Below are 72,089 nucleotides of genomic sequence, written 5' to 3' on the forward strand. Positions count from 1 at the left end.
ACAATCTGAAAAACCAAAGGTCATCAGACATTGTGGGAGGCAAGTAAGTGGACTGCTAAGAAGGAATTAGAGCCATGGAAAGTTCAAGCCTAACGTGAGAACGGAAAACTAATAGCAGGAAGTAATTTCTTTTCTACTCTGAGACCATTTTAGTGCCATTTTAGTGCAACAACAATGGGAAATATGTAGTAGGCATTTGTGAGTATTTAACAGGAGATGAAAACCGTGAAGGGTTATCTGTGCAAGGTGGGTAAAGAACAGTGTAAGTGGTGAGTTTAATAAGGGATGTTCTAATAAAGAAAGAAACTGTTAGGGGGAACAAAACCATGGAAAATGGAGTCACAGAAGGGTAATTGATAGTTGAATTTTTTGTGTTCCAAAAGCAAGACTCTGCTGAACAGGCAGCAGTAAGATAAGGGATTATGGGTTTCAGCTAGAAAGAAATGTATCTCGCTATTGTATCAGAAGAATAGAGAAAGGAGCTGACATTTGAGAACTTTCTAATAGATCCAGCTATGAAACAGAAAATTCTCTGTGCTTTCCCTTTCTCCCTGAAACTGGGGGGGAAAGATACTGCTGACACGTTTAGTTTGAGTAGAGTGGAGAAAGTTATTGTGGCACATACTGGGGATGATGGATCCAAAAATCAATTTGGTCCTTGGCTTTTGGGGTTGGGAGACTTTTAATGACTGCTTCTACTTCTTCAGGGGTCATGGGACTGTTTAGATGGTTTATATGATCCTGATTTAACTTTGGTACCTGGTATCTGTCTAGAAAATTGTCCATTTCCTCCAGATTTTGCAGTTTTGTTAAGTATAGGCTTTTGTAGTAGAATCTGATAATTTTTTTAATTTCCTCAATTTCTGTTGTTCTGTCTCCCTTTTCGTTTCTGATTTTATTAATTTGGATACTGTCTCTGTACCCTCTGGTTAGTCTGGCTAAGGGTTTATCTATCTTGTTGATTTTCTCAAAGAACCAGGTCCTGGCATTGTTGATTCTTTGTATAGTTCTTTGTGTTTCTATTTGGTTGATTTCAGCTCTAAGTTTGATTATTTCCTGGTGTGTACTCCTCTTGGATGTATTTGCTTCTTTTTGTTCTAGAGCTTTTAGGTGTGCTGTCAAGCTGCTGATATATGCTCTCTCCTGTTTCTTTCTGCAGACACTCAGAGCTATGAGTTTTCCTCTTAGCACTGCTTTCATTGTGTCCCATAAGTTTGGGTGTGTTGTGCCTTCATTTTCAATAAATTGCAAAATGTCTTTAATTTCTTTCTTTATTTCTTCCTTGACCAAGTTGTCATTGAGTAGAGCATTGTTCAGCTTCCATGTGTATGTGAGCTTTCTGTTCTTTTGTTGTTATTGAAGACCAGCCTTAGTCCATGGTCTGATAGGATGAATGGGATTATTTCAATCTTCTTGTATCTATTGAGGCCTGTTTTGTGACTGATTATATGGTCAGTTTTGGAGAAGGTACCATGAGATGCTGAGAAGAAGGTATATTCTTTTATTTTAGGATGAAATGTAGTATAGATATTTGTTAAATCCTTTTGGTTCATAACTTCTGTTAGTTTCACTGTGTCTCTGTTTAGTTTCTGTTTCCATGATCTGATGAGAGTGGGGTGTTGAAGTCTCCAACTGCTATTGCGTGAGGTGCTATGTGTGCTTTGAGCTTTACTAAAGTTTCTTTTCTGATTGTGAGTGCCCTTGCAGACCACATGAAGTTCAAGAAGAAGAAAGACAAAAATGTGGACACTTCAGACCTTCTTAGAAGGGGGAACAAAATTCTCACAGGAAGAAATATGGAGACAAAGTGTGGAGCAGAGACTGAAGGAAAGTTCATCCAGAGACTGCCACACATGCGAATCCATTCCACATGCATTCACCAAACCCAGTCACCATTGGGGATACCAAGAGATGCACGCTGACAGGAGCCTGATATAGCTGTCTCCTGAGAAGCTCTGCCAGAGCCTGACAAATACAGAGGCAGATGCTTGCTGCCAACCATTGGACTGAGAATGGGGTCCCCAATGAAGGAGTCAGAGAAAAGACTGAGGTTACTGAGGGGGTTGTAAGCCCATAGGAAGAAAAACAGTATCAACCAACCAGACCCTCCAGAGTTCCCAGAGACTAAACCACCAACCAAAGAGTATACTTGGAATGACCCATGGCTCCCACTGCATATGTAGCAGAAGATGGGCTTGTCAGGCATGAATGGGACAAGGGGGTGTTGGTCCTGCGAAGGCTAGATGCCCCAGTGTAGGGGAATGTCAGGGCCAGGATGTGTGAGCAGCCTCACTGAGGCAAGGGTTGGGGGAATGGGATGGGGGTTATCAGGAGGGGAAACCAGGAAAGGGGAATAACATTTGAAATGTAAATAAAGAAAATATCCAATAAAAGAAATGAAATAAAAGACGAAATGATGTATTTGTTGATTACAAAGAAGTAATCGGTTGTGGCTCTCTGATGAGTGACCATGGGTTTAGCGTGATTTCAGTGCTTCCTACTGCCCATAACACTCTAGTCTCATGTTGTCTGCTTAGGAACACGCAGGTAAAGGAAATGAGTGCCTTTAAATTATATTCATCTATAGTAGATATTACAAGTGTTAATATAACCCAAAGCTTTAGGGCATATAGGCTTTTGCAACAATTCATGGATTCTATATTCAAAGGGAGGTTTTGATGATGTTGGCATTCTCACTGATTTTATGTGATAGAGGGAATAGATTTAATGGAAATATGCAAGCTTGGTTGTCTTGCATTATGATAATGGATAATACAGCTACAAGACTAGGAATCCCAAGCAAGTTGGAGATTCAGGTGATGGGAAGGTAGATTGGACATAGGTAGGACTTTGCTAGAAGAGGTTTCTACATAAATACAGCCATTGTGAATTTTACCTCAAGTCTTATCCTTATTTGATGTTTGTGCAGAGTTTAAAAACTGTTATATGATGTGATATTTTAATATGGATAATGGAGGTTATGTGGGAAGATGGTTATACTTGAGAGGAACCAAGAATCCAGTATGATGAATTGTTCATCTATGTGTGTATAATATATTTGATCAGGCTTTTGACAGAAACTAGAAGCCCAAAACTTACAGGCTTTTGTTGTGACCTCAAATAGGCTTCAGAGGAGCTGTGCTTCACTGGGACACCTCCTCAATGTGCCACAAAAAGCCACAATGATTTGCTCTTGGCAAATCTTGCATGATGGCAGCTTTGTGGTCTAGCCTAGGAAGAATGGAGGTTGGTTGCTAGGCATTACCTGGGAATAAACATGTCATTTACCTCTTAGCATAGAGCACATGACTCTGGCCTCATTAACCACAATCTGTTGTGGTGTGCTTTCATTATTGTTTGTGTTTTGCACAAGTGGGTTATGAATTTCCATTGTTTTTACCATGCTAAAAATGATAAAACACTGTACTTTCTACTGCTCCAATTTCTGTGTGCTTGATGGAAGGGCTGACGGGCTATTGTTAAATAGTTCTGTAAAAGTCTAAAGAAGAACTAACCTTGGTGACTAATCAAGTCTAAGAGATTACTAGCATCACTGTAGGTACACTCTGTGCCAGACCAAGACTTTGGGCAATTTTAAATTTTCATGAGAAGACTTTAGAGTTCCCATGGCTGATCTCATGCGCAGATTATTTATTTTTAATAAAGCAGTGAAAGCCACCAGGGGAAAAAAAGAAACATCAAGAGTGAATACCTCTTATGAAAGGGAAAGAACTAAACAGTACTCGGAAGTCCCAAAGTAAAGGACCTAGGTAGTCATCTAGTCAGAAAAATGTATGAGTAACACACTGCTCTTTCCCAGCCGTGGCTGCTATCAGAGTTAGTACAGGCTGACTTCCTCCTGAATACCAAGCTGGACCCATGAAACTAAGTAGTGTCTTAGATAGCTTCAGAAGGTTTGTGCACAGTGCTGGCAATGGTATCATGAAAGCGGATCCTCCCCCATTTCACAGTTCTGCACATCTTGCAAACTGAGACACAATCTTCCAAAGACATTAATTTCCCAGCAGACCAAAGGGAAGATTTAGCCACAACAAAAGATATGTATTCCATATACTCTGTTCCTCTTATCTAATGCAGTCTGCTGGGTACGTAGGTGTCTCCTGGTCCTTTTCATTACTATCCTGTGGGTATTGCACTGGGGTGGGTGACGTCAATGCTGGTTGCTGTTTTGGGTATGAATAATGTAGTGTCTTTTGTCTCTAAAAAAAGAGTCATGTCTATAAGACCACACTGGCTAACTTAGCTTTACAGTCAAATAAAATGCCAGCCGCTTCACAGGTCTTGATGCACAGATGTTGGCTTAGAGAATGCCCAGGATGCAAATGAATCTACAAGAATAGAGCTGTGTCCACGGCTTATTTTAGCACCCTTATTTGATAGTGTATAACTAGAAGCTCTGGCAAATTGTTGTAATACATGTTTGCACCTTCATACTTATAAGGGAATGTTGTAAGTAGTCACATTAAAATTGACCTTTCTCCAGTTATTTTAAATGGAAAGCTCACAGTGGATAGATAATGACAATAAAAATAGTTCTAACTTTTCTATTTATATGTGGAAAAAACAATATAATATGTGGAATACCTCAATATACTTCAGTAATTATTAAAAAAAACATATTAACTCTCTAAATGAAGGCCTGAGAAAAAGGATACATCTCTATTCACAATGTGCTAAAAAATTATGCTCATAAGTTAGTGTTTCATAAAACATGTCAAAGCTAACTGTGTTCTAGAGGGCATCTCACAGTAGGTGTTTTGGACATGGAAATGTCAGAACAATAGGACACCAAAATGAAAAGGGCTTAGCTTTACTTTCTGGAAAAGAAAATGTCTTAGAGTGAACACCAGTGTTGTTTACAATTACTGAAACCTTTCACCATAACTTCCATGAAAATTACAGAATAAATATGTCTTTTATTCAGTACCATTAAACACTCAGGATCTAATTAACTCTAAATATTGCCAGTGGGCAATTTTTCTTAATTGTATTTGACTGGCTATTAGATTTAAGCCATAATATCATAATATCAGAAAAGTCACTAAAATTTTAACAAGGATACTCTGTATATCAAGGCTTTATATGCCTTATGCCACTTAATCCCTAAATCTACATAATACTCTTAAGCCCTCTGAGGGAGGCATTAAAGGATAATCACATCTTTCAATGAGTGTTTTCAAAGTATATTCCTCCACCATAGTTGGTTGTCACAGTCAGAGGAAAGCTAATCTAACAAGTCTGAATGCATTAAACAGCCTCCACATTGATCCCAGTTTGAAGGACAGCTGTTTAAAGACTTCTCTTAAGTGAATGAATTTGTTTGTGCATCATTTTAGATTGACGGTATGGCAAAGAATTGCGAAGTATATTATTTATCTTATGTAATTTACTAATCACAATAAACCTGGTATATGTGTGTGTGTGTGTGTGTGTGTGTGTGTGTGTGTGTGTGTGTGCACAATAACTCCATAGATTACAATAAAGTTTGGACAAATCATGAATTATTTCATATGCCTATGTAGTGGATATCAAAGAGATTAAATTTTATATATCATAATGGAACTGAGGAAAGAGCTGAAGCGTGTGTTACTAGGAGTTGCTAGGTAATTCATCAGCCATCCTGTTTAAGTACTAGGAAACACCAGACATGACTTTTGACATTTCATAACACAAAACAAACATAGTCATCTCATAAATATTGCTAAAATTTTGGAGATGAACAAGCTCTTTGGGATTTGGTTGAAATCACAAAGTGATAGCTTATAGACAGGAGAGTGGGAAGGTCTTCAAAGTAGATTTGAAAAATGCTTTTCTTTCTGCATTGTTCCTTCCTCGACTCATTTCCCATATTTTGTCTCATCACACAAAAAGACAAGGCTTACTGTTCTAATGCAGGAGGGGAAATTTGAAGCAATCAAATGCATCTCCTTCAGCTTGATTATCCTTTGTCATTCTAAATCCAATTAAAAATTACCATTCCATGAAAGCTCCTGGGCAGAAATCAATGCAGGAAATGAGCCAGCAGGGCAGGTGAGGCTCCTGCAAATAAAACAGAGCATTTGAGGTAAGGGGTGAGGAGTGTGGACTGCAGTTACTCATATACCAGTGATTTTGCAAGTTGAAAAGGCAAAAAAACATAAACAGAGAAAGGTCCCAAAATTACTGTAGAGGAAAAGCAGCCCAATAAAAGAAATAAGACACTGTCATTCAGCCATGAACCTGAGACATGTAAGCATGTGATTAGGAGTGAGTTATGCTTTGCAGAAAGAAGAGGCCTTCCCTCAGGATCTTCAGCAACAATGCTCAAATGAAACTTTTTTTTTTTTGGTTTCAAATTTCTTTTTTTTCTCCATCTTTATTAAATTGGCTATTTCTTATTTACATTTCCATTGTTATTCCCTTTCCCGGTTCTCTTAGCATGTGTTTATTTATTACACTGTTCAGAAAGTATCGCCATGTTCTGTGAGGTGTCCAGGTTTGTATAACACATAACAACTTGTTAATGCTTTAAAGAACTTGAATGCTTTCAGCCTCACTTCTAGCCCACAGACCAGAGGTAGGAAACAGAAGGTTTATAGGAAACAGTGGTTGTGGAAATGTTTAGAAGTAGTTCTTTGGGGCAATTTTCACTCTTTTTTTTTTTTTATTAACTTGAGTAATTCTTACTTACATTTCGATTGTTATTTCCTTTCCCGGTTTCCAGGCCAACATCCCCCAAACCATCCCCCTCCCCTTCTTTATGCGTGTACCATCCCCATCCTTCCCACATTACCACCCTCCCCCCAACAGTCACATTCACTGGGGGTTCCCCTTCCACTGGTGCTCTTACTAGGATATTCATTGCTACCTATGAGGTCAGAGTCCAGGGTCAGTCCATGTATAGCCTTTGGGTAGTGGCTTAGTCCCTGGAAGCTCTGGTTGCTTGGCATTGTTGTTCATAAGGGGTCTCGAGCCCCTTCAAGCTCTTCCAGTCCTTTCTCTGATTCCTTCAACGGGGGTCCTGTTCTCAATTCAGTGGTTTGCTGCTGGCATTTGCCTCTGTATTTGCTGTATTCTGGCTGTGTCTCTCAGGACAGATCTACATCCAGACCCTGTCGCCCTGCACTTCTTTGCTTCATCAATCTTGTCTAATTGGGTGGCTGTATATGTATCAGTCACATGTGGGGCAGGCTCTGAATGGGTGTTCCTTCTGTCTCTGTTTTAATCTTTGCCTCTCTATTCTATTCTCTTTGCCTAGGGTATTCTTGTTCCCCTTTTAAAGAAGGAGTGAAGCTTTCACATTTTTATCATCCGTCTTGAGTTTCATGTGTTCTGTACATCTAAGGTAATTCAAGCATTTGGGCTAATAGCCACTTATCAACGAATGCATACCATGTGTGTTTTTCTGTGATTGGGTTGGTTACCTCACTCAGGATGATATTTTCCAGTTCCAAACATTTGCCTATGAATTTCATAAACTCATTGTTTTTGATAGCTGAGTAATATTCCATTGTGTAGATGTAACACATTTTCTGTATCCATTCCTCTGTTAAAGGGTATCTGGGTTCTTTATAGCTTCTGGCTATTATAAATAAGGCTGCTATGAACATAGTGGAGCACGTGTCTTTTTTATATGTTGGGGCATCTTTTGGGTATATGCCCAAGAGAGGTATAGCTGGATCCTCAGGTTGTTCAATGTCCAATTTTCTGAGGAACCTCCAGACTGATTTCCAGAATGGTTGTACCTGTCTGCAATCCCACCAACAATGAAGGAGTGTTCCTCTTTCTCCACATCCTTGCCAGCATTTGCTATCACCTGAGTTTTTGATCTTAGCCATTCTCATTGGTGTGAGGTGAAATGTCAGGGTTGTTTTGATTTGCATTTCCCTTATGACTAAAGATGTTGAACATTTCTTTAGGTGTTTCTCAGCCATTCGGCATTCCTCAGCTGTGAATTCTTTGTTTAGCTCGGAACCCCATTTTTTAATAGGGTTGCTACCTGCGGTCTAACTTCTTGAGTTCTTTGTATATTTTGGATATAAGACCTCTATCAGTTGCAGGATTGGTAAAGATCTTTTCCCAATCTGTTGGTTAACGTTTTGTCCTAACCACAGTGTCCTTTGCCTTACAGAAGCTTTGCAGTTTTATGAGATCCCATTTGTCGATTCTTGATCTTAGAGCATAAGCCATTGGTGTTTTGTTCAGGAATTTTTTTTTCCAGTGCCCATGTGTTCGAGATGCTGCCCCAGTTTTTCTTCTATTAGTTTGAGTGTATCTGGTTTGATGTGGAGGTCCTTGATCCACTTGGACTTAAGCTTTGTACAGGGTGATAAGCATGGATTAATTTGCATTCTTCTATATGTTACCTCCAGTTGAATAAGCACAATTTGCTGAAAATACTCTTTTTTCCATTGGATGGTTTTGACTCCTTTGTCAAAAACTAAGTGCCCATAGGTGTGTGGGTTCATTTCTGGGTCTTCAATTCTATTCCATTGGTCTATCTGTTTGTCTCTTTACCAATACCCTGCAGTTTTTATCACTATTGCTCTGTAATACAGCTTGAGTTCAGGGATAGTGATTCCCCCTGAAGTCCTTTTATTGTTGAGGATAGTTTTAGCTATCCTGGGTTTTTTGTTATTTCAGATGAATTTGCAAATTGTTCTGTCTAACTCTTTGAAGAATTGGATTGGTATTTTGATGGGGATTGCATTGAATCTGTAGATCGCTTTTGGTAAAATGGCCATTTTTACTCTATTAATCCTGCCAATCCATGAGCATGGGAGATCTTTCCATCTTCTCATGTCTTCTTCAATTTCTTTCTTCAGAGGCTTGAAGTTCTTATTGTACAGATCTTTTACTTGCTTGGTTAAAGTCACTCCGAGGTACTTTATATTATTTGGGACTATTATGAAGGGTGTGTCGTTTCCCTAATTTCTTTCTCGGCTTGTTTCTCTTTTGTGTAGAGGAAGGCCACTGATTTATTTAAGTTAATTTTATACCCAGCCACTTTGCTGAAGTTGTTTATCAGGTTTAATAGTACTCTGGTGGAACTTTTGGGGTCACTTAAATATACTATGATATCTTCTGCAAATAGTCGTATTTTGACTTCTTCCTTTCCGATCTGTATCCCCTTGATCTCCTTTAGTTGTCTGATTGCTCTGGCTAGAACTTCAAGAACTATATTGAATAAGTAGGGAGAGAGTAGGCAGCCTTGTCTAGTCCCTGATTTTACTGGGATTGCTTCGAGTTTCTCTCCATTTAGTTTAATGTTAGCAACTGGTTTGCTGTATATGGCTTTTACTATGTTTAGGTATGGGCCTTGAATTCCTATTCTTTCCAGGTCTTTTATCATGAAGGGGCGTTGAATTTTGTCAAATGCTTTCTCAGCATCTAATGAAATGATCATGTGGTTTTGTTCTTTCAGTTTGTTTATATAATGGATCACGTTGATGGTTTTACGTATATTAAATCATCCCTGCATGCCTGGGATGAAGCCTATTTGATCATGGTGGATGATTGTTCTGATGTGCTCTTGGATTCGGTTTGCCAGAATTTTATTGAGTTTTTTTGCCTCGATATCCATAAGGGAAATTGGTCTGAAGTTCTCTTTCTTTGTTGGGTCTCTGTGTGGTTTAGGTATAAGAGTAATTGTGGCTTCATAGAAGGAATTCGGTAATGCTCCATCTGTTTCAATTTTGTGGAATAGTTTGGATAATATTGGTATGAGGTCTTCTATGAAGGTCTGATAGAATTCTGCACTAAACCTGTCTGGACATGGGCTCTATTTGGCTGGGAGACATTGAATGACTGCTTCTATTTCCTTAGGAGTTAGGGGGTTGTTTATCTGGTTTATCTGTTCCTGATTTAACTTCGGTACCTGGTATCTGTCTAGGAAATTGTCCATTTCCTGCAGATTTTCAAGTTTTGTTGAATATAGGTTTTTATAGTAAGATCTGATGATTTTTTTGAATTTCCTCTGATTCTGTAGTTATGTGTCCCTTTTCATTTCTGATTTTGTTAAATTGGACATACTCTCTGTGTCCTCTCGTTAGTCTGGCTAAGGGTTTATCTATCTTGTTCATTTTCTCAAAGAACCAACTTTTGGTTCTGTTGATTCTTTCTATGGTCCTTTTTGTTTCTACTTGGCTGATTTCAGCTCTGAGTTTGATTATTTCCTGCCTTCTACTCCTCCTGGGTGTATTTGCTTCTTTTTGTTCTAGAGCTTCTAGGTATGCTGTCAAGCTGCTGACATATGCTCTCTCCTGTTTCTTTCTGCAGGCACTCTGCGCTATGAGTTTTCCTCTTAGCACAGCTTTCATTGTGTCCCATAAGTTTGGGTATGTTGTACCTTCATTTTCATTAAATTCTAAAAAGTCTTTAATTTCTTTCTTTATTTCTTCCTTGACCAGGTTATCATTGAATAGAGCATTGTTCAATTTCCACTTATATGTGGGCGTTCTTCCCTTATTGTTATTGAAGACCAGTTTTAGGCCGTGGTGGTCCGATAGTATGCATGGGATTATTTCTATCTTTCTGTACCTGTTGAGGCCCGTTTTTTGACCTATTATATAGTCAATTTTGGAGAAAGTACTATGAGGAGCTGAGAAGAATGTATATCCTTTTGCTTTAGGATAGAATGTTCTATAAATATCTGTTAAGTCCTTTTGGTTCATGACTTCTCTTAGTCTGTCTACATCTCTGTTTAATTTCTGTTTCCATAACCTATCTATTGATGAGATGGGGTGTTGAAATTACCTACTATTATTGTCTGAGGTGCAATGTGTGTTTTGAGCTTTAGTAAGGTTTCCTTTACGTATGTAGGTGCCCTTATATTTGGGGCATAGATATTTAGGATTGAGATTTCATCTTGGTGGATTTTTCCTTTGATGAATATGAAGTGTCCTTCCTTATCGTTTTTGATGAGTTTTAGTTGAAAATTGATTTTATTCGATATTAGAATGGCTACTCCAGCTTGCTTCTTCTGACCATTTGCTTGGAAAGTTGTTTTCTAGCCTTTCACTCTGAGGTAGTGTCTGTCTTTGTCTCTGAGGTGTGTTTCCTGTAGGCAACAGAATGCAGGGTCCTCATTGCGTATCCAGTTTGTTAATCTATGTCTTTTTATTGGGGAGTTGAGACCACTGATGTTGAGAGATATTAAGGAATAGTGATTATTGCTTCCTGTTATATTCATATTTGGATGTGAGGTTATGTTTGTGTGCTTTTCTTCTCTTTGTTTTGTTGCCAAGACGATTAGTTTCTTACTTTTTCTAGGGTGTATCTTGCCTCCTTATGTTGGGCTTTACCATATATTATCCTTTGTGGTGCTGGATTTGTAGAAAGGTATTGTGTAAATTTGGTTTGTCATGGAATATCTCCATTTATGTTAATTGAGAGTTCTGCAGGATACAGTAACCTGGGCTGGCATTTGTGTTCTCTTAGGGTCTGTATGACATCTATCCAGGATCTTCTGGCTTTCATAGTCTCTGGCGAAAAGTCTGGTGTGATTCTGATAGGTCTGCCTTTTCATGTTACTTGACCTTTTTCCCTTACTGCTTTTAATATTCTTTCTTTATTTTGTGCATTTGGTGTTTTGACTATTATGTGACGGGAGTTGTTTCTTTTCTGGTCCAATCTATTTGGAGTTCTGTAGGCTTTTTGTATGCTTATGGGCATCTCTTTCTTTAGGTTAGGGAAGTTTTCTTCTATGATTTTGTTGAAGATGTTTACTGGTCCTTTGAGCTGTGAGTCTTCACTTTCTTCTATACCTATTCTCCTTAGGTTTGATATTCTCATTGAGTCCTGGATTTCCTGTATGTTTTGGACCAGTAGCTTTTTCCACTTTACATTATCTTTGACAGTTGTGTCGATGATTTCTATGGAATCTTCTGCTCCTGAGATTCTCTCTTCTATCTCTTTTATTCTGTTGGTGATGCTTGTATCTACAGCTCCTTGTCTCTTCCTTTGGTTTTCTATATCCAGGGTTGTTTCCATGTGTTCTTTCTTGATTGCTTCTATTTCCATTTTTAATTCCTTCAACTGTTTGATTGTGTTTTTCTGGAATTCTTTCAGGGATTTTTGTGATTCCTCTCTATAGGCTTCTACTTGTTTATTTATGTTTTCCTGCATTTCTCTAAGGGAGTTCTTCATGTCTTTCTTGAAGTCCTCCAGCATTGTGATCAAATATGATTTTGAATCTAGATCTTGTTTTTCTGGTGTGTTTGGATGTTCACTGTTTGCTTTGGTGGGAGAATTGGGTTCCAATGATGCCATCTAGTCTTGGTTTCTATTGCTTGGGTTCCTGTGCTTGCCTCTTGCCATCAGATTATCTCTGGTTTTACTTTGTTCTGCTATTTCTGACAGTGGCTAGACTGTCTGATAAGCCTGTGTCAGGAGTGCTGTAGACCTGTTTTCCTGTTTTCTTTTAGCCAGTTATGGGAACAGAGTCTTCTGCTTCTGGGCATGTAGTTTTTCCTATCTACAGGTCTTCAGGTGTTCCTGTGGGCCTGTGTCCTGAGTTCACCAGTCAGGTCTCTTGGAGCAGAAAAGTTGGTCTTACCTGTGGTCCCGAGGCTGAAGTTTCCTTGTGGGGTGTTTTTTATGAGCTCTCCGCAAGGGCAGCAACCAGGAGGACCTGTGCTGCCCTTTCCAGGAGCCCCCGTGCACCAGGGTTCCAGATGGCCTTTGGTGTTTTCCTCTGGAGTCAGAAATGGTCGGCAGAATGTAGTCTCTTCTGGCTTCCCAGGCATGTCTGCCTCTCTGAAGGTTTAGCTCTCCCTCCCATGGGATTTGGCTGCAGAGAACTCTTTTTCTGGTCGGTCCCTTCAGGTTCCGGAGGTGTCTCGGTCCGGGGACCTGCTGCTCCAGTGCCCATATCTACAGGATCCCAGAGGCCGTATACAGTTTCCTTTTGGGCCAGGGATGTGGGCAGGGGTGGGCAGTGTTGGTGGTCTCTTCTGCTCTGCAGTCTCAGGAGTGCCTACCTGTCAGGGTGGAGAGCTCTCTCTCCCACAGGGTTTGGGAGCAGTGAGCTGGGGGCGGGGTTCTCGAGGTGGGAATCCTGCTAAAAACCGGAAGGGTCAGGTCCTAGAGGAATTTTGCCTCTGTGTGTCCTAAGGCCACCAGTCAGGTCGCTTGGAGCAGAAAAGATGGTCTTACCTGTGGTCCCAAGGCTCAAGTTTGCTGGTGGGGTGTTGCTCATGAGCTCTCCGGGAGGGCAGCAACCAGGAGGACCTGAGCCGCCCTTTCCCGCAATTTCACTCTTTATTGTCAGGATACTAGCAGTTCAGTCCCAGAGCACAGGGCCAGTAGTGGCAGCTCCATCCAGCCAAAACTGCAAGGGCACTTCCCCTGAACTGCCAGGAGTCAGCCGAAGTGAGCAGAATCAGCAGGAATACCTCGCATGCTTCTCTCTACGAAGTAAAGACCAGCAGAGACCAGCAAACCATTGCAAGGTGTAGAAATGTAAGAGAGTCCTTTCATTGACTGTGGGGTTCTACTAATACTCTTTCCAAATATCACGGACCCTCTCATTTATCTCCATCTGCAACACATCTCGCATGCCTCTTTCAGCAAAAATCTCCTCAAGCATCTGTTTGGCCTTATAAGACAGCTTCCAGAACAACATCAGTTATACAACTGAGTTTCCAATGAAAGTAAAAACTTACACTTCAAAGAAGTATGCTATATTTTGGTTAGAAAAATGGTCTACAAAAATTTCTGTGAAAGAGACTCTCTCAACAGTCTCCTTGAGAGAGACTCAGACCTAAATTTTACCTACAGGTGAAAGAGTAAAACTATCCGTGAGTAGAATGGCACATAAAGAGCTTCATGACGTTTTTCATACTATTGGTCTTCCTTTGATTATTAAACGAAACCTATTAAAGACATCTTAACCAAACACTCTAAATCACACCACACAGAGAAAATAAAACCACTGTGATATTTCTTATAATTTTTTTTAAATAAGGAGTAGAGCAATGGATCAATGTTAGCACTTTCTGCTCCAACAGAATACAGGAGTTTAGATCTCAGCACCCACACACAGTGACTCACGGATAACTCCAAAGGATCCAAGGACACTCCTTTGTGGACTGCGTAGGTACTGCAATGTGCATGGGGCAAGTGACAAGGAGGGAGGGAGGGAGAGAGGGAGGAGTGAGAGAGGGAGGGAGGGAGAGAGGGAGGAAAGGAGAGAGGGAGGGAGAGAGGGGGGAGGGGGAGAGACAGAGAGAGAGAGAGAGAGAGAGAGAGAGAGAGATTTTATTTAGACTCTGCAGTTATGTTAAGCAATTCTTAGAAAAACAAAAATAAGCTTTGGCTAATTTTGAATGATTTTTTTTCCAATTTTATTTGCATATCCCACATTTTCTTTACACATGCATCCATACATGGACAACTCACTTGTTCTGTGTCTTGTTTTTTTTTCCTTACAATAAACAATGTAAATAAAAAGACCTCAACTGATCTGTGTTCCTGAGCTTATAGCAGTTCTAATTTTAGAATTGAAAGAGCTTCCACATTGTTTTCTGTAAAGCTGCTGTGATGGTTTGCTTATGCTAGACCCAGGGAGTGGCACTAGTAGAAGCTGTGCCCTTGTTCGAAGAAGTGTGTCACTGTGGGGATAGGCTTGGAGACCCTCCTCCTAGCTTCCTGAGGATTCTCAGTCTTTTCCTGGTTTCCTTCAGGTGAAGATGTAGAACTCAACTTCTCCTGCACCGTGCCTGCCTGGATGTTATGATGCTGCTATGTGCCCACCTTGATGTAAATGGACTGAACCTCTGAAACTGTAAGCTAGCCCCAATTTTTATAAAACTTACATTGGTCAAGGTGTCTGTTCACAGCAATAAGACCCTAACTAAGACAGCTCTCTACATTTCCACCTCGATGTTAATAGACTGAACCTCTGAACCTGTAAGCCAGCCCCAATTAAATGTTTCCTTTATAAAACTTACATTGGTCAAGGTGTCTGTTCACAGCAATAAGACCCTAAGAGAGCTGTCTACATTTCCACTGACACTGTGTCAGAGTTGTTGCTTCTCTGCCTCCAGGTCAGTGTTGTTGATTTTTTTTTCTTTTGTTAATTCTAACCCAACCAGAATGTGGCTACACCACTTTGTACTTTAGATTGACATTTTCTTGGTGACTAGGGATAGTAGCAATTTTTTCTTTTACTAATTGTATATCTCCTTCATAAAAATGTCTGCACAGACCCTTTACCATTTCCTCTCCTTAAGTCATTATTTTTTGTTTTGCTGTTGGATTATTTGAGTTCTGTGTATATCTGGAAAATGTGTCCATTGCTGGACGGATTCGTCCCCAGTATTTCATCACATTCATTTAGGCAGTCTTCACTCTCTCCATCAACTCCTTCTTAGCCATTTCTAATTTATCTGTTTTGGCATTTGTGATCATAAAATAGCTTATACAGATATCTTGAAAGGTTCTTCCTAAGTTTTTCTTTAGCATTTTCATAATATCAGATCTTACATTTATGTCTTTTATCAGTTTTGAGTTGATTTTTGTATATGCTGAGACTTTGTGGCTGGTCTCACTTTTCATAAGGATATACATTTTTCTCCAATATCATTTATAACTGACATGCTGTTTCAAAGGTGTATGTCTCTGCTACCTACATGAAAAGTCAGATGTGGTGCTTGGCTTATTTCTCTTCCTTCTCCTTCAGTGCTATGCCACATCCTACCAAGGCTATTTGTAGAATTTAAGGAGTACATTTCCAGGGCCTATGGCATGACGCTTCACAGTTATTTTTTGCAATAAAAGTAATTGAGGCAGGTAATATTTTGCTTTTACCTTTCTGATTTTTGATCAAAATTCTGTTAACATTTTGGATCTTTTTTGGCTTCACATGAATTTCAGTATTTGTGTTTTTGTTTCTCTTTAAGATGTCATTTTGATAAGTATTTAATTAAATTGCTTTGGGCAGAATGATCATATTTCATGTGTGATGTGTGATATGTGTGTGTGTGTTTGTGTGTGTGTGTGTGTGTAGTTCAATTTCTTTCCTTCATGTTTTGTAATTTTTATTGTATAGATCATTAAGCTGGGTTAAACTTCCTTCAAAGTAATAGAATTTTTGCACCTATGATGAATGAGATTGTTTTCTCAATTTCTTTTACAAGTTTGTCTTTAATGTGTAAGAAAACTTTTACATTTTGTATGTTTTTTATTAACAACTTACTCTGAAATTTTACTGAATTTTCAGTAGGTCTAAATATTTTCTATTGTTGTATCCTAAGGATTTACTATATATAAGTGATCTTGTCTGAACACTGAATTGTTCTTTGTCCTGCTTGGATGCTCTTTATTTGCTTCTCTCATCCCATGGCTCTGCCTAAGCAGACCGTGTTGTCCTGATTCCTGAGTTATGTGACTGTTACAAGTATTTTCTGTAAACTATAAAGATTGCTAAATAATGAGTATATAATGCTGCAATATTTTATTAACATATCAACACATATGATGGTTTTACACTCAGACTTTCTATAGGCAGAAGAGATGCTCATTAAATGAATATGTTATTTACCATAGAAAGTATATGTGAATATGTATCAATAGCAAATAATAGTCAAACCTATTTATTTTTAAATTAATTTTAATATATACATATATACATATATATGGCTTTTGGCAATTTAGAAAGAGAGAAATTGAACAAAAAATTGACATACTTACTTGTGGGAATCAAAAGACTGTATTTCTAATGTCCATGACATCATCAGTGAACCAGTCTTCAAGATAGGTAGCAGTGCACAGGTAAAGAGCTTGCACAGCAGATGTTTTTGACAGTACACTACATACCTGTATGAATGGAAAAGTAAGTCAAGACAATATTAGCTCTAAAACAGTGATCTTGCAAGAAGCACAAGAAATTGGAGCTGCTAACTATATTGGAGGAAGATCATGGTTGTGATGATTTATATATGATCATCCCAGGGAGTGGCACTATTAGAAGGTGTGGCCTTGTTGGAGTAGGTGTGTCATTGTGGATGTGGGCTTAAGACCCTCACCCTAGTTTCCTGGAGGTGAATACTCTTCAGATGAAGATGTAGAACTCTCAACTCTTCCTGTACCATGCCTGCCTGGATGTTGCCATGTACCCACCTTGATAATAATGGACTGAACCTCTGAACCTGTAAGCCAGCCCAATTAAATGTTGTCCTTTATAAGACTTGCTTTGGTCATGTTGTCTATTCACAGCAGCAGAACCCTAAGACAATGTTGTTGAGAGAAGCTCCTTCCATAAAGTAAACATTTAGGTAAGGGATGGTAGGATAAAGTTAGAAGCAGCAAATTAAAGGTAGGGGGAAGATATGGACTACTGTGTCAGTAAATTAACTTTGACAGTATAAAGATTAAGGAACCCCAGCATAGTCTGTACCCCAAGGTGCTTGTGTTGGAAGATTGGCTCTCAGTTTGGTGAAGTTAGGAAAAAAACATTTTCAAAGCTGGAGCCTAGTAGAAGGACAACGGCAATTTTGTGATTTAGATGTTCTTGTGTGAAGCCAGACAGTTTTCAAAAGTTTTACTGGCTGTCTTCATTTCAGCTTATTGACTTGCCATGTAATCACTTCTTATATATATATCACCAACTATGATATGGTGCAACTGTGAGGACTCTACCATACCCAGCATGATGATGTATGGATTTCAGCACCCAATATGATGAACTAAACAAAAACTCGTGTCTTTATGTGGTCCCAAGCCTCAGGCATTTTGTAATAGTTAATGGAGAATGGACTAATATTGGCACTTATACTGGATGATTTCAGCTCTATAACAGCACCAATCTATAGAGAAGGAAGAATAGCACCAAGACACTAAAATTGACTAATAGTGTTTCTGTCATCACACAGGAGCACACATTATTAAATAGTACATCAGGGTTTTAATCCTATGTTTCAGGTGAATCAGAAGACATTTTCTTCTATACCGTGTACTCTAGATTTTGCTTTTTGCCTTTCCCCTTTGAACACTGTGTTTTCCATGAGTACTCAGTGACACTAAATACTAATTCAGTTATGTTATTTCAACAAACAGAAAAAGTAGTTCCTAATTTTCAGACAATGCATTTTAAAATGAATTATAATTCTTGTCATTTCATAGTCCACAGAGGAGTTTTTCTAACAAATTTTCAAAATTATTGAGTTTAATGATTTGCTAGGTTAATTTGGGGATCTTTAATAAAGTATTTTGTTTGAGAATAATTTAATTTTTTAAATACAAAAAAAGTGTTTACTAACAAAAAAACAAACTTAACTTTCCTATTACATTTAATTTTCACTCTTAATATAGATAAGTTAGCTGCCACTAAAATCTAGCAAAATGTGAAAAACTTCTTCAGGATATTAATATAATTAGATTCTTCCTGATAAGAGGAAATCTAGTAATTCCTTGCCCCCTACCCTTCAAAATGCTGAGGCACACTGACTTTTTGATTTTGTTGCTGAGAGGTTTCTTCTTCTTCTTCTTCTTCTTCTTCTTCTTCTTCTTCTTCTTCTTCTTCTTCTTCTTCTTCTTCTTCTTCTTCTTCTTCTTCTTCTTCTCCTCCTCCTCCTCCTCCTCCTCCTCCTCCTCCTCCTCCTCCTCCTTCTCTCTCTCTCTCTCTCTCTCTCTCTCTCTCTCTCTCTCTCTTTCTCTGATAGACTAGTTGGTTGGTAGGCTCCAGGGCTCTACCAGTCAGTCTCTAGCCTCCAGCAATGGGGTTAACAAGTACCTACTGAAAAAAACATCTTAACTTTTACTTAGACACTGTCTAAAAGTTGTTTATTTTTTTGGTAAATATGTTTTAAGATGTTAAGATGCTGATGCTCATGGAAATGATAGAGGACTTTAAGAATGACAAAAATAACTCCCTTAAAGAAATACAGGAGAACACAGGTAAGTGAAGAGAAAGCATGTAAATCCCTTAAAGAATTACAGGAAAGCTCAAACAAAGAGGTGAAGGAATTGAACTAAACCATCCAGGATCTAAAAATGAAAATACAAACAATAAAGAAAACTCAAAGCAGACAACTCTGGAGATGAAAAACCTAATAAAGAAAGCAAGAGATGGAAACATCACCAAAGAATATAAGAGATAGAAGAGAGAATCTCAGGTGTAGAAGATACCATAGAAGAAGACATTGACACAAAAGTCAAGGAAAATACAAAAAGCAAAAAGCTCCTAACTCAAAACATTCAAGAAATCCAGGATATAATAAAAAAACAAAACCTAAGAGTCATAGGTATAGAAGAGAGTGAAGATTCCCAACTCAAAGGACCAGCAAACATCTTCAACAAAGTTATAGATGAAAGCTTCCTGAATCTAAAGAAAGAGTTGCCTATAAACATACAACAAGTCTTCAGAACACTAAACACATGGGACCAGAAAAGAAATTCCTCTCATCACATAATAATTAAAACACCAAATGCAAGAGAAAAGAAAAAATATTGCAAGCTGTAAGAGAAAAAGGTCAAGTAACAAATAAAAGCAGGCCTATCAGAATTACACCAGAATTTTCAACAGACTCTAAAACCCAGAAAATCTTAGGCAGATATCATTACAGACCCAAGAGAACAAAAATGCCATCTGATGCTATTATACCTAGCAAAACTCTCAATTACCATAGACGGAAAAACCAAGGTATTCCAAGACAAAACCAAGTTTAAAAATATCTTTCTACTAATACAGTCCTACAGAGGATAATAGAATGAAAAGGTCAGTATAAGGAGGGAAACTAAGAAAAAGCAAGAAATTATTCTTCTCACAACAAACACAAAAGAAAAGAAATACATAAACATAATTCCAGTTCTAACAACAAAAATAATAGGAAGCAACAATCATTGGTCCCTAATATCTCTCAACATCAATGGACTCAATTCTCCAATAAAAATACATAGGCTAACAGACTAGATACATAAACAGGACCCAGCATTTTCCTGCATACAGGGAACATACCTCAGTGATAAAGACACTACCTCAAAGTAAAAGGCTGGGAAAAAAGTTTCCAAACAAATGGTCCCAAGAAACAAGCTGGAGTAGCCATTTTAATAACCAATAAAGTAGACTTTCAACCAAAAGTTGTCAAAAACGATGGGGAAGGACACTACATACTGAACAAAGAAAAAATCCACCATGATGAATTCTCAACTCCGAAAATCTATGCCCCAAATGCAAAGGTAGCCACATTCGTAAAAGAAATGTTCCTGAAGCCCAAAGCACACATTGAATCTCCCACAATAATAGTAGGAGATTTCAACACCGCACTCGCACCAATGGACAGATCATGAAACAGAAACTAAACAGAAACACAATGAGACTAATAGAACTTATGAAACAAATGGATTTAACTATACACACACACACACACACATACATACACACACACACACACACACCACATACAGGATAGTTCATGCTAAAACTAATGAACACCACCTTCTTTTCAGCATCTCATGATACCTTCTCAAAAATCGACCATATAATCAGACACAAAACAAACCTGAACATATAGAAGAACACTGAATTAATCCCATGAATTCTATCAGACCACCATGGACTAACGTTAGTCTTTAATAACAAAAAATAAAAGCACAAGAAAGCTCACATTCACATGGAAACTGAACAACTGTCTACTTAATGATAACTTGATTGGGGAACAAATAAAGAAAGAAATTAAAGTTTTTTTTTTAGAATTTAAAGAAGGGGAAGGTGCAACATATCCAAACTTATGGAACACAATGAAAGCAGTGCTAAGAGGAAAACTCATAGTCCTGAGTGTCTCCATAAAGAAAGTGGAGAGATCCTACACTAGCAGCTTAACAGCATGTATGAAAGCTCTAGCACAAACGGAAACCAATACACCCAAGAGGAGTCCATGTCAGGAAATAATCAAACTCAGGGCTGAAATCAACCAAATAGAAATGAAGAGAAATATACAAAGAATCAACAAAACTAGAAGCTGCTTCTTTGAGAAAATCAACAAGATAGGCATTAAAAATTTCAAGAGCATCTTTAATAGATGTGTCTTGAAACCCTTTGATCTGGTTTCTGTTGATGCTCTCGTCACTTTACTTAATAAACATTTATTGACAATAGATTTTTAACATCAGAAGAGGTAGCAATGCTGAAGATTTTGGCTTCTACATGGAGTTGAATTCTGTCTTGAATGAATTAACTGAGCCATACTTCAATTTAAATAATAAATAAAAGGTATATATGACTATCAAACACAAGAAAATATTAGAATTATGCTTTTAAAATCATACTGGTGCAGCACTGAGCTAAACAGATATATACTATAGTGACAAATTATCTTAGGCTGCAGTTTATTTCATTTCTAGTGAAAAAAAATTTTTTTTCTTTTTTTCGGAGCTGGGGACCAAACCCAGGGCCTTGTGCTTGCTAGGCAAGCGCTCTACCACTGAGCTAAATCCCTAACCCGTGAAAAAATTTTAAATGTCTACTAGCAATGCATTTTATGTTTGTTCTGTAAACTGCCCATCTATTTGACTTGCAAGCAGGTTCTCTCTCTCTCTCTCTCTCTCTCTCTCTCTCTCTCTCTCTCTCTCTGCTCTCTTACAAATATTTATGAAATGTCTACTATTGTGGTCTGAATGAGGATAGTCTCCACAGGCTCATATGTTTGAGTTTTGACCTCCAGTTGAGTAGAAGTGTTTGAAAAGGATTAAGAATTGTGGCTTTGTTGGAGGAAGTGTGTCACTGCGGATGACCCTTGAGGTTTCTAAAACACATCCAGCCCCCAACCCCTCCATGTAGCTTTGAAATAAGTACGTAAAGCTCCCTCAGCTACTACTCTGACACTAATGCCTCCCTGCTTTCTGTCATAATGATCATGAACTAACACTCTGAAGCTCTCAACAATAATCATTCATTGCTTTATTTTATAAGAGTTGCCTTGGTAATGGTGTCTCCTCATTGTAAAAGAACAGTAACTACAACACCTAGTACATGCCTGACACAAATATTCCAACACAAACTTGCTTAAAAAGATCTCACAATCTAGATGGGGAGGTCAAGTAAGGGAGCAGTGTAATATCCATAAGCTTGATGTAAAAGTAGCCTCCTGTTTTGCCCTTACAGCTGGAAGAGAATATCCTCTTACTCTATACCTTCAACATCTAGTTCATGAACAGAAAAATATATTTCATGAATTACTGTCTAAGTATGAAAATCTTGGTAGCGAATTTAAAATAGACACATCTCTTATATAAAGCATGGAAGGGGGAGGGAAAAATGGGAACAGGATCAGGTATGAGAAGAGACAAGAGAGAAGTCCAGGGGGCCAGGAGAATGAATTCAAATATGCAGCAGTGTGGAGTAGGGAACAGAGGGACCACTAGAAAGTCCTAGATACCAGGGATATGGGAGACTCCCGGAACTCACTGGGGATAACATTAGCCAAAATGACCAATAGTGGAGAGATAGATCCTGAAGAGGCTACCTATAGTAGGTAGACATGGCCTCCTACTGAGAGATAGGGCCACCCATCTATCTCAACATTTTTAACCCAGAATTATTCCTCTCTAGATGAAATAGAGGCATGAAAAATGGAGCAGAGACTGGAGGAAAGGCCATCCGGATACTGCCACACCTTGGGATCTGTCCCATCTGCAGACACCAAACCCAACACTATTGTTGAAATTTTCACCATCAATCAAAAGAATATACCTTCTTCTCAGCACCTTATGGTACCATATCCAAAACTGACCATATACTCGGACATAAAACAAGCCTCAGCAGATACAAGAGGATTGAAATAATCCCACGCACTCTATCATCACTATGGACTAAAGCTGGTCTTCAGTAACAACAAAACAACAAAATCAAGAGAAAGACCGCATACTCAGAGAAACTGAATAATTCTCCACTCAATGATAACTTGGTCAGGGAAGAAATAAAGAAAGAAATTAAAGACTTTATAAAATTTAGCAAAAATGAAGGCACAACACACACAAACTCATGGGACACAATGAAAACAGTACTAACAGGGAAATTTGTAGCACTGAGTACCTCAGTAAAGAAACTGGAGAGATCCTACACTAGCAACTTAACAGCACATCTGAAAGCTCTAGAACAAAAAGAATCAAACACACCCAAGAGGAGTACATGCATGAAATAATCAAACTCCAGGCTAAACTCAACTAATTGAAACAAAGAGAAGGATACAAAAAGAATCAACAAAACTAAGAACTGGTTATATGAGGAAGTCAGCAAGATAGATAAACCCTTAGCCAAACTAACCAGAGGGCACAGATACCATATCCAAACTAAAAATAATCAGAAATGAAAAGGGGGCATCACATCAGAAACTGAGGTAATTAAAAAAACTCATCAGATCCTACTACAGAAGCATATACTCAACAAAACTGGAAAATCTGGGTGAAATGGATGATTTTCTAGACTGATACTGGTTACCAAGGTTAAATCAGGGTCAGATAAATAGTCTAAACAGTCCCATAACCCCTAAAGAAATAGAAGCATTCACTAAAAATCTCCCAATCAAAAAAAAAAAAAAGCCATGATCAGGTAGGTTTAGTGCAGAATTTACCAGACCTTCAAAGAATACCTAATACCAATACTCTCCAAAGTACTCCATAAAATAGAAACAGAAAAAATACTACCTAATTTACTCTATGAAGCCACAGTTACACCATTACCTAAGCCACACAAAGACCCCCCCAAAAGAGAACTTCTGACCAATTAATTTTGCTTATGAATATCAATACAAAAATACTCAATAAAATTCTCGCAAACCAAATCCAAGAGCACATGAAAATGATCATTTACCCTAATCAAGTAGGCTTCATCTTAGGGATGCAGGGATGATTCAATATACAGAAATCCATCAACATAATCCACTATATAAACAACCTCACTAGATGCTGAAAAAGTCTTTGACAAAATACAGGAATTCATTGTATATACCTAAATATAATTAAAGCAACAATGAATCAATAACCAACTTCAAAATAAATATAGAGAAAATTGAAACACTCCCACCCAAATCAGGAACAAGACAAGGCTGCTCACTCTCTCATTTATTCAACATAGTACTTGAAGTTCTATCTAGAGTGCAATTAGATAACAAAAGGAGGACAAAGGAATATAAGTCAGAAAGGAAGAAAAAGTTAAAGTATCACTATTTGCAGATGATTTGATAGTATGCATAAGTGACCCCAAAATATCTACCAGAGAACTCCTACATCTGATAAACAACTTCAGCAAAGTTGCTGGATATAAAATTAACTCAAATAAATCAGTAACCTTCCTCTACACAAAAAGTAAATGGACTGAGAAAGAAATTAGGGAAAGAACATCCTTCAGAAGAGTCACACATAATACAAAATATCTTGGTGTAACTAACTAAAACAGTGAAGAATCTATATGGCAAGAACTTCATGTTTCTGAAGAAAGAAATTGAAGAAGACCTAAGAAGTTAGAAAGATCTCCCATGCTCATGGACTGATAGGATTAATATGAAATGGTCAGCTTGCCAAAAGCAATCTACAGATGCAATGCAATTTCCATCAAAATTCCAACTCACTTCTTCACAGAGATAGAAATAGCAATTATCAAATTCATCTGGAATAACAAACAAACAAAAACCCAGAAATAGAATAGAAAACTATTCTCAACAATAAAAGCACTTCCACGGACATCACTATTCCTTACCTCAAGATGTACTAAAGAGCAATAGTAATAAAAAATGCATTGTGTTTGTGCAGAGACAGACAAGTACATCAATGGAATAGAATTGAAGACCTGGAAATAATCCTACACCTAGAGGAATTTCCCTTAATTATCTGATTGGCTAATAAAGGTTATACATAGCCAATCACTGGGCAAAAATGAGGAGGCAGGTTTTCCAGGCAAGACAGGAAGAGAAGGGGAGGAGTTGGAGTTAAAGGAGCAGAGCAGGTGGACAGCAGAGAGGACAGAGGAAGAGAAGTTGGAGGGAAGATGGAACATAAGTGCATGACCTGGGGAATCTGCAAGTAGCAGTAATTTCTTAGCTGGGGAAGAAAGTGGTATAGAGGCATATCTGCCCAATATAAATATATTTATAAATATATAACTGAGCAGTTTATAAATATAAAACTGAGTTGGAATTTCCTTGCATGGGCTTATTGGGGTTGGAAATTTACTGTAACACCCACAAATCAATGGTCACTTGCTCTTTAACAAAGAAGCCAAAAACCATACCGTGGAAAAACAGAAAGCATTTTCACAAATGCTATGGGTCTAACTGGAAGTCTGCATGTAGAAGAATGCAAATTGATCCATATTTATCTCCTTGTACAAAGCTCAAGTCCAAGTGGATCAAGGATCTCCACATAAAACTAGATACATTGAAGTTAATAGAAGAGAATGTGGGAAAGAGCCTCAAACACACCAGGACAGGGAAAATTTTCCTAAACAGAACATCAATGGCTCAGGTTCTAAGATCAACAGTTGACAAATAATACCACATGAAACTGAAAAGCTTCTGTAACGCAAAGGACACTGACAATAGGACAAAATGACAACCAACAGATTGAGAAAATCTTCACTAACCCCACACCCGATAGATGACTAATATCCAAAATACACAAAGAACTCAAGAAGTTAGACTCCAGAAAACCAAATAACCCGATTAAATATGGATTACAGAGCTAACCAAATAATTCTCAATTTAGGAATCTTGAATGTTGAGAAGCACCTAAAGAAATGTTCAACCTTCTTAATCATCATGGAAATACAAATTGAAATGACCCTGAGATTCCACCTTACATCAGTCAGGATGGCTAAGATCGAAAACTCAGGTGTCAGCAGATACTGGTGAGAATGTGGAGAAAGATGAACACTCCTCCATTGCTGGTATGCTTGCTACTTGGTTCAGCCACTTTGAAGATCAATCCGACAGTTTCTTAGAAAACTGGAAATAGTTCTACCTCCAAACCCAGCTATACCACTACTGAGAATACACTGAAAAGATGAGCCAACATATAACAAGGACATGTGCTCCACTATGTTCATAGTTGCCTTGTTTGTGATAGCCAGATGCTGGAAACAACCCAAATGTCCCTCAGTGGAAGACTGGATAAAAACAATGTGGTACATCTACAAAATAGACTGCTAGCTATTAAAAACAATGACATTATGAGTTTCGTAGGCAAATGGATGGAACTAGAAAATATTATCCTGAATAAGTTAACCCAGATCCAAAAGGATATACATGGTATATATTCACTGATAAGTGGATATGAGACCCAAAACTCAGAAAAGCCACGATATAACCCATAGATCCTAAGAAGCTTCAATCCCACCTAGAACCGGGAACAAAATAATCATGGGAGGCAGGGAGGGAGGATCCTGGGAAGAGCAAGGAGAGAAATACAGAGGGCCAGGAGAATGAAATAAAATAAGTAGTAGTAGAGGGTAGGGAATGATATGAAGGGACCACTAGAAAGTCCCAGAAACCAGGGATGGGAGAAGCTCCCAGTACCCGATTGGGTGACATTAGCTGGAACACCCAACAGCATGGAGATAGAACCTGAAGAGTCTACCTCCAGTCTTCTGACCTGGCCCCCAGTAGCAGGATAGGGCCACCCACCCATCTCAAAAATTTTAACCCAGAATTATTCCTGTCCAAAGGAAATGCAGGAAGTAAAAGTGGAGTAGAGACTGAAGAAAGGCCATCAGAGACCGCCCTTCCTTGAGACCCATCCTGTCTGTAGACAGCAAACTAATACTATTACTGATGCCAAGAAGTGCTTACAGAAGGGAGCCTGGAATGGCTGCCCTCTGAGAGGCTCTGCCAACACTTGGCTAAAACAGATGCAGATACTTACAGGCAACCATTGGATTGAGTCCAGGGACCCCTATGGAAGAGTTAGGGGAAGGACAGAAGGAGATAAAGTGGATTGTAACTCTATATGAGGAACAATATCAACTAACCAGATACCACAGAGCTCCCAGAGACTAAACAACTAGCCAAAGAGTATATGTGGGTGGGTCCATGGCTCCTGCTACATGTATAGCAGAGGACTGACATCTGTTGGAAGGAGGTGGTTGGTTCTGTGGATTCTTGTTGCCCCAGCAAAGGGGGGGTGCTGGAGTGGTATGCGGGAGTGGATGCATGGGTGTGGAAGCACCCTCTTAGAGGCAAAGGCGAGCGGGTATAGGGAAGGGGGCTTTGGAGGGGAAACCAGGAAGGGGAACAGTTGATGTAAATAAATAAAATAATTAAAAACAAAAGAATGGCTCTATCCATGTTCTGACATTGTCCCTAGAAGAATACAAAGTGTTTACTCAGCCAGCCCCATTTCTTACCCCATCACTCCAAAAGTTTGCCAGGAGTCCCTGAGGACTTGGCTCTGGTTCTAGTTTGTTAAAAGTCAGGGCCATCCTGCCTGAGTTCAGAGAGCCCAGACTGGGGATTGCCCCACACATCAACTGGCTCTGGGAAGTTGGGATTCTAATTCCTTGCCAGTTGGCATGGAACATTCCTCTCCGTCCAGTCAAGAAGTCCCATTCCTGTTGTGACATGGTTGTGAATGTAGCTATATGACACAGTTTTGGCTGTGAGAGCACCATCAACCTGAAAAATGCCATTCATGTGCACAGAAGACATTGCTCTTTCTTCTAGGCTTGTCTGCGTCACCTTTTCTATACTATATTTGCCCTCAAATACAATTCTGGTTAAAATTTTTGGGGAAGGGATTGAGGCATTAGTAAAGAAGGAAATGACTAATGTCTATCAGGGACAAACTTTTCTGGCCATGGACACTGAAATAATCAAGGTAGATATAACAGGACAAAGGGAAATAAATGGGTTCTGAATGTGGAGGCTGACTGCCTTAATTTTTCTCTGGAAAATTTTGGCCAACTCATAATGATTATGTTGTACTAGGAAATATTTGAAGCAGGAAATGTTTTTGAGAAGTCTGAAGTTTCAGTAGTTAAGAAAATTGAAGACCCCAAGAAGCAGGAACACTGGGCCTGGGTCGCTAAGGATAGGGATATTCATAGACATACAAGGAACGAGATAGAGGAAAAAATAGCTGGGCCTACTGGATCAGTGAGCAATGGTGAGAGCCCCCCACAAGGGGAGATTGCTAATAATAGAAGGCGTGATTCAGAAACAATAACTGGGGCTAATTGGAAGATATATGTATAATAAAAAAGATAAAGGATGGGTAGATGAGTTTGGACCCCTCAAGGGGGCTGTTGGATTAGTGAACTGACCTTCCTGGAAAGATTGGAACATCCTAATTTGAGCCCCTGGCATTGCCTGCCTAAGGAAATTAGGGTATAAGTTCTAAGAGACAGAACTCAGGCTTATGAAAGAGCCCTGGGGGAAGATGCAAGAGAAGTTAATATTGCATATGGGAAAGAGTTTGAAAAGCATTGTAGAAATGGGGATTTGGATGAGCTCAATAAACCTGAGGATGAGATCCTGCAAATCCAAATTTCCTAAAATTGTTAGCATTATTCTCATCTTTTTAGCACCTTTTTGTTTTTATGCTAATGCTGTAGCTACAAGTAGATGCCCTGATGACCTGTGATTTGGAGGGTCTTTTCAAGAGTTAAAAGTTAATGTTGGATTTGCAGACACTGAACTTGACTTTATGTGAGCCTTGTGCTTTCTGGTCACATAGATACATGGAGGGGGTTGGGGGAAAATAATGTGTTTGAGAAAAATAATAAAAATATTCTTGATTATGTATTAGTGTATAATAAAGAAGTGTGTAACCAATAAAAGACTGAGATAAACTCAGAAAGAGGGGGAGGGAGGGAGGGAAAGAGAGGGGGGGGGAGCGAGCCTGCAAGCTGTCTTCAAGCACAGCTTCAAAGCAACAAGTAACCCATCACTTTTCACCTTAATCCTAGCCTGAGACTGGTTTTTATGCCCATCCAATCCTCCCATTCTCAAGACCTCTGAAACAATTGAGGCTGATCCTCAACACATGCCAAGGACTACTGGTTTGTGCAGGATCTGAGGGAGGTAAAAATGTGGGGGAAAGACAGCCCTCACATGGTTCCAAACTCATACACCCCGCTGAGCAGCCTCCCTCCCAAGCCCAGTATATATACTGTGCTCCAACTGAGGGATGCCTTCTTCAGCTTGCCTCTGGCACGCAAAAGCCGGCCTCTGTTTGCTTTCAAATTGCAAGATTTGGAGAGAGGCTTCAAAAGACAATTTACTTGGGCGCCCACCATTGTTGATGAGACATTGCATGAGGACTTGGGCCTAGGACTCAGGAGTTAGGTTCGCCATCCAGCTATCAAGTCACCTGGTCCTCGCTTTCCACTGAGTTCCAGCAAGGCATTAGCAGAGTCAAATAAACCTTTGCCACTGCCTGCCCTCACTCCTGTTCCAGGTCCCTCTATTCTCCCCAGCAAGATCCAGCTCCATTACCCACTCCAATGCCTAAGTCAGGGCCCTTATACCTATTAGAAGCTATCTTTCAGGTCCTCAATTCCTCCTGCCTATATCTAACTCAGAACTGCTGGTTATGCTTAATGGTCCTTACCATGAAGATATATATATATAATATATATATATATATCCTCACTCCCTGGGGACTATTAATAGACCATAGATGGTATTCAATGTAGATGGCGAGAGTCAGACAGAGGTATGCCTACAATCATAATGGGTCAGGGACTTTGCATTGGAAATAGCATACCTTCAGCCTGTTCTCACATCTGTAACCATACTGTAGTCCTTGCTGTTGTGGGGTGCATTATGCCCTCAGAGCATACTTGATGGGCCTATGCCTTGGGGCTTTCACCATGCATTTATGGCCTGATTATAAATATGACTGGGGATTTTTGTGTTCTGGTACTGGTCCCTAGGCTGGATTACTATTCAGGGGAGTGGTAAGTCTTCAACTAACTGGTATCTCTATCCAATTGGGTAAAGAGAACAGGCATTTCTGCTGTGTCACTGGGATCCTTCCTTGGCATAGGGCTGGCTGAAACTGTTAGTATAGGGGCCTCAGCCCTAATACTTTAGGACAAAAATTATGAGGCTCTATAGATGGCTGTAGATACAGATTTATAGGAGCCCAAAAAGTCCATCATGGCCATGAAGTATTCCCTTTCTTTCCTAGCAGAAGTAGTTTTACAAAACAGAAAAGGCCTAAACATGCCATTCCTCTCACAGGGAGGACTCTGTGCAGCCTTAGATGAGGAATGTTGTTTCTATGTTGACCACTCAGGGGTGGTCAAAGAATCCATGGCCTTAGTCAGAAAGAGATTACAAGACAGAACGATAGAAAGAGACCAGTCTCAGTCCCCCTTTTGAACTGGTCTCCTTGGAAGACTGACTGTCTTTGTCCCACTCTGACCAGCCCATTTATCCTATTGATGCTTGCCTTAACCTGTAGTTTAAGTTTGGTTTGTTAAGGAACAGATTTCCACTGTTCAACTGATGAGTCTCAAAAAACACTACCAGACCATGGAAACATCTCAAGGATTAAGATGGCCCATTGCTCACGAAGGAAATGAGAGGACTGAGCCAGCCTGACTCCATGACAGGCTTCAAACAGACATTTTGAGAGACTAGGACTTAGTTTCTGTTTCCAGGAACTAGGCACGTCTATGTAAGTCAGTTACTGGAAAAAAAACAGTCTAAGGGAAGCTAATCAAAAACTGCCTTATCTGCAGATGCTCCCGCTCCTTCTTGAAAGTGGAAAAAAATGTCCATAAGAGGAGATATGGAAGCAAAGTTTAGAGCAGCGACTGAAGGAATGGCCATTCAGAGTCTGCCCCACATGTGGCCCATATATACACAGCCACCAAACTAGATAATATTGATAAAGCTAAAAAAAAGTACATGCTGAAAGGGACCAGATATAGATCTTTCCTGAGAGACACATCCAAAGCATGTCCGATACAGAGGTCAATGCTAGCAGCAAATCACTGATCTGAGAACAGGACCCCATTTAGAGGAATTAGACGAAGGATTGAAAGAGCTGAAGGGGCTTGCAACCCCATAAGAACAACAATGCCAACCAACCAGAGCTTCCAGGGACTAAACCACTATCCAAAGACTATACATGGACTGACCCAGGGCTCCAACTATATATGTAGCAGAGAATAGCCTTGTTGGGACACCAGTGGAAGGGGAAGCTCTTGGTCCTACCAAGGTTGACCCCCAGTGCAGGGGAATGTCAGGGGGGCAGTAAGGGAGATGGATGGGGGGAACACCCATATGGAGGAGGGGTGGGGATGCCGTCTTATGGACAGGAAACCGGGAAAGGGAATACCATTTGAAATGTAAGTAAAGAAATATATCTAATAAAAAAAGTTTAAAAACTGCCTCATCATCTAGACTAAGAACAGTACTTCAGTAACAGTTTCCAGCCCCCCCCCACCCCCGAACAGTGGATCTGGAAAGGCCCCAGAGTCCAAATCAATCCCAAAGATACTATACACCTAAAGACTGAGTCAACCTACCAGGATAAATAAAGGTCACCTACTCCTTCCTGGAATCCCCCTAATCTGTCTTAAATTGTGCCTGTGAATTTACCCTCTAGTCTCCATCTTGACGAATGGTAGACCCCTTCATTCTGTAATTATCCAGAATAAATGCTCTTTGCTTTCGTATACTATTTGAGTCTGGGGTATCATTCTTTGACAAATCATGGACCCTTATAATTCAAGTGCATCAAAGAAGAAACAAATTGGCTTATTGACTATATTTTTTAAAAGGAATCTTAGCTGAGGATTTTTAGAATATCAAAGGTGGTTGTAGTGGCTGGTTTGTGTGTCAACTTGACACAAGTTAGAGTTGTCAGAGATGAAGGAGCCTCGGTTGAGGAAATGCCATGAGATCCAGCTGTACGGCATTTTCTCGATTAGAGATCCATGTGTGTGGGGAACCAGCATATGGTAGGTGGTGCCATACATGGACTGGTGGTTCTGAGTTCTATAATAAAGCAGGCTGAGTAAACCATGAGGAGGAAGCCAATAAGCAACATCCTCCATGGCCTCTGCATCAACTCCTGCCTCCAGGTTCCTGCCCTGCATGAGTTCCTGTCCTGACTTCCTCTAATGATGAACTATATAATCTGTAAGTATTAGCTCAATAAACCCTTTTTCTTTCCAAGTTGCTTTTGGGTCATGGTGATTTCATTGCAGCAATAGAAACGCTAACAAAGAGAGTGACATTTCAAAGACTAATATTCAAAGGCTTTGTATGTTTATGTGTATGGATGTTCCTTATCATGATATTTACAAACAATCTTCCTAACTGAGGATAATAATGAAAACTACAAGATAAGTTATTACACTGTGACTTAAATATCTTACCACTGACATCACCACTTTAGAGTTTCATGGTAAGTAGATGTTGGCAGTAGAATAAAGTTCACTCTAAACTCCTTCCTAACTGCTCCACGTTGTATGGCTGGATCATTTGTCTGCACAAAAATCATTGCTGGACTCACTATATTCCTCTAGGTTTTGTTGTTGTTGTGTTGTGTTTTGTTTTCTAAACCCAGTGGAGTTATATAAAGGATGTAACATAATTTTCACATGAAAGTCCACATCTGAGCCATAATAGGACAATGACAGTTAGATATGATTTTGTTTTTACCACATTGAGACATATCAAGGGACCTATTGATAATATTGATAATATGTCAAAATCCAGAGCAATGTAACATGAGCAAAATGGTTTAGAATCCAAAGCAGACAGTAGCCTGGAGCCAAGGATTTTGAAGCAGGTCATTTCCCATTTACGAGCAATAGCTTAACTTTTCATTGTGTTTTTCCCTTTGCACTAAATGATGTAAGAAAAAGAAGAATAGGGAATGGAAGACAGCACAGAACTTAAGAGTGTTTTCCTCTCTTCTAGAAGATCAGAACTTTGTTCCCAGTACCCATCAGTATCAGGCGAATCATAACTGTCTGGTGTCCAGTGATAGGGGATCTGACACCTTCTGCTGGCACTCACATAAGTGTGAAAACACACACACACACACACACACACACACACACACACACACAGAGAGAGAGAGAAGTAAACAAACAAATAAATAAATAAATAAATATTATTTGAATAATATGTAAGAATAAGAGAGTACAAAGAATAAACAGACACATTAATTATTGAGTGTTTGCTTCACTTGGACCTGGTTTTAATGACCCTGACAATATAGGAAAAATGATACTAAGAAAGTCAGTATTTTATATGAAAGGTACAATTAAATACAGTCTTAGACTGATCTGGCAAAGTAATAATTTTAAAGTATTAAAGACAAGAGCTATATTAAAATACTTTTGTATACTGTGTAAATATATTTTAACTCAAAAACTTCTTAACATCAAATAATACTAAAAATAGAAAGTTTAGCCCAATTTGCAATGGTTACCTCTCTTCTAGAGTATTATCATCTACAAGTATGGTTTTCAGGCATTAATTCCCACAGCTTCTTTACACTTTATGTAATTGGGCCAATTCCTTTGAAAATAAAAAGGGGGGAATAAAGTTTTCCCATTAGCTTAGTCACAGTTGTAATCACATATAAACATAGTTCCAGATAAATAAGTTCATACAACCAAATTTTTCATAAGCTGCAAGATTCATTTTATTCACCCATAAATTTGAAGATTGTCTCTCAAACTCTTAGGCAAGTGTTGTCTTAAATTCTTTAGCAATCTGTGATGGGTGTCTTGTCTTTATTATACTTGTCTTTTACTATTTATAAGTCATCATTTACATGTGAACTACCTTATACTCTAAAGCTGTACTTCTCCTGCAGTAACGGATGGTTTAGTCCTGACATTAGCTTTTCTCCCTTCAACATTCCACATTGGCCCTTCTGCAAGAGGCCGGCAGAAAACCCTCCATCCTCCTGCTTGAATATGCACATCAGACATTTTTCTCCACAACTCATATCACCTAAAATAGCCTTGTATACCTGAAACAAAATAGCACACCTACCTTATGGTTCTAAAAATAAAATAACCATTTTCAGAATCAGCTACTATCAAATCCCAGAGCTGCTCAGCCAATAACTAGCTCAGGTGTCACCCAATACACCGTGTTTAAGACATCTAACTTTGTAATTTCTAAACCATGCGTCATGTTTAAAATTCTATTAGCCTTCTTCTTGAGGCCTCCCATATGTAGAGTGTGTGTCTGTTCATTGGCAGGTAGACTCTTATTGCATCTTATGCTTAGACTGTCAGTCAACACCATGCCAGTTAATGCCAAACAATATACAAGAGATGATGGTAATGTTTTCAGATATAAGCGTTAGATGTTTAATCCCCTTCACAATCGCTAATGTTACTCTAACCTAGGTGATTGTCATTTTCACATACATTCTACCTTTACATCTGAGAGATTGCTTATAGCTTCAGAGAACACACTTGACATGTCTCATTAACAATCAGTCTGCCCCACACTTGCCTGCCAAGTAGGAATCATACTCAGGTGGCAGATTTGAAGTGTCCTGTAGTAGGTAACAAGGCTTGCAAGAGTCTAAAGCTGAGGACTTTAAAGCCACCATTTAACTCTGCCTGTATCTGTCTCCCCTCTAGACTAAATTACATAAAGAAAAATGAGTGAAAGAGAGCCTGTATGCAAAAACCAGTCACAAATGTAAATCATTGTCAGAGTTGGCATTCATTTTTAATGGTTTCAGTAACCCTGACAATGCAAAGGAAGGTAAATGAGAAAGACAAAATTGCACATGAAAGGTATTGCTCTAAGTTGTGCCTTAAAATCGGTATATTCATGTGTATATAAAATTACTGGGCTCTAAATAAGTCAAATATATTTGAATAAAAGTACATTGTTTTCACAATAATGATTTCATTGACAAAGTAAAATATAACTGCCGATGCAAATATTTTGGCTTTTTTAAATCACTGTATAGTTTTAAAATAACTCCCCTATATTCTCTCTTCTGCTTTTTTATCCTTAATCCTTCTTTTCTTTTCATTTAGTCTTCAGGGTTTTTTTTTTTTGTCTCCTTTCTGACTCTTACATATACATTTTAAAGACTACATGTTTTGCCTTTTCTATTTAGTTTTATATTCTTTGTATATTATAATTGAATTTTGTAGTGATGAAAATTGTACTATACACAGTACAAGACATGTTATACTGCATTTGATTAAGCAAAGAAATAGAGTTCTGTCTTCTGCCAAGCATATTTACTATAATGGTTAGGTAAACCTAGGAAACAAAACATTTTGGAAACAGAAGTAGATGTTTCCATAATACTACAACAAGAAGCATTATTATCAATTTTTTAGCCTCTAACATTATTGAATTAGTGCTGATTTTTAGAAATCCAGTATGCATAATTTCTTATATTGAAGATGAGAAGTCAAAAATAAAATACTGAAGTCAGACTTTTCCTGGGAAGCATATGCTGCAGACAAGTCCTTTAACCCAATTTAGAAATATGGTGCTAATTTCAAAAAGAATTGTTGAAGGCACCAAGTCTTCCAGAAGAGGTTCATTTACTTTGTACAATGTATAACTTCTGTTATAGTGAGGAAGCCCTCTTCAACAAATGGAAAAGTAGAACAAAATCTCACTGTCCGATGTGATTAATCTGTGTACCTGCCACATCTTAAACTACCCTATATAGTTTAATTTGCAAATGTTAAACATCTCAACAGCATAAAAAAGTTTGGTAACTACTTAAAATGCACAATGGTCAAATGTTTTGAAGATATTTTGCATATCATTTGATATGATAATTAAAATTGTTATTATTAAAACAAGAATTGAGGTACTTTACCTTTTAGTATATTTTTAAGACTTAAGAAATGTCATCATTGTGATTGTCATCATCTAATTAATTCAGAAAATTTCCCTATGAATATGTTAGCTAACAACAGAATGTTTTTCATGTTAAACAGATTCTTTTGGTGGGATGCATCTCTGATAGTGTTTTAAAGTATAAAATATCAAAATTATTCATTTTTAGATATTTATGTTTATTTTTATTTATTTGCGTGTGCCTCTGTGTGGGTCTCTCTCTCTCTCTCTCTCTCTCTCTCTCTCTCTCTCTCTCTCTCTGTGTGTGTGTGTGTGTGTGTGTGTGTGTGTATGTGCACCAATGTGGAAGCTAGGAAAGGACATTAGAACCCTGGAGGTAGAGGTACTGATGGTTTTGAGATACCCAACATGGGTGTTAAGAACCAAACTCAGGTTTTCTATAAGAACTGTAGCTCTCCTCAATCTCCAGCCTCCAAATGACTCATTCTTAAATTAAAGAGATGCGATATTAAACTTCATTGGTTTACTTTTTCCATCAGAACAATATGCCTTTCCCTGCTAGGCTACATAAATGGCACAAAAGTGCAAATAGACAAAATGAAGTTTGAATTTAGAGTTGGAAGTAAATCATAGGGACTGATGTTTGAAAACTGGCTCTCCGGTTTCAGGTATTGGTGCTTATAGTTCAGTGGATATGCCCATCATAGTGTGGAGGCACGGTGCCAGGTTGGTGGAGTAGGATGTTCAGTGAGCAGATCTTCAAGTGCAAGCATAAAGTAGAAGTAGGGTAAAGATATATATATATATATATATATATATATATATATATATATATATATATGCTTTCAAAGTCAACCTCCAGTAACGTACATCCTCCAGTAATGCTATATGTCCTAAAGACTCTACAACTTCATCAAACAGCACCACCACATGGGGGCCAAATATTCACATCCCCATGTTTATGGGAGCATTTCTCCTTTAAACCACCAGAGAATAAAACTATGCTACATTGGTAAAGGGGGTTTTATCATGTCTCCCTCTGTTGAGGGTACCAATATCTCCCTCCTACCCTTCTCCACTTCCTCTCTTTTGACCCATCACTTTCTGTGCTCTCTGGAGAATATGATAGGGAACAATTTTCCTCTGGTTTATTTATAAACTCTAAAGGCATGCAAATCTCATCCAGCTCAGGTAACATCTCAACATGTCTTCTTCAGCAAATTTACTCTCTGAGAGGAATTTTAGCATCCCTTACTAATTTGATTATCTTTTCAACATTTCTATATGTAACTAGAAGTCTAAGAAGAGAACTTGTTTCTTTCAGAAACTTTCCTCCAATATTTTTCTCTTGTATATAATGGAAACATAAAGTCCACAATAGTTGTTCTCTGTTGGACCCTCCTGTGCTCCCTCAGTATTTGCCTTGGCCGAGCATTGTTGATGCATGTGGAAATATTTGTTTTTAAGAAAAGAACATCTTGGCCTTTGCTGTTTGGCCCTTAGGCAGTAACACCTTTGGGTCAGTTCCTGTTTTTATCCTGAGAATGTAAACTTGTTTTATCAATGTGCTTCCGGGGTTTTTCCACCCAGTGGACTTGATGTATATATACTGTGAACCTCAGTATAGTTTTAGCATTCTTGTAGCATGAATGACCAGAGTCTCTGTCTTTTGTTAAATACCCCAGGCCTATCCCTGGTTCTTGGTACCATGGCGGTGTGGGTGCCATCAGTTCTTTCTACCTGTGTTTTGATTATGAGTTCAGTGAAAAGGTCTATCATTAATCATTTGTTAAGCATAAGGAGACAGGAATCCTTGTATAGAGCTGGTCCAGGATTTTCAACTGCTATAGCATATCTAATAATTTGGAAGTTTGGACCTAAATTATCATGTTGAATCAAATTTCAGGGCAAGCTTGGATGAACCAAAAGAATATGCAAAGATCAATTAGTGATATCTACTACTGAATGTGGGGAAAGTGAAGATTCCAACAAGGTATACTGTTTATTCTTCCTTAACAGATGGAAAGAATGTGGACTTTAATATTTTAAAATGTTTTAATTCTATTCCTATTTATGTGGCTAAAGTTTTTTTAATAAGTATCATTTGTCAATTCAATATATCACAAAGATTAAATGGCAATAGTCTATGTGTATGTACCTAGCAGAGTTATAATTGTAGAATTTAATATGGTTAGAATTATTTAACATATTTAGATACCTAATGGTAAATTATTCCCAGAAGATAACCTAGCCAGATGTTGTGATGTTACCAACAAGCCCTACAGAATTAGAATTTTAATAGCTCAAATATTATTGAAAGAATTTAAGTATATATTTGACACTTGTTATGGATATAGAATATTAAGTAATGGAGGATAACAATCAATGATTTTGTCATTCAAGAGCAATTACTTTCCAAAAAGAATGTTTGCTGTCTTCAAAAGCTATCATTTCCACTTACATAACTTTTCTTCAATTGACTCATGTTTTTAAGAGGCTTTTAAATTATTTCTTATCATATGGTTATATTCTTTTCGTGTTCTGAATGATGTTTGTTATAGAGAGGATTTCTATTTTGAAATCAAGTGCACTAAAGATGTTTTACTTACAAGTTATTTATTTGTCTATCAACCATTTATTAATCTATTATTTACCTAAATGGGACACATATAAACAATTATAGTTATACAGTTACCTTTTAGTACAATGTATTTCTTCTTGTCCTGTTGGATCACAATTAGGTGAATCTGGTTTTTGTTTCTGTTTTTTTTTTTCTGTTGCATAGGCCTAGTTTTTATGTTTGCATTCTTTTAGATAAAAACACTAATTGTTCCTTTTCTTTAGATTAAGATTCACTTATTTTTATTTAATGTATATGGGTGTTTTGCCAGCATGTATATGTTTCATGTAAATTCAGTGTCCATAGAAACATGAAGATGGCATCGGAGACCCTGGAACTGGAATAGCAGATGGCTGTGGGCTTCTATGTAGATACTAAGAACCAAACCAGGATCTTCTACAAGAGCAGCAGGTGCTATTAACTGCAGAGCCACCTCTCCAGAACCATTTGTTCTCTTTCTTCTCCTAAGAGCTATGTACCACACTGGCACCCTGAATGAGTTAGTAAAATGATAACAAGCTTTTAACTTTCAATATTTTTTTACACATTTAAATTTTTGAAATGTTAATCAGAGGTGACCTGTTTTGAGAAAATGTAATCTAAAATTGTTTATTAACTATCAATCACAGCTCTGTTGTCCATAAATCCAAGGTAAATAGGCCTTCAGTTGGGAGCTGAAGAGGGTTGCAACCCCATATGAAGAACAATATCAACCAATCAGACCCCCCCCCAAGCCTCCAGGAACTAAACCACCAACCAGAGAGTACACATGGGGAAACCCACGGTACCAACTGTATATGTAGCACAGGGCTGCTTTACTGGGCATCAGTGGGAGGGGAAGCCCTTGTTTCTGTGGAGCTTCAGTGACCCAGGGTAGGGGAATGCTAGGGAACTGAGGCAGTAGCAGGTAGGCAGGTGGGAGAGCACCCTCATAGAGGCAGGCAGAAGGGAGAGAGGATATGGGGTTTGTGGTGAGGAAACTGCAAAGGGGAATAACATTTGAAATGTAAATAAATATAATAACCAATAAAGATGAAAAAAAGAAAAGAAAAAGGCCGTCAGACATTTAAGATATATATATTATAAATTCAGCTCTCACTGAAATATTTTACTAGCAGAATAATTTATTGGATCCCTTCCTACTGGAAGCTTTGGAACCACCATTTGATATCTGTTTCCATGACCTGAGAATGTGTCTTCATCCTTTTTAATTGAGCATATAACCATCTTGGTAATCAGAACAACTGTGGCTTCCAAACTTTGGTTTAGGGTACAGAGCAAATACTTTGTCAAATAACTCTACCGCTGTTTTATAGCCACCCTTCCGGGGAATGGAGTAGATACTTTAATGAGCACTCTAATCCCAACTCATTTCTTCAACTTCTGGTCTTGAGAGTTAATTCTGGCCCTCCACCACATCAGCCCTTTTTTTTTTTTTTTTTTTTTTGGTTCTTTTTTTCGGAGCTGGGGACCGAACCCAGGGCCTTGCGCTTCCTAGGTAAGCGCTCTACCACTGAGCTAAATCCCCAGCCCCCACATCAGCCCTTTAAACTTGTTTATATGTAGAAGGCGGAGGTAGAGGTGGAGGGGGATTCCTTTGCTTTCTGGCACTGAACATTGAACGTTTAACAAGATCACATGCCTCCAATGTTCTTGGTGTCTTATTATATCTGAAGCTATTTTAAGTTTCTCCTTACTGTAGTCATAACAATACAGCTCTCTTTGCTTTCTTACAGGCAACTACTCTTATGTAAATACTGATGCCTTCATTTTTTTAAATTAATGTGTCTATTATTTAGCTTTAAATTTAAATCCAGTACCAAAAGTTTATAATCAGCTAACTACCGCCTACATACATGTCAGTGAGAGGTTATCTCTAGGTATCCTGGCATAGACTAACAGCCTATTAACTAGGGATGAAAACCTTCAAGCTCAGGGCCAAAAGCAGATGTGAAGTAAATGGAAGGCTAGTGAAGCTAATCATGGCTCCATCCCAACATTCCCACTGTCTGCCTATGTAGTGTAACATTAGTGATAGGATCGTGGCTATTATTCCATTTAAAATAGAGGAAATATGAGACAGAAAAGCATCAATAAAGGAGTTAAATTGATTCTTAGCCATGGACCTGTGTACGTGAGTGTCTGTGAATGTGTGTTGTGTGTCTGTGTGTGTGTGTGTGAGAGAGAGAGAGAAAGAGAGAGAGAGAGAGAGAGAGAGAGAGAAAGAGAAAGAGAGAGAGATCGATCTACTGAAAAATAAAAATATAAAGCTTTCCTTTCTTCACCACAGATTTAGGTCTTTTGATACTCCCTCAAGATCCAATTCACAGTCTGAGCTTCATCCTCAGAAGATGGGATCCAGCTGGAACTAATTTCATCTTCTAGCAGGGAAGAAGGCTTTGCCAAATCCCATAGAAGAGCATCTATCTACTGGCTACAGCTGACAGGGATGACCTTGCAGATCAAGAGAAAGCAGGTTGTAGCAGGCTTTAGAGCCAGCGCCTGGACTGCTAGTGCAAATCTAGGTAGCAATTTCTGATGTTCATTTGAACTACATGGAAAAAATCACCGAAGTGTGAAAACCTTGTCCGATATTCTACTTCAGAATGTAAGTTAGCATCAGCAACTGTCATTACTAAAGTCACAGAAGTGACCATTGTAAGAATGAATGGGGACGATGTAGTCATGGCTAATAAAGCACTTTCTTTGTAAGCATGGGAATCTCATTTCTCTCCCTAGAACTCACATGAATAAACCAAGTGTGATGGTGCGCCCCGGTGACCTCAGCAGTTGTAGCTAGAAGGCAGAGACAGGCAGATCCCCGAGGCTCTCTAACAAGGTAGCTAGTGGCTGAAGAATGACATCCAAGGTTGTTCTAGGCATGTACACCCAGGACAAACACACACACGCTCATTCGCACATGCACGCTTAGCCATGCATTTAACACATGCTTGTGCATATAATGGAGGCCTGTATCTAAAAGTTTGTTCTCCTTCTTTTTAATTTGATTATGGAAGTTCTCTTCCTCTAAGAGGTGAGAATTGCTGTCATTCTTTAATCAATCTGAATGCCAAAAAGGATAAGCAACCCCAGCAATCAGGCTCAGAGTGGTAATTCTTTGGAGAGAGTTAGTTACATCCATAAGCCACCATCTTATGGTTGTATTTATTTAGGGTTTGCTGTGTGATCCATCCAATTACTTTAACGTTAACTCTGTGTGCCTCTCTGAAGATCTGGTATGATACACCAGGGCACGAGTCACCAGTAGTTTAAAAATGGACCATTAACCTTAACAAGAGCAAAGAGCATCACAATGACATTATGTGAATCCAGTTTAGCTTTACAAAAATCTGTACTGGGATTTGAGCCAAAGTTAGTTTAATTACAAACACCATAATTTACCTCAAATTGTCCCCTGGGCATATCATCCTATGTTAAAAAAAAAATCTGGACTGACTTATTGAGTCCTCCCTGGTTATCAGTGTCCTTGTTTCTTTCTCCTCAGCAACTATAAAGTATGAATATGTAAATCCTGTAAGACAAAGTTCAAATTTTAAAAAATTGCCTTCTTCTCTTTATTTGTTAGTAATAGAAGTCTATATAGAGCAGATTTAAGAATAATTAAAATTTTGAGGCATGAATTTCTCTCAAATACAATTACATTTGGTTGAAAGTCGCATCAATGTTGAAATTCCTTTCTCCATGTCTCCTTGGAGAAGTATTGGCTGTCCTTTACGGTGGACAATATTTTCATGGGTATCTGTCAAGTAAACAGACTTGGAAGATAGGGACAGTAAAACAAATGCTAAACTTACAGCATATGTTCTCAAAGTTCAATAATGCAGCAAAATATCTACGCAGGTAGCTACCAGGCCCATTTCAACCACTCTACTGAGACACAAACAAATGAAAAGGAGCACAAACAAGCTCCTTTTCATGAACTCATGCTGCTTGTCAGGCCATAGGTCCTTCTTGCCTGATAGAGAAATCTCATGTCTTCTGGCAGCAGCCATGAAACTTGCCTTCTACCTTCTTAACTCCTAGACAGAGGAATGATACACAGCAGACTACTGGCTAGTCATGCACTACCTGTTTTGGGACACATCCTTGCACACGTCTCTGTCTTACTGTAACAATTCTATTCATTTTCATCTCATATCTGAGCAAGCTCACTGTCTTACTTTATTCCCTTCTGCCCTTCTATGTCTTACTTGGGATATTTCTATTGCTTTTGTGTATTAGATTTGGTTACTTACTAGTTACATTTTTCAATATATCTTCCTTTCATGGTTTGCAGAAAATTTAAATAACGTTGTAGAAAACTTCTAAGTTCTCAAGAGTCTTATGTCTTTAAATCCTTTCCTGGCTCTGGCTTCCTATTCTACTGATACGTTTATCTTTCTATTCTGCCCCTTTCTTTATTTATTTCCTGACATTAAGCTATTTATAATATCGGACCCATTATCTTGATTTTCACTGGGAGAAAACATAGCTTATGAAAAGAATAAGGAAATAGATGATTTGCTAGATGTGGAGAAAGTTCATAGTACAACATGATTTAGGGGTTAGGTGGTCATTTTTGCCCTGCCTGACATAAAGTGTATACTTAAACTAATAGCTGCGTGACTCCTGTTTTCGCATAGTGTCCCTCTTAGGCTCTCAACTCCTGGGTGCTCTCAATAGCACACTATCAATACATATATATGTCAACCATCTTGTTGCATTGGAGGTACCAGCTAGAAGTGAGAGCAACGAAGAAGAACTTATGCATCCTGACTCCCTCTTCATGGAACCATGGCTGAAGAAAGCTGCATGTGTTCATCTGTCAGCTTTCTGCAGACCCCTGTGGTCATTTGATACAGCTGCTGGTGCTTTGGAGACTTGAGTGCGAATGGCTTTCTGCTGCTAGTAAACTCGGGAGACTTCACTCTTGCTCACTCTGCTTTTGGCTTTTTGTTAAGAAAATTTCAGTCAACTGTTGCCCTACAAACACTGAACAGTTATTCCTTTCTATGGCCCTCTCCAGTGAGGAAGCTGAAGCTCACAAAAACTGTCTGGTTCTAGGACTGAAGACACCAGCAAAGACTCTAGTGGAGGAGTTGGGACACAGAAGTGAGCCTGTGTGTTTGCCTTTTCCAGAGTTAGAACGGCCTTCAAAATGGCGGGTTGCCTTTCCAGCAGTGACTATAATTTATTTGATTTCATTCATTACTAAATATATGAGAACATGCTTTTAAGTAAAGTTCCATTTCTTCTTGATGTTTATAAGTTTCCTAACAGTGGACAATTCACTTGAAGACCCTCCAACTTGACCCAGAGACATAATTTATGCTAAATAATAAATAAATATTGTTTCTCTACTACAAGTAGCGTAAACTACCATTTTTCATTTCTGAGTTGATCATGTATTTGGTCTGAATGAAGATCGTCTTTTTCAGGAAGAATTCTGTTATCTTCTCAGTGGTTTACTTAAAATAAATCCTAAAAGGACATTATTCACAATCATTCCCTACCAGCCCGTTCTCATGCCAGGAAACTTGTGAGGACAATGTTGTGAGTGTTAAAAGTAAGAGCAGTGAGTACTAGAGTGCAAGAGAAAACATTCTCAAGAATTTAAATTTTTCTCATTTTAGAACACCCCATGAAAGTCTTGTATAACCCAGACAGACAGAAAGACCTTACCAAAGTGGACTTTGATTTCAGGAAAAGGTAGGGACCTGTTCTCCCTGGTGATTTAGGATCGGACTAGGTCCATCTCCACTCAGTTATTGAGTAGATTCCTACCAGCAAGTGTACACACCAAAAACACCCATAGAAAGAGCGGGATTGCGGTAGTTTCCTTCTGATGTTTTTGGTCCCATTCATTTCATTCCTTAATATATAGAAACTCGCTTTTCTGTAATGTTTACACACAATACTTACTGATTATTTCAAAATCAGTTTGTTTGACAAACATCCAGCTTATAAGAAATACTATTTAATTCTTTCTGACTTTTTGCATACTTATCTTGAAAACATATCCTGATATACATCGGAGACAAGCAACATTCTGTTGGAATTAATACAAGTTGTGTGTGTGTGTGTGTGTGTGTGTGTACAGATGCATACAGTTATTATACAAATTGTCTAGAAAAATTATTTGAACAGAACCTTTGTCCTACATAGCTCTATGACTATAGATAAGAGTGACTAATATGTTTATTTTGGGTAAACATATTTTTATATCCTTGAAAAATAATACAGCTAAAAATTTTTTCCTGAATTTCTTTTGAAGAAAGGTTATAAGCCATAATATTTAGTAATAGCAGTGATATAAATATTTTTCAATATCAAAAGGTTAAGAAATGTGACAAGTCTAGAGGAAAAAAAAGCCATCCCAGATGCTGCTAGAGCACTATAAAATGTGCGTGCTAGAAGCAGATAAACCTGAAACACAGACATTGCCCAACTCTATAAGCACAGGCTCAGAGACTGGAGTGAGTCATAACTCGATCTCTCCCGCAGATTGCCTGCCTGGTACCCATTATCCCAATGCCAAGCATCTGAACTTCACAGTGGGGCTCAGCCAGACTAAGCTCTACCAGGTCAATGTGACAGAACACAGAACACATTTATTTTCAAAATAAGCACTTAGTCCCCTCTCTCTGTCTTTGATAGTTCTAAAAGAATTAAAATTTGGGCTATTCCTGAGCAAGTACCTTAAGCTTATCGCTTCAAATCTTCTTCCTAAAATACACACACACACACACACACACACACACACACACACACACACACACACACCGCCACTGCCACCACCACCACCATCATCATACTCATCATCACATCTTGTTAGCGAACACTACAATCTGGCAAAGATTCTTTTCTTGACCAAACTCTCCAAGGCCCATCTGTGTGTTCCCTTATAAAGCTCTGTTTTAGCAAAAACTGTCTACACTCTGTATTTGATCAGCTGAGTCCCTAACCAGATTTCTTATCCTCCACTCCCAAATACCTATGTCAGATCACTTTCGGCTGTCTTCAGCAAAAGTGCTATTAGATTTGTTTATCCCTACACTCTATCATTCTTGATGTGGTTTCCCATCTCTTGGAACATACTCAGATTACCATGAAATATTTGAAATTAAGTTCAATCTTTTACCATCACTGCATTGCACTGCACTGCACTGCACTGCACTGCACTGGTACCCACTGTAGCAGTTATGAATAAAACCTGTTTTGTTATGCTTTCAAAACTATGGATACGTTTTTACTGACATATCTTAACTTCTTTTCATTCTATGACTTGGTAACTATGCATCTAGATGCCTTAGTGGAGAAATCTGAGAGTATATGCCTTTAACATGTCTACTTATATTCAAAGGAGCACAGGTGTTTGTTGTGCAAGTTGATAGGTAGATAAAGGGACCATTAGAAAGCATTAATTAAGAATATATTATAAAAGATTAACATAAATAAAACAGTATGCTTTATGTATAAGCATTTTAAATTAAAATATATAACTATACCAAAATAATGCTTCACTTTTTAATCTAATTTTTATTACACTTATTTATGAGGGAGCTCATCCATGAGGATCAGAACATGAGAAAGTCAGAGGACAACTTGTGAAAATTTGTTCTTTTACTCTGAGTGTCCTGTAGATCAAACTCAGTTCTCTAGGCTTGGTGTCAATCACCTTACTCCCAGGGCTGTGTCAAAGGCCAAGTCTTTGCTTTGATATTTTAGTATTGAACTCTTGTGTTTGAAACTCCTGATTTTCTTTTTTCTTTTTCTTTTTTTTTCTTTTCCATGGGCTTCTGTGGCTTTTATTTTTGCATGTAAACCACTGGGGGGAGTCTTGATGATGTGGGCATCCTAGAGATTAGGCTGGAGTTCTGAGTGCTCCAGACACTAGCTGGAAAGTCAGGTGACAGAAACAATGATTCAGACCGATTACATGATTACAAAGCTGGGGGCTCCATCAGGGCTCCAGGTGGTCGGGGTGGACGTCTAAGGAAGCAGTAACATGGGAGGGGCAAGCACTGGGCCAGCCTTGAGCCGCCTGGATGACATCAGAGACAGAGGATCTGGTAGCTCCAGGGATCTCCGGTCTATGCCTTACTTGGCCAGGGGGTTCCTGAAGGACCTGCCAGAAAACTTGGCTTTGCTGCCCAGCTCCTCCTCGATTCTAAGGATCTGATTGTACTTGGCCAGGCGCTCAGATCGGCAGGGGGCACCAGTTTTGATCTGCCCAGTGCAGAGCCCCACCACCAGGTCGGCAATGAAAGTGTCCTCAGTCTCCCCAGAGCAATGGGACACCATGACACCCCAGCCATTGGACTGGGCCAGCTTACACGCCTGCAGAGACTCGGTCACAGAGCCAATTTGGGTCACTTTGAGCAGGAGGCAGTTGCAGGACTTCTCGCCTGCAGCCTTGGCGATCCGCTTAGGGTTGGTCACTGTGAGGTCATCCCCCACCACCTGGATGCCTGCAGTTGCTGTGAACTTCTGCCAAGCATCCCAGTCGTCCTGGTCAAAGGGATCTTCAATGGACACCACTGGGTAGTCCTTGATGAAGGACTTGTACAGGTCGGCCAGTTGGTTGGGTGTAATGTACCAGCTGGCGTCATCCGGAGACTTGAAGTCCAGGTCATACTTGCCAGCCCTGTAGGTCGCAGAGGCAGCCACATCCATGCTGATGACAACCTGGTCAGTGAATCCGGTCTTTGCAATTGCAGTCTTGAGCAGCTCCACTGCTCCTTTGTTCTCCAGATTGTTAGGTGCTAATCCACCCTCATCACCCCACATTGATGGCGTCTTTCCCGTACTTCTCCTTGATGACGTTCTTCAGGTTGTGGTAAACTTCTGCTCCAATGCGCATGGCTTCCCAGAAAGAGGATGCCCCCACAGGCAGGATCATGAACTCTTGCATGGCCAGCTTGTTGCAGCATGAGAACCGCCGTTGATCACATTGAAAGCTGGGACCGGCAGGATGACTTCAGGGTTGCCGGCCAAGTCGGCAATGTGACGGTAAAGGGGCACCCCCTTCTCCACGGCACCAGCCTTGCAGACAGCCAGGGACACTCCCAGGATGGCATTTGCACCAAACTTAGATTTATTCTCGGTGCCGTCCATCTCGATCACCAGCTGGTCAATCTTCTCCTGCTCCACAACATTCAGTTTCTTGCTAACCAGAGCAGGTGCAACAGCCTTTGAGACACTCTTCCCCATGAAGTGGGTCTTAATCATTGTCTCGGAGTTCTAAGGCCTCGTAGATGCCAGTGGACGCACCGCTGGGCACCGCAGCACAGAAGAGACCTTTTGCAGTGTAGAGATCCACCTCAACGGTGGAATTCCCACGGGAGTCAAAGATCTCTCTGGCATGGATCTTGAGAATGGACATGGTGAAGTTCTGGCAGTAGGATCGCTGCGGAGTAAGGAAAGAGCGAAACTCCTGATTTTCAAATCATCCCTTTAGTTAGAAAATACCCAAGTTCTGTATTTTTCTCAGCAAATTAAATACTTGAATATATTCTACAATTTATCACTAATGCCTACACTACAGGTTATAAATACAAGAAGAAAATATCAGCCATACACCGATTTCTCCCTAAGGAAATGCCATTAGTGTTTAACTCTTAATTGATAACTTATTAGGCGTTACTCTCACATCTTGGGAATTCACTTTATATTTTCAGGCTACAAACTATTGGAATGTTCCTCAGGACTCAAAAGTCATAAGTATACAGAGTTGACAACCAAAATTGCTTGTTGCACTTGGTATCAAGCATGAAATCATAAACACCAACATGTGATTGAAAGTAATAATAGATTTCAATCTAGAAACTGAACACTTCAGACATTTCATGTGACAATATCTCTGTTTCTATTTGAACAAAATATTTTTTGAAATTCACAGATGTTCTTCTACTTTAAAAGTTGCCAATCTTATACTTGCCCTGGAAATAGTGAGTAGCAGGAAGCCTTGAGGTAAACTAGCTTATTGCTTTCTTAGGTATTGGAATCTTGTTCAGTGGAATTCTTCCAAGAGTCAGACATGTACCATCTTGTGTCTGTTTGAAGTCATCTGTTGGGGATGTTTGGGGGATTTGGGCAACCCCCAGTTATCTAAATGTTAACACATGTACTTTCTACTACACTATCCATGCACACCATGACAAGGACAATCTCTGAAGGTTCAAAGGCAAATGAAACCCTTTGTTAAACAAAGTTAAATAAAGTTCCACCATAAGTTACTGAGTTTATTAACTTCCAGATAATCTCACCAATGATAGTAAATCAATAGACAATAAAAACTTATTTCTGATTGATGCCAACATTAAAAACATTAAAATTGCAGTCCTTTTTTCTGACAGTCATTTTAATTTTTAATCTAGATTTCATTCCTGTAATTAATATGTGCTACATGTTTATATTTTTTAAAGTAGTTAAATATTACTCACTGAGATTAGGAATATCTTCTTCACATTTTTGAACTATAATAAGAAAGTTAACTCACCAAAGAAATGAAATATCTATACAATGAAAACTTAAGAACACTGAAGAAAGAAGTTGAGGGAAACATTAGAGGATAAACAGACTTCCTACGCTCATAAAAGAGAATAATGAATATTGTGAAATATACGTCTTGCCAAAATCAATCTACAAGTTCAGTGCAATCTCAGTGAAAATTCTTAGGCCATTCTTTAGAGAAACAAGCAAACAAATAAAAAACCTAATATTAAATATGTATGGAAATGCAAAAGACCAAGGATAGGCAAAACAATGCTGAACAAATCAACCCTGTGGAAATTATCACCATGCTTGGCCTCAAGTTATATTTCAGAGATGAAGTAATAAACACAGCATGATGCTGGAACAGAAAAACACATACACACACACACACACACACACACGCACACACTCACACACACGCATACACTGGAGAAATGATAGTAACTTCAATAAATGCTGTGGGAATACAGAATATCTATATGCAGGAGAATTAAACTAGATATTAATGTTTTATCCTGAACAAAAATAAACTCCAAATGGATCAAGACTTTAGCATAAACCTGAAACTCTAAAACTTAGAGAAAGGGAAGATAGTAGACTATAATAAGTTACAGGCATGGGAAATGACTTTATAAGTAAGAATTTGGACACTCAGGAAACAAAACCCAATAACTGACAAATCAGACCTGATAAAACAAGAAAGCTTCAGTACAGCGAAGGAAAACATTAATTGGATGAAGAGAAATCACAGAAGGGAGGGAATGGGATTCTTTCTCAATAAACTGAATGTCTGACAAAAGTTTAGCATCTAGGATGTACAAAGAACTTAAAACGAAACTAAGCACTAAGGAAACAAACCAGAGAAAAGGAGGTGGCCTAACAGCAGATTTTCATCTCTCTCTCCTCTCCTCTCCTCTCCTCTCCTCTCCTCTCCTCTCCTCTCCTCTCCTCTCCTCTCCTCCAATTCCAGGGTCCTGGTATGATGGCCTTTGTAATAGCCCACCTGCTGCAGCTTCCCAATCCTCTCTGACCCTACTTTGAATGGATAATTCAGATCATCCGCATCCTAACTTCTTTCCCTCCATTCATCCCATTCTCCCACCCTCCAACTCCAGCAGGGGTTCTCTGGGAAACCTCAGGGCCTAATGGCCAGGAAAGCAGCTAAGCTAACTTCACATCTTTCTCTCTTTGCCCCCATTCCCAGAGGACTAAATATATCCTTGCAAAACACCCTGTTTCACTCCCTCCTGCTAACCTCTCCAGAACCCTTCCTGGCAAAACCATTTCTAAGTGTGAGAGAACAAATCTTTTAAGTTCAGTTCTCTCCATTTTAGAGAACCTGATCTAAATTTGAACTCAGGTAAACTAACAGGCTGGTACCTAGTATCACTTTTCTAAGTTGCTCCCCAATAAAACCAGAGCCTAGCTCCAGTCTCTAAATTAATCCCCAACAAGGTTGGGGTCTACAGGGTACACCTTTAACAAGGCCAGCATCTCCAGATTATTCCCCCAACCCCCCTGCCTAACCACCACCAATGCAGAGGGAACAGAAATTAAATTTACAATATGATTTCTAGCAGCAGCGAACTGTGTTAAAGGTCACAGTAGCATTCCAATTAGATTCTTTCATACTTAGCCCTTGGCTTGCTGCTTACTATAAAGCTTTGCCTGATAGATATTCAGGGCTTCCCCACCATCAAAACTGTCCTGTGTTTGAGGTGAGGGGGCTAGTTTGAAGAGAATAATGACCCTGCTCTGAGTTGCATCAGATTGGCTTCTGTCTGGTATTTTAGGGATCACTAACACTTCCCTGGCACTACAGTGTCAGATCCACCAGACCTCAAAACACATTTTACCAGGAATTCCCAGAGGTTATACATAGCAGGACCCAAGAAGTATTCCCTACCAGGCAACACACAACCACCCCACCCGTATATGAATCAGAGTGGGCAAGAGAAACCAAGGGAGAAAACACTGAGCCAACAAAAACAAATCAGATATCAGCACCTAGAATGACAATCCTCCCAATCCCAGATGCCTAGAGGCCAGATTAAAAATATAATAAACAGGCAGGACAATATGCCTTTACTAGAGTGCAGTAACTATACCACAGCAGACTATGAATATTCAAATATAGCTGAAGCACAAGACTTTATGGATATGATAGAAGTCCTTATATAAGAAATGAAAGTATCCCTTCCTGAACTCTATGAAAACACAAACAAACAGCAGACAGTAATGAATGAAACAGTAAAGACCTACAAGAAGAAACAGGATCAATAAGAAAAACCTAAACTGAAGGGTTGGGAGGGGAAAAATTAGGGACTAAAACAGAAACTTCAAAGGTAAGCCTTACCAACAGAATACAAGAGACAGAAGAGAGAATCTTAGGTACTGGAGACAGAAGAAAAGAAATAGATACCTCAGTAAAAAGAAAAACTGTTAAATCTAAAAAAAACTTCTGGCAAAAAGCTTATCTGGGAAATCTGGGATAGTATGAAAAAAAAAACGAATTTAAGAATAATAGAAATAGTAAAAGGAAAAGAGTCCATGGTGAAAGGCACTGACAGTATTTCAACAGAATCCTGGAATAAAAATCCCTAGCCTAAGGGAGATGCCTATTACACTACAACAAGCATATAGAATACAAAATAGATTGCATCAAAAAGAAATACCTCTTGGCACATAGTAATCAACACCAAATGCACAGAAAAAAGAAAGAATATTAAACACTGCAACGGAAAGACCAAGTGATATATAAAGGCAGAGAATATGGGCATTGACATGGGATTTCTCAGTGAAGACTCTAAAACCAGCAGGGCCTGGATGAATTTGCTGCACAGTATCTAAGAGACCATAGATGCCAGCCCCAATGGCTGTGCCAGCAAAACATTCAGTCACAACATGCATTCCATGACAGAACCAAATTTAAGCAATATCTATATATTCAGCTCTACAGAAGGCACATAGAACGAAATCTTCAACCTAAAATTGTTAACTACCACCACAAAAATAGGGAATAAACAATCTGAGACCTGCATGTCAAAAGAAAGGAAACAGACAAACACACAAGAACATACAGATATAGACACCAGAACAGCAAAATACTGGAATCAATAAACACTGCTCATGAATATCTTTCAATACCAATGATCTCAGTTTTAATACAAATATAGATTATCAATGGATATGAAAACAGGATGTTGCACTGCAGAGCTACAGTAATAAAAACAACATGGTATTGACACAAAAGCACACAGGTTGGTCAATGGATTGGAATTTAAGACCCAGACATAAATCCATCCACCTGATTTATTTAAAATTAGACATATACACTGGAAAAACAAAACATCATCTTCAACAAATGACACTGATCAAACTAGATGACTGTATGTAGAGGAATTCAAATAGATTCATATTTATGACCCTCAACAAAACTCAACTCCAAAGAGATCAAATATCTTAACATAAAATCAGATGGCCTGGACTTGAGAGAGGAGAAAGTATGAAATTGCCTTGAACTCATTGACATGCTAAACAGAGCATTGTAAGCACAGGCACTAAGATGAACATTTAATAAATGAGATTTTCTGAAACTGAAAACTTTTGTATTGCAAAGGACACCATCAAGAGGACAAAAATGGCAGCCTACAGAATGGGAAAAGATATTTACCAATTACTCCTCCAATATAGGATTAATAACCAAATTATATAGGGAGCTCAAAAAAAAAACCTAAACATCAAAACAAAACAAAAAACAAACAGTTCAAGTTTTCAAAAAAAGGGTTACAGATCTAAACAGAATTCTCAGTAGAGGAATCTCAAATGGCTAAGAGACACTTAAAAAAATTCAACATCCTTAGCCAGCAGGGCAATGCAAATTAAAAACTACTTTGATATTTCATCTTACTTATATGAAAATAACTAAGATGAATAAAACCAATGACAGTACATGCTGGCAAGAATGTGGAGTAAGTATGCTCTTCCATTGCTAATAGGAGTGCAAACTTGTACAGCCACTGTGGAAATCAGTGTGGTTGTTCATCGAGATGATTGGAATCAAACTACCTCAAGATCCAGCTGTATACCATTCTTGGGCATAAATCCAAAGGATGCTCCATCCTACAACACATACACTGGCTAAACCATGTTTATTGCTTAACCATGTTTATTGCTGCTCTATTCATAAGAGGCAGAGACTAGAATAACCTAGATGTCCCTCAACAGAAGAATGAACAGAGAAAACATGATAAACGTATGCAATGGAATACTACTCAGCAGTTTAAAACATGAGATCCTGAAAGTCACAGGGGAATGGATGAAACTAGAGAAAAGTCATACCGAGAGAGGTAACTCAGACATAGAAAGAAATATAGCTTATTTACTTCGTAATCACTTATATACAGATATTAGCTATTAAAGTCAGCAATAATGAAGCTACAATTCATAGAACCAAGTGGTTGGGTATAGAGTAAGGAAGAGGATGGACAGATAGATCTGTCTAGGAAAGAGGACTGAATACATATTTGTGGATGACTAGGGACAGGGGGGCTGAGCTGGAATAGGACAATCAAGAGGAAGAAGGAAACAAAAGAGGGAGAGACACTAAAATTAAGTGCCAGTTGAGGAGTAGTATGAAAACCTACTACTGAAGAAACTTTGTAAAATGTACACACATGTTAAGGGGATCTACAGAGCCCCACCTGGGTATTTCTTGCCACCAAGTGGAGCTTCCAGTGCTGTGATTAGTTTACATCTAATTGAGTTGTTGGCCAAAGGAGTCCCATGGGAACCCACAAACAGGCTGTTGCCAATAGTACAGTTTGATCTTCTCAAATTGAATGCAGGTTCTCATTGATGAAGGCAAGTCCTAAACAACTCATTGAACATAGAGAACTTGAGCTGGTGACTGAATCAGCTTCATCCCTGTCTACTAGCATGGTTGAAAGGACACGAAGGTGAGATGTAAACATAATGTAAACCACAAAACTTTGATCTACAATGGTGACCTGCTGGTGCAATGGTAATACATACTGTGGGAGTGTACAACCAATATCTGATTTGATTGAAGGCACCCTCCAAGAGATTCACCCCATACTCAACACTGGTTGTATGACCACAAACCTCAGACTAGATGGGCCAGATACCTAGGGTAAAATTAAACACTGCTGTTCTGAAAAAAGTATCAATAAAGTGACTATTATTGACATTCTTCTATATTTACTGATTGTCCTTTTTTGAGCCATCATAAGAAAAATTTTCTCCTGCTACAGATCTTCACAATTTTTCTGTAATACAGCTTGAGGTCAGGGATGGTGATTCCCCTAGAAGTTCTTTTATTATCGAGAATAGTTTTTGCTATCCTGGGTTTTTTGTTATTCCAAATGAAAATGCAGATTGGTCTTCATAACTCTATGAAGAATTGAGTTGGAATTTTGATGGAGATTGCATTGAATCTGTAGATTGCTTTTGGCAAGATGGTCATTTTTATAATATTAATCCTGCCAATCCATGAGTGTGGGAGATCTTTCTATCTTCTGAGATCTTCTTCAATTTCTTTCTTCAGAGACTTGAATTTCTTGTCATATAGATCTTTCACTGGCTTGGTTAGAGTCACACTGAGGTATTTTATATTATTTAGGACTATTGTGAAGGGTGTCCTTTCCCTAAATTCTTTTCAGCTTGATTATCCTTTGAGTGGAGGAAGGCTACTGATTTGCTTGAGTTAATTTTATATCCAGCCTCTTTGCTGAAGGTGTTTATCAGGATTAGGAGTTCTCTTATGGAACTTTTGGGGTCTCTTAAGTATACTATCATATCATCTGCAAATAGTGATATTTTGACTTCTTCCTTTGTAGATTTAAATGGGAGGGGAGATGGGGAGGAACAGTAATCAAGATATAATACGAAGAGGGGAAGCTGTTTTCAATAAAAGAACAAAAAGAAATACATAATGTTAAAGATCTTTAAAAATTAATGTTTTCATTTATGTTATAATAAAATTTAGTCAAAAATTATTTTTAAAAAACAAGAAAACAAACTAGCAGTTTAAAAATTTGATGAACTGTAAAGTTCTCAAAAAATGAAACACAAATGACTAGTAAATGCAAAGTGTTTATGATACTTTGCCTTTAGGGAAGTGTACATTAAATCAACTTTGGGATTCCATCTCACCCAAGTCAAAAGAACCACCATTAGAAATGAAAATTATAACAAATATTGGCACAGATGTGAATAAAGGGATACATTTATATATACTTAGTACAAATTTAAGCTACCAAAATGGCTTTATAAATCAGTCTGAAGTTTTCTCAAACAACTAGATATAGAATTTCATTAAGATTTAAATATACCACACCTAAGTATATATCCACAGGATTGTATTTTCTACTATAGAAAGAGTTGCATGTCTATGTACATGATTGTTCAATCACAATAACTGGGACACAAAATCAGCCTAGATGTCCATCCACTGATGAGGAATAGAAGAGATAAAGATTCTCAACTTAAAGGGCCAGTAAACATCTTCAACAAAATTATAGAAGAAAACTTCCCTAACCTAAACAAAGGGATGCCCATGAACATATAAGAACATAAACGTAGGCACAGAACTCCAAATAGATTGGAACAGAAGAGAAATTCCTCCCATCAGATAATAGTTGAAACACCAAATGCACAAAACAAAGGAAGAATATTAAAAGCACTAAGGGAACAAGGTCGAGTAACATATAAAGGCATACCTATCAGAATTATACTAGACTTCTCACCAGAGACTATGAAAGCCAGAAGATGATGGGCAGATGTCACACAGACTCTAAGAGAACACAAATGCCAGCCCAAGCTACTATATCCAGGAAAACTCTCAATTACCATAGATAGAGATGAAAAAAACCCCACATTTATCATTCCAATAATCCATCCATACAAAGGATAATAGATGGAGAATTCCAACATAAGGAAAGAAACTACACCCAGAAAAAGCAGGAAAGAATTCTTCTTTCAACAAACCCAAAAGAAGATACACACAAACATAATTCCAACTCCCACAACAAAAATAACAGGAAACTTCACTATTCCTTAATAACTTTTAACATCATTGAACTCAATTCTCCAATAAAAAGACACAGATTAAGAGATTAGTTATGTAAAAAGAAACCAGCAATTTTGCTGCATACAGGAAACACACCTCAGTAACAATGACAATTTTTTCCAAGCAAATGGTCCCAAGACACAAGATGGAGTAGAATGTAGAATAAAATTTTAATAAAATGACTTTCAACCAAAAGTTATCAAAGGAAGAACACTTCATAATCATCATACTCATCAAAAGAAAAATCTACAAAGAAGAACTGTCAATTCTGAACACCTATGCTCCAAATGCAAGGGCATCCACATTCATAAAAGAAACTAGACTAAAGCTCAAAGCAAACATTGTACCATACAAAATAATAGTGGGAGAACATTGATGGAAATAGAAACTAAACAGAGACACGGTCAACATGACAGAAGTTATGAACTAAATGGATTTAACAGATATCTGTAAATATTTCATCCTAAAACAAAAGAATATACCTTCTTCTCAGCACCCCATTGTACCTTCTCCAAAACTGACCAGATAATTGGTCATAAAACAGGCCTCAACAGATATAAAAAGATCAAAATAATCTGTTGCATCCTATTGGGTCTCCACAAACTAATTCTGGTCTTTAATAACAATAACACCACCACCACCAACAACAACAACAAAAAACTCCACATACACATGAAAGCTGACCTCTACTCAATCATAATTTGGTCAAGGAAGAAATAAAGAAATAAATTAAAGACTTTTTAGAATTTAATGCAAATGAAGGCACAACACACCCAAACTTATGGGACAAAATGAAAGCAGTGCTAAGAGGAAATCTCATAGCTCTGAGTGCCTCCAAAAAGAAACTGAAGAGAGCATACACTAGCAGCTTGACAGCATACCCAAAAGTTCTAGAACAAAAAGAAGCAAATATATCCAAGAGGAGTACACAGCAGGACATAATCAATCTCAGGGCTGAAATCAACCAAGTAGAAACAAAAAGAACTATACAAAGAATAAACAAAACCAGGAGCTGGTTCTTTGAGAAAGTCAACAAGATGCATAATCCCTTCACCAGACTAGCCAGAGGGTACAGAGATAGTATCCAAATAAACAATATTAGAAATGAAAAGGGAGACAAAAAACAGAAACTGAGGAAATTAAAAAAAAATCAACAGATCCTACAAAAGCCAATTCTCAACAAAACTGGAAAATCTGAATGAAATAGACAATTTTCAAGAATAAAAAGTTACCAAAGTTAAATCAGGATCAGGTAAACCATAAAACATTCCCATAACCCCTAATGAAATAAAGCAGTCATTAAAAGTTTCCTGCAAAAAAAAGCCCAGGACCAGATGGATTTAGTGAAGAATTCTATCAGACCTTCAAAGAAGAACTCTTCAAACTATTCCACAAAATAGAAACAGAAGGAACATTACCCATTTTGTTCTATGAAACCATAATTATGCTTATACCTAAACCACACAAAGACCCAATAAAGGGAACTTCAGATCAATTCCATTCATGACTATCAATGCAAAAATACTCAATATAACTCTCCCAAATGGAATTCAACTACATATCAAAATGATTGTTCACCACAGTCAAGTAGGCCTCATCCCAGTGATGTAGGATTTGCCCAATACATGGAAATCCATCAACATAATCCACTATATAAATAAATTCAAAGAAAAAAAAACCACACATGATCATTTTGTTAGATATTGAGGAAGTATTTGACAATTCAGCGTCCCTTCATGATGAAAGACTTGGAGGATGGCTTTTTATGGTATGGATAGGTAGAGAAGTCCTGGGTCCTGTGAAGATTCGTTTCCCAGTGTATGGTGTATTCCAAGGTATTGACATGGGAGTTGGTGAGTGGGAGTGGTTGAGTGGGAGTGGGAACAGCTTTATAGGAGCAGGGGAAGGGGGTATGGGAGAAGGAGAAAAGAGGATGTCATTTCAAATGTAAAAACATCAAATATCCAATTTTAAAAAGGAAAAAGAATAAAATTGAGCAAAGTATCTTAGACCCAAGGAAATAAACACCTCGTGTTCTCTCTCAAATGTGGAATAAAGATTTGAAAATTTAGATTTGTATGCTAAATTAGAATGTCTATAGAAATTTGGAAGGCTATAGTGTGAGTGGGTGGGAGTGAGCAGAGGGTCACCTTGGTTATGAAATAAGCTTTCTCATTGTTACCTAAGGCTCACTGACAAGAGTAGTTGGCTGGCCAACAAGTCCCAGTTCTGGTATTACAAATGTGTGCTACTGTGCCTGGCTTTTACAGAGATGCTGGGGAAGAAACACCAGTTCTCATCCTTCCATTGTTAATATTTTACTAATGGAGTTATCTTTCCAGCTGCTAAATACTTAGTTTTAAAAATCATCTCCCAGTTCAAGAAACAACATTAGCTTGGCAGTTTTGGTGCATGCCTTTAATTCCAGCACATGGAAAACATAGACAGGTGGCTCTCTCTGTGTTCCAGGCCAGAGCAAGATTCACCACTGTCAGGGCTAAAGAGAGAAACTACTGCCCCCGTCAAAAAAAAAAAAACCCAAAAAATCAAAATTAAAGAAAGAAAGGAAGAAGATGGGAGGGAAGGAGGGAGAGGTGGAAGAAGGAAGAAAGGAAGGATGATAACATTTCCAATAGGTCTCTATCCTAATTAACAATCATTTCTCTCACACTAAATGTTACACACCACCTTCAAATCTAAGAAAAATTACGCGGACCTGAAGGGAACCAGTCAATAGCTCCCTGCACCCAAATCCCATGGGAAGAAGAGCTAAACCTTCAGAGGGGTAGACATGCCTGGGAAGGCAGAGGAGAATACACTCTGCCCACATTTCTGACTCCAGAGGAAAACACCTAATGCCATCTGGGACCCCAGTGCATGGGAGTCCCGGGAAAAGGCGGCACAGGCACTCCTGGTTGCCATCCTCACAGAGAGCTCAAACGCAGCCCCCCAGGAGCAACTTCAGCTGTGCGACCAGAGGTAAGACCAACTTTTCTGTTCCAAGCAACCTGCCTGGTGGACTCAGAACACACGCCCACAGGAATAGCTGAAGACCCGTAGACAGGAAAGACTACATGCCCGAAAACAGAACACTCTGTTCCCATAATTGGCTGAAAGAAAACAGGAAAACAGGTCTACAGTACTCCTGACACACAGGCCTATAGGATGGTTTAGCCACTGTCAGAAATAGCAGAACAAGGTAATACCAGAGACAACCTGATGGCGAGAGGCAAGCACAGGAACCCAAGCAACAGTAACCAAGACTACATGGCACCAACGGAGCCCAATTCTCTCACCAAAGCAAAAACTGAATATCCAAACACACCAGAAAAGCAAAATCTAGATTTAAAATCACATTTGATCATGATGATGGAGGACTTCAAGAAAGACATAAAGAACTCCCTTAGAGAAACGCAGGAAAATATAAATAAAAAAGTAGAAGTCTATAGAGAGGAATCACAAAAGTTCCTGAAAGAATTCCAGGAAAACATAATCAAACAGGTGAAAGAATTAAAAATGGAAATAGAAGCAATAAAGAAAGCACAAAGGGAGACAACCCTGGATATAGAAAACCAAAGGAAGAGACAAGGAGCCGTGGATACAAGCATCACGAACAGAATACAAGAGATAGAAGAGAATCTCAGGAGCAGACAATTCCATAGAAATCATCGACACAACTGTCAAAGATAATGTAAAATGGAAAAGGCTACTGGTCTGAAAAATACAGGAGATAGAGGCCTTATATCCAAAACATACAAAGAACTCAAGAAGTTAGACCGCAGAGAGACAAATAACCCTATTAAAAGATGGGGTTCAGAGCTCAATAAAGAATTCACATCAGAGGAATCCTGAATGGCTGAGAAACACCTAAAGAAATGTTCAACGTCTTTAGTCATAAGGGAAATGCAAATCAAAACAACCCTGAGATTTCACCTCACACCAGTGAGAATGGCTAAGATCAAAAACTCAGGTGATAGCAAATGCTGGCAAGGATGTGGATAAAGAGGAACACTCCTCCATTGTTGGTGGGACTGCAAACTGGTACAACCATTCTGGAAATCAGTCTGGAGGTTCCTCAGAAAATTGGACACTGAACTACTTGAAGACCCAGCTATACCACTCTTGGGCATATACCCAAAAGATGCCCCAACATATAACAAAGACACATGCTCCACTATGTTCATAGCAGCCTTATTTATAATAGCCAGAAGCTGGAAAGAACCCAGATGCCCTTCAACAGAGGAATGGATACAGAAAATGTGGTACATTTACACAATGGAATATTACTCAGCTATCAAAAACAATGACTTTATGAAATTCATAGGCAAATGGATGGAACTGGAAAATATCATTCTGAGTGAGCTAACCCAATCACAGAAAAACACACATGGTATGCATTCATTGATTATTAGCCCAAATTGGGTATTAGCCCAAATGCTTGAATTACCCTAGATGTGCAGAACACATGAAACTCAAGAAGGATGACCAAAATGCAAATGCTTCACTCCTTCTTTAAAAGGGGAACAAGAATACCCTTGGGAGGGAATAGAGAGGCAAAGTTAGAACAGAGGCAGAAGGAACACCCATTCAGAGCCTGCCCCACATGTGGTCCATACATATACAGCCACCAAACTAGAAAAGATGGATGAAGCAAAGAAGTGCAGACCAACAGCAACCAGGTGTAGATCTCTCCTGAGAGACACACCCAGAATACAGCAAATATATTGGCAAATGCCATCATTAAACCACTGAACTGAGAACGGGACCCCCGTTGAAGGAATCTTAGAAAGGACTGAAAGAGCTTGAAGGGACTTGAGACCCATATGAACAACAATGCCAACCAACCAGAGCTTACAGGGACTAAGCCACTACCCAAAGACTATACATGGACTGACCCTGGGCTCCAACCTCATAGATAGCAATGAATAGCCTAGTAAGAGCACCAGTGGAAGGGGAAGCCCTTGGGCCTGCCAAGACTGAACCCCCAGTGAAGGTGATTTTTGGGGGTAGGACAGTAATGGGGAGAGGTTGGGGAGGGGTACACCCATAAAGAAGGGGAAGGGGAGGGGTTAGGGGACAGGGAATAACAATTGAAATGTAAATAAGAAATATCCAAGTTAATAAAGATGAAAAGAATAAAAAAAGAAAAATTACTAATGTTGTCAAGCTGTTTCAAATCAAATTCATTGACTGATATTTCTGAAAATATACATGGGTCTACTTGTGTGGGAAATCAAGGAGTTTATGGTTTCTGTGATTTTCCAAACTTACAGCTACATAGAAATAAAGTTTGCCACTCTTTTAATGGCTCTGGGGTCATTCTTCCCATTCATAGCCAACAGCTATTTAGATTTTAAATTTAGTCTTTCCTAATTTTAGTTCTGCTTGAGGGGACAATAGATCTACATATCATCTATCAACAGTATTCCCAGGAATACAACCATGGCCCTTGATGACTTCTGATCCATATACACTCTGGCCTAGTGTTTAGTTAAGGTCTTCACAGAGCAATTGGATCATTTGTAATTTTAGCAAGAGTGGAAAATATGAAAGTTTTCTACAAAGAATGTGATATTTAATGAATAAAAAGATCCTTGGGCTATTTGTAAAAGTTTGAAAAAGAAATTTCAATTTGTTTCACAAACGAATGATACATTTTTTCCTGTAGTCATCTTGGCATGTCAGAAATGGGAGCATGGAATTCAAAGGCATCTTTTATGCAATGCTGTTGATTGATAAATCAGTTATGCTAGAAAAGGATGTAGAGAAAATGGAAGGATATAGATACGTGTTGGAAGTGGGACTTTCTACTGACATTTAGCTAAATAGATGACACCATGTCAAACTGCCTTCTAAGTACCCACGTTTATACTCAAAGACTAATAAGCTCTGGCTAATAAGAAAGTCTATGAACAACTCTGAATCAAACACTCATGGATGCCCAAGATACTAAAAATAAGCAATGGTTGTGGGGTTGGCCTTACACTGGAAATTTACTCCACCCCTTTCTAACATGCAGGGAACATTGCAAAAGAGGGTACTAAAAGATATAAGAACCAGAGATATGGAGAAGAGATGCAAAATGGCATCCACTGCAGCTATGAATTCATAGCAACTGTGCTTAATTGCACTAGCTCTGTAGAAAAGTGGCCCTGTCATTTGTCAGCAATGAGTGGGGAGAAGGTCATGGTGTTCTATGTCTTACTGTTGAATTTTTGGCTATTGGTAGATTTTTCAGAGATGGAGAGACACTTCCTTTAGATAAATGTATACTGGTGAGCCCAGAAAGTTCCACTAGACAACTTCAATTCCATGTTTACACAGATGGTCCTGGTAAAACTCAGTGCATGTTGAACAGAATAGAAAGAAATGAATGTGAAAACCTAGCTTAGTAGGGAATAGATTAGTTGGTGTAGAGAGAAGGGAGAAGAGACAGTGTATGGAGCAAGAACAGCCAATTACTATATACACATATGGAATTGTCAGAAAACAAATTTAGCTACTAAAAATAAGTCAAAGAAAAAGAGTTTCCATTAATATATGTATGTTAGTAATACAAGAAAATCAAACTGGGAACAAACTTACGTAAAGGTAGGTCAAGGTCAAATATTAAGATTGAATTTTAATAAAAAACAACAGTTTAAGCAAAACTGAAGGAGAACACAGGCTCGTACAGTTCAGAGCAATTGAGAATGTGGGTTCATCTTCAGCCTGAACTCTGAACTCTGGTTGAATGAATAAATGAACAGAAGAGGGTTGTGGAAGGAGGAGGCTACAAATGTGCACATTAAAGGGCATTTCAGAAGTTATAATAAAATAATTATTTCAATCTTATTTCATAAATCTTTAAACTCTGTGTTTGAAAAAATATTTTCCCATAGTAACATAGTATGTTTTTCTTTTTAAAAAACCTATTTTGATATTTAGAACACATATACACTCAAACAGATGCTTTTACCTCTAGCTTAGGCACTCACTTGTACAGAGTCCCATTGAGTACAAAAAGGCAAATTATGTTCTGTTCTATTAGTGTTTCCTGATCCATTCTAAACACAAGAATTCCATGCCCCATATATGACTGCTATGCTATCCCCATGAACATGGATAGGCTTTAGACAATTTTTAATTTTTAGTTTTTACATATTTGATTGACGTTAAAAGAAATGGTACTACAAGTCCATGGTTTCACTACTAGGGTAAAGTGGTCATACATTTAAGTACAGATGTCAAATCTATTTTTTTAAAAAAAATAGTGTGTTATCAATAGTGTGATCCAGTAAATGGCTAAGTCTCAAAATGCTGAATTATATCATATTGTGTCCTTATAAAAGGTCTTTTTTGCTCTAGCCTATGATTGGTCCAAACTTGGAGCTTTCCTTTATGTAATACGGGAAATGTAACAATTTTATGTAAAATATGCATGCCTTGTCCAGTGTAGATCATATGAACTATATTTAAAGATGAATCAACATATAAACTTTAACCAACTATTCTTGCTCACACTCCTCATGGATCTAAAGTTAAGAAATGTCATAAAGTATCCAGAAATAGACATCTCAAAGGTCTCATAAAAAGGGAAGCAAGCCTTTCATTCGGGGATAGATCTGTGTCTGTGGTGCGGTTGTATGCAACATGTCCTACTTTGACTAGGGCCCAAAGTGAAAATAAATGATTTTGCCTTATTTAATTCCTAAGAAAAGAAACAACCCTTCTACTTAACTGCACATTTCTCTTATGAATTTTAGGTAGTTTACAAGTGTTATCTCAGTAAAAATGAAGTAGAAGAAAAGAGAGCCTGGACTTTGAGGACAGACAGTTTCTACATAATGAATGCTTTTTAAAAAAAAAAATTAGGTTTTATATTGTTTTCTTGTGGGCTACCAAATGGGGATAATAACATTATCTTCTTATTAGTATTTTTAGGAGATTTGAACAAGATAATATAAAAATATTCTGCTCATTATCCTGTCCATTTTCTTTTATTGTTTAATTCAAAAATATATGTTTAGCCTGTACAGTGAGTCCTGAACTTTCTTTTCTGTGTGGATTCAACAGTGAATGATACATAAAGAAATAAGATTACCCTTGTGGAGATTATGAGGAGATAAATAACAAGTAAATGCACCCATATAGACACTTTCGTGAGCTGGAAGATGATATTAGCCCATTTTCATTACTATTAAAAATACTTGACACATGATAACTTTATAGGAAAAGTAAACATATTTAGCTCATAGTTGTAGAGGTGCAAGTGCTTGATGTAGACTCAAATCTGGTTAAGCTGCTCTAGTTCATGTCACATTATGGCAGAAGAGTGTGCAGGAGAAAGTATCATATGTTGAAGGCAAGAAAGAAGAAGGGCATATGTTCCTGGATCTCTTCTCAGAGCATGCCCAGTGATTCAAGAACTCCATTACTTTTCATTCCCTGAATAGAAAGGCTATTAACACATGAATCTTGAGGGAAACAAGATCCAAAGCACAGCAGAAAGTCATATAATAAATCACAGGGTAACCCATTCAGGCACCTTCCTGCCTCCATCTATGCCCTGGAGTTAACCCTGTGGCACAGCACTTGGGACATAAATCCCACCCAGAGAGAGCTGGTTTCCAGGAGTGCTGTACTCCTAAGTTCATAGGTGAGATGAAGACTTTTGCTCCAGTAACTGACCAAAGAAGAATCTGCCGTGAGGCCACAGGGCTCAGGGACTGCAGAGCAACTGGAGACAGGATTCTTGTGCTCCACAGTTAACCATGTGGCACAGCTCTCCAGACACACAAACCCTGCCCAGAGAGAGCTTGTCTCCAAGGAGCACTGTCACACCTAAGTTCACAGGCTCACAGGCTCACAGGAAGGACAGGTTCCAGTCAGAGACAGCAAGACCAACTAACACCAGAAACAACCAGATGGAAAGAGGTAAGCACAAGAACCTAAGCAACAGAAATTAAGGCTACTTGGCATCATCACAATCCAGTTCTCCAAGTACAGCAAGTCTTGGATACCATAACACAGCAGAAAAGCAAGATATGGATTTGAAATCACACTTCATGATGAAGATAGAGGACTTTAAGAAGGACATAGATAATGCCCTTAAAGAAATACAGAAGAACACAGGTAAACAAGTAGAAGCCCTTTAAGAGGAAACACAAAAATCCCTTAAAGAATTACAGGAAACACAATCAGATGGTAAAAGGAATTGAATAAAATAATTTAGGATCTAAAAGTGGACATGGAAACAATAAACAAAGGGAGACAACCCTGGAGATACAAAACCTGTCATTGATGCAAGCATCATGAATCATGACTGAACAAAAGAGAAGAGAGAATCTCAGGTGCAGAAGACACCATAGAAAACATTGACACAACCATCAAAGAAAATACAAAATACAAAAAGCTCTGAACCAAAAACATCCAAGAAATTTAAGACACAATTAGAAGACCAAATCTAAGGATAATAGGTATAAAAGAGAATGAAGAGTCACAACTTAAAGGGCCAGTAAATATCTTCAACAAAATTATAGAAGAAAAACTTTCCTAACCTAAAGAAAGAGATGACCATGGACATAAAATAAGCCTACAGAACTACAAACAGACTGGACCAGAAAAGAAATTCCTCCCATCACATAATAAGCAAAACACCAAATGCACAAAACAAAGAAGTATTAAAATACAATATTAAAAGCAGTAAGGTAAAAAGGGTGAGTAACATGTAAAGACAGACCTATGAGACTTACACCAGAAATCTCACCAGTGACTCTAAAAGCCAGAAGATCCAGGGTAAACACCATATAGAACATAAGAGAACACAAATGCCAATCCAGACTACTACACCGAGAAAAACTCTCTTTACCATAGATGGAGAAACCAAGATATTCCATAACAAACCCAAATTTACACAATATCTTTCCACAAATCCAGCTGGACCAAGGATAATAGATGGAAAACTCCAACTCAAGGAGGGAAACTACACCCTAGAAAAGCCCCCAAAGAAATGTTCAACATCCTTAATTATCAGGGAAATGCAAATCAAATTTACCCTGAGATTCTACCCCACACTAGTCAGATTGACAAAGATCAAAAACTCAGGTGATAATAGATGCTTGTGAAGATGTGGAGAAAGGAACAATCCTCCATTGTTGATGGGAGTGTAAGCTGGTACTACTCTGGAAATCAGTCTGGTAGTTCCTGAGAAAATTTGTCAAAGTACTACCTGAGACACCAGCTATACCACTCCTGGACATATACCCAAAGATGCTCCAACATATAATAAGAATGCAGATCATTCTTAAAATGTAAGACTAGGAAAAATCTAGAGCATGATAGTAGCTTGTTTGAGTCATATTTTAAGGAGCTATTTTAAGAATGATCTGCATGCAGAGGTAAGAAAGGGACCTGTGGGGAATATAGTAACAGTAATTTAGGTAAAAGGTAAAGATACCTGTACTTCAAAAAAAGCAGCAGTAAAGATCATGAGGAGACAAAAGCACATTTAAGGAACATTGGTGTGGCTCAGCATGCTGTGAAAGCTTGAAGACCCATGTCCAATCCCAACAATTCACTGAAGAAGGAGAGATCTGACTCTTTAAAGTTGTTGTTGAACATCCTTGTGTGAACCTTGGTATAGAAACGCACACACGCACACACACATATAGCTTCTCTCCACTCAACAATAAAATAAATGAAAAATTAGAATGTAGCATCTAAATATTTTCAATACTACATCAATATTGATAGACCACATATAGCTTAGGAGGAAAGGTTATTCCTCCATATTCTCTAAGATACTGTCTATAAGCATGCCTAGCTTGATATATATATATATATATATATATATATATATATATATATATATATATAGAGAGAGAGAGAGAGAGAGAGTGATGAATTATATTTGAAACTTAAATAGTTTAAAGATACCTTACTAAAGAAGTAATCATCAACAAAGGTGCCTACAGCTAGACTCCAGATATATAGAATCAATATCTATGTTTCTTTTGTCTCTATTTATATTACTTTTAATATGGTATTTGTATCGCTCATTTTTACAATATAACCGTTTTCCCTGTGCAACAATCTAAACAGTCAGAATTGCTGGAAGTGAGCTGAAAACAACTGTTACTGTGATTTACTGGATTTTTTTTGTTTTGTTTTGTTTTTTGTTTTGGGTTTTTTTTTTTCATGAGAAAGTTCAGGCAGAACAAAAAAAAATCTAAAAAGCTGAAGAGAGACCCTGTCAGATTTATAATGCACTTATTTCATGTTCAAGCTGGGAAATGATGAAGGTATGAGTGAGCTAGATGAAAAAAATAATATTCCGAGTAAATGACCACACTCGTGCTTCTGTTCAGTTTTTATAAATTCCATCACCACATGGAGCAAATGAAAGCCAAGACAAACAATGCCATGGATGCAGCCATGTAAACTTTTCTTCTAATGGTTCCCCATTTGGCTCCTGCTCCCTGAAGGAGCAAAATTTCTCATTTAACACAAAAAGGCAATTTGTTCTGAGAGTCCTTGAATTAAACCTTCAGAATAAAAGGGAGGGCAGGTCCCATATGATGAGGCGTAGCAAGTGCTGGCCTGGCTTTCAGGTCGACATCAATTGATACTGCAGTAAATTCCTAAGAGTTCTCTCCTGTGGTGGCCTCTGATTTCAGGCAGCATTCACAGATGAAGGGCGATGAGAAACTACATTTGTAAGGCAGGCAGGGTGAGGGTAACCGATTTGGCAGTGAACTGCACCTACCTTGTCCAGTTATGATGAATGTACTTCAGGCTTTGTAGACATACATTTGGCAGAAAAAGACCTACATCAAAACAATTTCTTGGAAAACAGCCAGTGAGTAGTTGTCAAAGGGACTTGATTTCTATGAGCAGACCAATTGTATTCTACAAACCTGAATTTGTTATTTGTTACATTACAGGACCACTTCAGCCTTGCAGGCCAAGCATAGCTAACCCTGTGCAGAGTTGTATAACCGCATCGATACTGATAGAGAGTATCCCAAAAGAATGAGGAAGTCTCTCTCTCTCTCTCCCTCCCTCCCTCTCTCGCTCCCTCCCTCCCTGCTCCCTGTGTGTGTGTGTTTGTGTGTGTGTGTGTGTGTGTGTGTGTGTGTGTGTGTGTGTCTGTTAAGAATGGGCTGGTAGCAAAAGAGCAGCAAGCTTGTTTTTCTAAATATTTTCATTTATTATTTACTCATCTATTTGTGAAGAATGGGAAACCTGTGTGACAATTCACATGTAGAAGACAGAGGCCAGTTCTCTCTTCCCACTTCTGGAAATCAAACTCCAGTACTTCGGTATGGAAGCAAGCAACAGCACTGGTTGATCTGTCCTACCACAAGCTGTTGGTTTTCACCTGGAATTTATGGTGATCTATTATATCCATTCATGACAATTTGCTTTGGGAACAATATAAAAAGTTAACAAACTTATATTTTCATGCAATGGAAGTGATGAACATGAAACTAAACAGCTGTTTATAAGAGAATCATGGTAAGATTTGAGATAAAAGATTACTTGTCCAATTCAATAATAATTTCGTGTGTACAATACTTTTTAATGTAATATGTTTGAATGTCATGATGTTTTAAGCTCAGATATTTTATTTTAGTATTATTTAGTGTCTTTTATTATTAGCATATTTTAAGTATATCCTAAATGTTGCACTCATGGAAGCTGCTGCGCTCCCGGAAACGGCGGCGCAGATCTTCATGGTTGCTGCCGCCATAGAGAGCTCGTGGGCAGCACCCCGCGAGCGAACTTGAGCCTCAGGACCACAGGTAAGACCAACTTTTCTGCTGCAAGTGACCTGCCTGGTTAACTCAAGACACAGGTCCACAGGAAAAGCTGAAGACCTGTAGAGAGGAAAAACTACACGCCCAAAAGCAGAACACTCTGTCCCCAAAACAGGCTGAAAGAAAACAGGAAAACAGGTCTACAGCACTCCTGACACACAGGCTTATAGGACAGTCTAGCCATTGTCAGAAATAGCAGAACAAAGTAACACTAGAGATAATCTGATGGCGAGAGGCAAGCGCAGGAACCCAAGCAACAGAAACCAAGACTACATGGCATCATCAGAGCCCAATTCTCCCACCAAAGCAAACACTGATACCCAGACACACCAGAAAAGCAAGATCTAGTTTCAAAATCATATTTGATCATGATGCTGGAGGACTTCAAGAAAGATGTGAAGAACTCCCTTAGACAACAAGTAGAAGCCTACAGAGAGGAATCGCAAAAATCCCTGAAAGAATTCCAGGAAATCATAAATAAACAAGTAGAAATCCATAGAGAGGAGTCACAAAAATCCCTGAAAGAATTCCAGGAAATCATAAATAAACAAGTAGAAGCGCATAGAGAGGAGTCACAAAAATCCCTGAAAGAATTCCAGGAAAACACAATCAAACAGTTAAAGGAATTAAAAATAGAAATAGAAGCAATCAAGAAAAAACACATGGAAACAACCCTGGATATAGAAAACCAAAAGAAGAGACAAGGAGCTGTAGATACAAGCTTCAACAACAGAATACAAGAGATGGAAGAGAGAATCTCAGGAGCAGAAGATTCCATAGAAATCATTGACTCAACTGTCAAAGATTATGTAAAGCACAAAAAGCTACTGGTCCAAAACATACAGAATATCCAGGACTCAATGAGAAGATCAAACCTAAGGATAATAGGTATAGAAGAGAGTGAAGACTCCCAGCTCAAAGGACCAGTAAATATCTTCAACAAAATCATAGAAGAAAACTTCCCTAACCTAAAAAAAGAGATACCCATAGGCATAAAAGAAGCCTACAGAACTCCAAATAGATTGGACCAGAAAAGAAACACCTCCCGTCACATAATAGTCAAAACACCAAATGCACAAAATAAAGGAAGACTATTAAAAGCAGTAAGGGAAAAATGTCAAGTAACATATAAAGGCAGACCTATCAGAATTACACCAGACTTTTCGCCAGAAACTATGAAAGCCAGAAGATCCTGGACAGATGTCATACAGACCCTAAGAGAACACAAATGCCGGCCCAAGTTACTGTATCCTGCAAAACTCTCAATTAACATAGATGGAGAAAACAAGATATTCCATGACAAAACCAAATTTACACAATATCTTTCTACAAATCCAGCACTACAAAGGATAATAAATGGTAAAGCCCAACATAAGGAGGCAAGCTATACCCTAGAAGAAGCAAGAAACTAATTGTCTTGGCAACAAAACAAAGAGAAGAAAAGCACACAAACATAACCTCACATCCAAATATGAATATAACAGGAAGCAATAATCACTATTCCTTAATATCTCTCAACATCAATGGCCTCAACTCCCCAATAAAAAGACATAGACTAACAAACTGGATGCGCAACGAGGACCGTGCATTCTGCTGCCTACAGGAAACACACCTCAGAGACAAAGACAGACACTACCTCAGAGTGAAAGGCTAGAAAACAACTTTCCAACCAAATGGTCAGAAGAAGCAAGCTGGAATAGCCATTGTAATATCAAATAAAATCAATTTTCAACTAAAAGTCATAAAAAGAGATAAGGAAGGACACTTCATATTCATCAAAGGAAAAATCCACCAAGATGAACTCTCAATCCTAAATATCTATGCCCCAAATTCAAGGGCACCTACATACGTAAAAGAAGCCGTACTAAAGCTCAAAACACACATTGCACCTCACACAATAATAGTAGGAGATTTCAACACCCCACTCTCATTAATGGACAGAACATGGAAACAGAAATTAAACAGAGACGTAGACAGACTAAGAGAAGTCATGAGCCAAATGGACTTAACAGATATTTATAGAACATTCTACCCTAAAGCAAAAGGATATACCTTCTTCTCAGCTCCTCATGGTACTTTCCCCAAAATTGACCATATAATTGGTCAAAAAACGGGCCTCAACAGGTACAGAAAGATAGAAATAATCCCATGCATGCTATTGGACCACCACGGCCTAAAACTGGTCTTCAATAACAATAAGGGAAGAATGCCCAATGCTCTACTCAATGATAACCTGGTCAAGGAAGAAATAAAGAAAGAAATTAAAAACTTTTTAGAATTTAATGAAAATGAAGGTACAACATACCCAAACTTATGGGACACAATGAAAGCTGTGCTAAGAGGAAAACTCATAGCGCTGAGTGCCTGCAGAAAGAAACAGGAAAGAGCATACGTCAGCAGCTTGACAGCACACCTAAAATCTCTAGAACAAAAAGAAGCAAATACACCCAGGAGGAGTAGAAGGCAGGAAATAATCAAACTCAGAGCTGAAATCAACCAAGTAGAAACAAAAAGGACCATAGAAAGAATCAACAGAATCAAAAGTTGGTTCTTTGAGAAAATCAACAAGATAGATAAAACCTTAGCAGACGAACGAGAGGACACAGAGAGTATGTCCAAATTAACAAAATCAGAAATGAAAAGGGAGACATAACTACAGATTCAGAGGAAATTCAAAAAATCATCAGATCTGACTATAAAAGCCTATATTCAACAAAACTTGAAAATCTGCAGGAAATGGACAATTTCCTAGACACATACCAGGTACCGAAGTTAAATCAGGAACAGATAAACCAGTTAAACAACCCCATAACTCCTAAGGAAATAGAAGCAGTCATTAAAGGTCTCCCAACCAAAAAGAGCCCAGGTCCAGACGGGTTTAGTGCAGAATTCTATCAGACCTTCATAGAAGACCTTGAACCAATATTATCCAAAGTATTCCACAAAATTGAAACAGATGGAGCACTACCGAATTCCTTCTATGAAGCCACAATTACTCTTATACCTAAACCACACAAAGACCCAACAAAGAAAGAGAACTTCAGACCAATTTCCCTTATGAATATCGACGCAAAAATACTCAATAAAATTCTGGCAAACTGAATGCAAGAGCACATCAAAATAATCATCCACCATGATCAAGTAGGCTTCATCCCAGGCATGCAGGGATGGTTTAATATATGGAAAACCATCAACGTGATCCATTATATAAACAAATTGAAAGAACAAAACCACATGATCATTTCATTAGATGCTAAGAAAGCATTTGACAAAATTCAACACCCCTTCATGATAAAAGTCCTGGAAAGAATAGGAATTCAAGGCCC

The 72,089-nt window shown here is 38.5% G+C and overlaps 1 protein-coding gene and 1 pseudogene across 1 annotated transcript; both read right to left on the bottom strand.

Moving 5' to 3' along the window:
- Positions 1–5,903: 5,903 nt before the first annotated feature.
- On the bottom strand, positions 5,904–27,462 carry LOC120097535 (uncharacterized). The gene is made up of 5 exons (XM_087589510.1): positions 27,335–27,462; positions 16,693–16,818; positions 14,053–14,101; positions 13,156–13,409; positions 5,904–6,060 (listed from the first exon to the last, which is right to left on the bottom strand). Exons 1-4 carry the CDS (start codon positions 27,337–27,339, stop codon positions 13,275–13,277), a joined length of 315 nt encoding a protein of 104 aa, XP_087445636.1. The 5' UTR covers positions 27,340–27,462; the 3' UTR covers positions 5,904–6,060; positions 13,156–13,274.
- An 18,869-nt stretch (positions 27,463–46,331) lies between these two features.
- Eno1-ps8 (enolase 1, pseudogene 8) lies at positions 46,332–47,797 on the bottom strand (annotated as a pseudogene).
- Between the last annotated feature and the right edge of the window lie 24,292 nt (positions 47,798–72,089).

The sequence above is a fragment of the Rattus norvegicus genome, chromosome 16, assembly GCF_021556685.1.
Source record: "Rattus norvegicus strain SHRSP/BbbUtx chromosome 16, alternate assembly SHRSP_T2T, whole genome shotgun sequence".
Lineage (NCBI taxonomy): Eukaryota > Metazoa > Chordata > Mammalia > Rodentia > Muridae > Rattus > Rattus norvegicus.

Excerpts from the sequence above, each read along its gene's own strand:
- LOC120097535 (XM_087589510.1), bottom strand. Across the intron at positions 14,102-16,692 it reads CAGTCTTTTGATTCCCACAA|TACCTACGCAGTCCACAAAG; the intron begins GTAAGTATGTCA and ends TGCACATTGCAG. Across the intron at positions 13,410-14,052 it reads TGGATCCTTTGGAGTTATCC|AGAGAAGCATGCGAGGTATT; the intron begins GTGAGTCACTGT and ends TTTACTTCGTAG.